This window comes from Rhinolophus ferrumequinum, chromosome 6 (assembly GCF_004115265.2).
Source record: "Rhinolophus ferrumequinum isolate MPI-CBG mRhiFer1 chromosome 6, mRhiFer1_v1.p, whole genome shotgun sequence".
In the NCBI taxonomy this organism is placed as follows: Eukaryota; Metazoa; Chordata; class Mammalia; order Chiroptera; family Rhinolophidae; genus Rhinolophus; species Rhinolophus ferrumequinum.
The window spans coordinates 71,955,534-72,024,612 of record NC_046289.1 but is presented as its reverse complement, the minus strand read 5'-3'; the positions used below and the strand labels follow the sequence as shown (position 1 = coordinate 72,024,612).

Sequence of the window (69,079 nt, the reverse complement as noted above, 5' to 3'; positions counted from 1 at the left end):
ATTTTGGAAATGGGAGAAAAGGGAGACTTTCTTCCATAGTGACAGAAAGTTTAGCAACACTGTTGCCTGCAATAATGTAGAAGATGGAAAATGTACCTAATGGGTGATCTATTTAAGGAATTTTCAGGAAGGGTGTTGAAAGTGCTGCCTAATTCCTTCTAGCGTCTTAGAGTAAAATGTGAGAAGAGAGAGATAAGCTATAGGAAGTATTGTTCAACAAGAAGCAAGAATTATTAGGACAGAAAATTCCAAGCCTCATGGAAGCATATACCATGCTCATGGGTTGGAAGAATTAACGTTGTTAAAATGTCCATACTACACAAAACAATCTATAGATTCAGTGCAATCCCTATTAAAATACTAATGGCATTTTTCACAGAACTAGAATAAGTAATCCTAAAATTTATATGGAACCACTAAAGACCCTGAATAGGCACAGCAATCTTGAGAAAGAACAAAGTTAGAGTTATCATGCTACCTGATATCAAACTATACTACCAGTTTATAATAATCAAAACAGCATGATACTGACATAAAAACAGACACATAGATTAATGGAACAGAATAGAGCGCCCAGAAATAAACCCACACCTATACAATCAATTAATGTATAACAAAGGAGGCAAGATTATAGAATGTGGTAAAGACAGTCTATTCAATAAATGGTGTTGGAAAAACTGGACAGATACATGCAAAAAAAAACCCCAACAAACCTGGACCACCTCCTTACACCCTACACAGGAATAAAGTCAAAATGGATTAAAGACTTAAATGTAAGACCCAAAATCAGAAAACTCCTAGAAGAAAACATAGATAGTAAACTCTCAGACATTACCCTTAGTATTAATAATAATAATAATAATAATAATTAGTAATAATAATAGTTTTACTGATATATTTCCTCAGACAAGGGAGACGAAAGAAAAAATAAACAAATGTGTCTACATCAAACTAAAAAGTTTTTTGCACAGCAAAGGAAACCATCCACAAAACAAGGACAGCCTGCTGAATGGGAGAAGATATTCATCAATGATACATCTGATAAGGGGTTAATATCCAAAAATTTATAAAGAACTCATACAACTCAACACCAAAGAAAACCAAACAATCCAATTAAAAAATGGGCAGAGGACCTGAATAGACATTTCTCCAAAGAGGACATATAGATGGCCAATAGACATATGAAAAGATGCTCAAAGTCACTAATCATCAGAGAAATGCAAATTAAAAGCACAATGAGATATCAGCTCATACCTATCAGAATGCTATCATCAATAAATCAACAAACAACAAATATTGGTGAGGATGCAGGAAAAAGAAAACCCTTGTGCATTATTGGTGGGATTGCAAATTGGTGCAACCACTATGGAAAACAGTATGTAGTTTCCTCAAAAAGCTAAAAATAGAACTACCTCATTGCCCAGCAATTCCACTTCTGGGTATCTATTCAAAGAAATCCAAAACACTAATTTGAAAAGATATATGCACTCCTATGTTTATTGCAGTGCTATTCACAATAGCCAAGATATGGAAGCAACCTAAGTGCCCATCAATAAACAATTGGATAAAGAAGAAGTGGTACATATTTAAATGGAATATTACTCAGACATAAAAAAGAATGAAATCTTGCCATTTGCAACAACATGGGTGGACCTAGAGGGTATTATGCTAAGTAAAGTAAGTCAGAGAAAGACAAATACGATATATCTCACTTATATGTGGAATATAAAGAACAAAAGAACAAACAAAACAGAAACAGACTCATAAATACAGAGAACAAACTGATAGTTGCCAGATGGGATGGGTGCTGGGGATCTGGGTGAAACATGTGAAGGGATTAAGAACTACAAATTGGTAGTTACAAACTAATCACGGGGATGTAAAATACAGCATAGGGAGTATAGTCAATAATATTGTAATAACTATGTATAGTGCCAGGTGGTTACGGACTAATTGAGGGGCTCACTTTATAAATTGTGTAGCTGTCTAGCCACTGTGCTGTACACTTGAAATTAATATAAGATAATATTGAATGTCAACTGTAATTGGAAAAAAAAAGAAAGAAAGAAAATTCCCAGCCTTTTCAAATAGCAAATAAAGCTAATGCTAACACATGGCAGGTGGGAAAGATCAAATTTAGGGAATTCTCGGGAAAACATTGTCTAAAGATGAAACTGAGGGTAACAACTTTTGCTAAGACCTTAGAAATATCCAAGATGGTGCCTCAAAGAATAGTTCAGTGGGGCCAGCCTGTTGGCTCAGTTGGTTAGAGCACAGTGCTCATCCAACATCACAAGTTCGATTCCCACATGGGCCAGTGAGCTGTGCCCTCCACAACTGGACTGAAAACAATGACTTGGAGCTGATGACTCCTGGAAAGACACACTGTTCCCCATTATACCCCAATAAAAAAAAAAAAAAAGAATAGTTCAGTCAAACAGTAGGATTCTAGGAAGCTTAAGAGTATAACCCCTTAGCAGTCTCAGCAGAGGCTCAAAGTACAGAGTTGTCTCAAAGAGATGTCTTAAAATGATTTTTGTCTAGTGGGAAAATCCTAATAAGATTCATAGAAGATCATGAAAGTGGCAGAACCACCACCATCTTGAACTGTAAGACAGCAGAAAATGTGTTTCAACCCCTAAACTTCTTCAGACAGGAAGCAAGCTGAAACGACTACTCAGCTACAAACACAGACTAGCTTTCATATAAAATGAAGGATAAGTTCAGTGGGCAAAACCATGATCTCAGAGGTGGAGCCAAGAGCCACAGAGAATTATTATAATCCTAATCAAAGAATTGGCAACAAGTATCCTACTAGATTTCAAAATTTCTACAACTCAGTGACTCTTGTGTGCCTGCTTTCCGCCTCCTCTCATTTTTTCCCATAGTGTTTATCTTATACCTATCCTGGCATTATATGTGTGCATATAGAAGCCAGATGTAACTTGTGTGTTTAGCTCACCAGTTTCATGATTGAGAGAAATTGTACTCTAGAAACTCTATGTAAGCAACCATACCTGATGAGCTTCATCGATACCTGTACCTGATTTAGATGATGTAATTATGGCCCTTGAGTGGATGTTGTAATGGGATGTGACTTTGGGGGGATCTTGGGAGGGGGTGAGTATATTTTGCATATAAGGTGGATGTAAATCAGTGAGTGCCAGGGTGCAGACTGTGATAGCCCCAAAGATTCTCACCTCCTGGTATTAATGCCCTTGTGTAGTCCACTCCCACAGTGAGTGGGACTGACCTGTGTAACCAATAGATTATTGCAGAAATTACAGTATGGCACTTCCACAAAGTATAAGATAATAAACTTTATTGGTTTAAACTGCTAAATTTGGGGATAATTTGTTGTGTGGTGAAGGAAACCAAAGTTTTGCCACCCTGAAGCTGCCTTTTTGGGGTATTGATTTTAAGCTATTTATTAAGAAACAAAAGACTCAGAAAGAATCTTTGACCTTTCCTTTCCTGCCCAAGAAATTCAGACAGAAAAACTTGCTTCAGGAAGGAAATCTTAGGATGTTCTTAGCCTGAATAGCTTAATTTGAATTAAGTATGGTAAGTAAGAGGGCTTCAGGCAGGAGCCTGTTAGCTAGATACCTCATGTCCCATTGTTTCTGAGTTGCCTTGCAAGAATTTCCCTGCCCTGTGTGTTCTGTTCTTCCTCAACTACCTGTAAATGGCCCATTCTCACTTCAGAAATCCAATACCCTGTTTCACCCCCTTTTCTCCTTTGTCCAAAATGTCATATATACCCAATGCCTCACTGTCTTAGGAATTTTCATGCTCATCTGAATTCCCTATGCACCTGCATTAAAAATTAGATTTCCTCCTGTTAATCTCTCTGTGTTAATTTGATTATTAGCCCAGCTAGAAGAACATAGAAGGTGGGAGGAAAAGTATAATTGTTTTTAGCAACCATAGTGGCAATAGATAATTAATGCAATTAATTTATTTAAATCTCATTATGAACTCATGGATTTAATCATATTTTATAGACTTTGTTAAATCAAATATGATTGTTAAATAAGAAAGATAGCTACTAATAGAGAGGAATCAGTAAAAGGAAAAAAATGTTCATTGAAAAGCTAAGAAAACTTAATGTAAAAAGAAACAGCAACAGTGTCAGAGAGCGGGGGAGGAAAACAAATTAGAAAAAGTATGATAAATGGAAAAATCAAAGTGAGATGTAAAAATAAATTTAATACATCAGAAAGCCCCAGAATTACAAAAAGAAGAAGATGAGGAAGGAAGGGGGGGAGAAGGAGGAGGACAAGAAGAAGAAGAAGAAAAAGGAAAAAGAAAGAGAAAAAAAAACCACAACCAAAATCTTACCTATATAAAAACAGAGATGCTTTGATTGGTTAAAAGAGAAAATTCCAGATATATATGCTATTTACAAAAGCCAAACTTTGAGTGTGGGTTCCCAAAGTGACTTTAATGTGAAACAAGCTAACAGACAGAAATAAAGGACACAAATTCTAGTACAGGAAATAGGATATGAGGAATTAACGGAATATAGTTCCTTCGTAGAGAAGACACAGCAGCACATTATCAATGTAACAATTATACCTGGCTTTCAAGTCTCCACAAAGGCATTCAGCTGCCTGTTATTATTATACCATCTGACTGGGGTAAGTATCCCATCCCATCCTTCTCAAAGTTGCCATTCATGAGTTTTGCTTGATTTCTGCCTAATCCATGCCAGTTCTTCTGATAAAGCCCCAAAACATTCTGGAATGTTTACTGTGTGACAAGATACATCTGAAATCAATTTTCCAGGCATATCATTATGCTAGAAGACCCAGATTTCAGGCCTGCTTGGGAAACATTCTGCAAACATAATGGCAAAGAAAAGTTGAAAATGAAAGGTTAACAATAAAGAGATGGGAAAAGATATACCATGCTAAAAGTAATAAAAATAAAGCTGTAATGGCATTCACATCAGACAAAATGTATTTCAGAGCAAAAAACATCAGCAAGCATAAACAAGGTCATTTTATAATGATCAGTGGGTAAATTTATCAAGAGGACTGACAAGAAAAAATATTCTGAGATGTTCTAAATTAAAATTACAGCAGCCAGAGACTGAAAGACAGAACAGTTCGCCTGTTAATAGCTGTGGACCAGCTCCTACAAAAGACTGCTCACATTCCTGTATGTCTGTTGGAATTCAGGATTAATTTCCAGGTGGCTATTTCCATGATTATCCAACAGAGAGAATAGCGCCACAGAACCCCAGGAGCCTCTGCTTATTATTTATGCTTGAGCTTTAAGGTCTCCCGTGCACCCATCCCACAACTAGCCCAGCGTCACCTTCTCCCATCCCCTTTTGAAGCAGCATAGGGACTTGGGCCTGAAGGAACTCCAGCCAGATGGCCAGGAGGAATGCCGGATAAGCTGATCACAAAAATGCCACCATCCCATCACTCCCTGCACAAAAGTGCAAAAGTAGCTTATTATTATCTCCCTTCTAACTGTCTACTTCCTTGCAGATGTGGAAACCACTGTTCCGCATGCACAGGTGATCAAGTTTTGACCGCTATGCGACCTTCCTGGGGTGGTGATAATGACCAGTCCGCCATCTTGCCCCCACCACACAGGAGCGAACATAGTGACCAGGTGATGTAACGAGTAAAGAAAGCCTGCCACTTTCAAAAAGCTTACTGTGTTCAGAAAGCCTGCCCTTTGGCACAGCTCACTTTGTCCCTAGCTTGTAAAAGCAGCCAAGCAGAGCCAGTCCCGGAGCCAGTTCAGAGTATCTTTCTTTCCTCTGTGATACCTCCTTTGTGCTTGAACATAAACTTCATAAAATTTGTCTGGAAATTTGTCTGGGGTTTCCTCTTGTTTTCTGTCTTGGGGAACCCAACAACCCTAACTCTGGTAACACTTTGTCTATAGCTAATGTAAATTTTTTCACAACTGCTTACCTCTTTCTCCCCCCTACTTGATGTATAAAAATGCTTGCAAAACTCTGGGATGACGTTCTTTTCTACCTAGCCATGCTGCTGGTGGTTTAGACTCCCTGCCCAGACATGTCCTCTTTTTTTTTTTTTGCTTTTTTTCTGCTAGCAATGGTTTAATAAACCCTTTCTTTTAAAAAGACTTTCAACCATGGAAGTTAAAATTTTTCTGTTTAACAGGACATAACAATCTTAAATGTTTATGTACCTAATAACAGAACTTCAAAATACATGGAGCAAAAACTGAAGAACTGCAAGGAGAAACAAATTCACAAGTACAACTAGAGATTTTAATATACTCCCCTTTCAATGCTTGATAGAACAAGTGAAGAGAACATTAGAAAGGATATAGTAGACGTGAACAACACTATCAAGCAACTTGACCTAATTGACAATTATAGGCCACGCCATGTGATAACAGCAGAATATACATTCTTTTCAAGTGGGCATGGAACATTCACCAAGATAGACAATACACTGAGCCATAAAACAAGTCTAATAACTTCGACTTGAATAGCATTCAAGTCATACAAAGTATGTTCTCCGACCACATGCTATTAAATTAGAAATCAATAACAGAAAGAACTTCAGAAAATCCCCAAATACAGAGGGTGCCCCAAAAATGTATACACATTTTAAGAAAGGAAAAAAACTATTAAAATTGTAATATTCAATATGTACCGACAACAAAAGATGAATCCAAGTCACGTTTGACTTCTGCAATTACAAGAGGTGCTCAAAGTGGTTACCATCAGCATCCAGACACTTCTGATTACGGCGAACTACTTACTGCTTCAGCAACATTGACCAAAGTGGCCATTTGTATACATTTTTTTGGGCACCCCTGGTATTTGGAAACGAAATCACATACCTCTAATTTTATTATGATCTTGATGGGCTGGGAGGTCCTCAGCTGTAATCTAGATGATAGTGTACATTGGGTAACTGGCATAGAAGAAAAAAACTATAAAAACTTGGTTTTCCCAAGTAGAGGAAATACAGATGATAATTACCTAAGAGTTAAGTTTGGAGTTAAGGTGGAACATTCCTTTGTGACTAACGATCAGCATATTGGCAGGGATCTGGTGTGACCCATTCCCTTCACTCCAAGTTTCCCAATTACCTGATTCACTCTTGGAGATGGTAATAACTTTTCAAACACATTAATGGGTCTACATGGGGCCAATTATTCTTACCTCCTCACCTGCATCCATTGATGAGCAAACACATCATTCTTCTCAGCTGTGAGCTGAAGGGCTGCCCAGGGGAAAAGATGACTCTGGGGTGTCTCCTGCCAGTACAGATCAGTTGTGAGGACGTCTCAGTGAGTGAGGCTGCCTCACTCCCCTCACCACGTGAGAGGTTAAAGTCAGCAGCAGGCTCTGATCCGCAGACTCAGTCTATGGACCCCCAGAGCAACAGCTCTGCCATCAAGTACTGTGCTGTGCTGGAATGAAATGCTTTGCTTAAGAACATCTCAAGCAATTTTGAAGGAGGAAATTATCTGGTATTTGATTATCATCAGGTAATACTCAGATTTCTGGAAATTGTTAACTATTGATACATATTCTGGAAGAAAGAGAATGTCCAGGACAACCATCCCACCCAAAGGCTGATTTTTCAGGACATGCAGAATTCTAGCAAGTTAGAAGAGAATATTGATGTTTGGCTTAGGAAGATCTGTGTGCTCCTGAAAGTACACCAAGATTGAGTGTTTCTCAAAATGTGGTTCAGAGATCACCTGCTTCAGAATTGCCATAAATTTGGGCCCAGTTCTAGACCTATTGGAATAAATTTTCTGAGGTTGGGACCTGGAATTTCACATATAACAAGCTTCTCCAGTGAAACTTGGATGGGGCACCGGATGTTTAAGAACCACTGTTTGGGATCACTGTTGCTCAGAGAGACACTGGCTGCTTCCTCTGGCTGTGTACTCTCCGTATGTGACCCACTCTGTATCCCAGGGAGGAGGTGAAGAGGCAGGTATAAAGAAAGCCCCTTGCCTACTCCTCCGTCATCTACAGTCCCCAGGCATCTGTTCTCATTCCTAGACACTCCACTCCCCAATCCATTTCAACATAAGAACACCCTTACATTTTCTTCCAAGTTTTCATTCACAGGTACAAACTGCAGCCAACAGAAATAGTAGTTATTTCAGCATCCTTTGAAAAACTGTCAGAGATATCAATTTCTTTACAATTCTTTGCTTCACTGTTTATATTCTGAATAATTTTGAATTTAGCGCAGATTGGAGAAGATAGATGAGAGAGGAAAGGGGAGGAGAAGGGAAAGATTGGATGTAAAGCAAGTAATAAGTCTGGCGGCTCGGATCAACTGTGCACTGTACTACCCACCACCCTATCTTATCCCATCCCTCTTCCATACCTCATCGTACGTTATCTTGAGCATTGGTCACATTCCTTCTTTTCTCTGTTTTTGTCCATCTTTTCATCAGAGAGACACTTGCAGACCTGTTACCCACACTGGAACAGTCTATTGAGGAAAAGACGTGAAATTGAGTCTCAAGAAGTTCTACTCCACTCTTAACCATTTCTCAACTTCCTTGAAGTTCCAGTAAGTTATCTTATACTAGGATTTTTACAGTCATTTCTTTGAAGTCCTTGTAATTTGCCTTGAAGCTAAGTTGGCTTTTGACACCATTGGGGCCAATGACATTTGCAACCCAAATCTAGAACTGCCCACATTTCTGCAATAATGGGGTTTATTATAAATGAGCAACTGTTGGATTAAGAATGGCTGAAGATTACATCTCAGGGAAATCAAATCACAGAGTTATGCTCTGTGTGCTCTGTAGAAGTTACCAATGTCCTGTGTTCAAATTTGCACTCATATTTTGAGGGTCTCTATTTTATTAGGGCATATTACCTCTCTGGGCATTACAGTGTTGTTTTTCTTGTCACCCTTCAGTGTTCTATCAACAGCCACAGTGCTTTCATTACCTACTTGACAGCTAAATTTAGTTATCCATATGTCTAGAGTCTTCCCCTGCCCTGGCAGTTTGCTGGTTCTGGAAGCTCTGCCAGTGGGACAAACTAACATCTTTGTTCAATACACCGTTTTCTTCTCTGGAATCCTCCCAACACCTTTCACAGCTGTGTTATTCATTTAGTCTCAGGACAGGAAGAGGCGGCTCACTTTTGCCCTTTTCCATTCTACCCCAATCACATTTGCTAACTTCAAAGTCTTCACAACTGAGGGTCCTCACCAAAGAGCACAGTGTATTTAATCAACTCCAGAACCAAGGAGTAATTAAGGAACTTGGATGGCAGAGCAGCCAATGAAGCAGAGGAGAGTGTGGTGTTTAGGTGATGCAGTCACAACCTTGTTCATTCTCTGAATAGAAAAGGCGTTTTTACAAAGTCCCAGTCTTGGGGCGGATCTGTTCCTTCCCCTCTGGCCCCAGTAGCCTTTGGGTCCAGAGTGATTCTACTCAATGGAAATGACCGGTGCTTTTCTGAAGAGAGGGTGGCCCTTTCCCCTTGGCTGATGCTCCTGAGTGCAAGGTCAGTTTGCTCTTTGCAGCCCTACTCCATCCCCATCTCTCCACATCCCCAGCCCTCATCACATTTAGAAACTACAGCAGTGCTGGGCTTGTGCCGATTTCACAGAGGCAACTTTATCGCTGAGCCAATGAAACAACTTCAACTCCTCTAGAACATTCAGGATTCTCTGAAGGCCCATTTAGTCACTCTTGCTTAGTACATGTGTCTCTGTCTATATTGTTTGATGGTAGGTTGCTTGCCAAATTTTGTTGTTTCATGTTATTGATCATATTTAGTCTACCTCCCTAATGAGAATAATCAAAGCTAACATTCTTTGAAATTTCTCAATGTGCCAGGTTTTGTTCAAGTGCTTTACATGGATTAACTCATTGAATTTTTACAACAATCTTTTGAGATTAATGCTATTATCTCTATTTTACAGATGAGGAAACTGAAACTCAGAAAAGTCAAGTAACATTCCCAACCAGTTAGTGGCAAGGTCCTGTCTTGGGATCTTGGCAGCCTGACACCAGAGCCTGTGTGTTTCAACATGAAGTATACCATTTGTAGAATATAAGTTTCCTGAGGTCAGACACTCTTGAATTTCTGACAGGGGGAACATAGAGCTAAGCATATAGAAAACTGTCAATACATATTTTATAAGGAACTGTTTCATTATTTAGAATCCCTGAGAGACCAAATTGTGTATATTTCTTTTATATTTTCCATTGCTGCTCAAGTAATGCTTCCTAACTAACCAACCAACCAAGTAGGGAAGACCTTCTCTATGATAGAGTTCCATCTACTAAACCAAACTTCCTCAGTAAGACCGATCTTCAGAAGGCGGTCCTCAGCAGAACTAAATGCAGGGAGAGCTCCCAGGTGTTCCACCTCATCTACTGTGGTCTCCTCTTTCCACACCGCAGAGCCCTGGAGATATATGGAAGGAGCAAACCTGAGCCAAGGGATTGAGTTTGAGCTCTTGGGCTTCACCAGTGACCCCCAGCTCCAGATACTGCTCTTTGTCGTGTTCCTGGGCCTGTACACCATCACTGTGTTGGGGAATCTGATCATGTTCTTTCTGATCCACGTGAGTGCCGCCCTGCACACTCCCATGTACTCCCTCCTAAAGAGCCTCTCCTTCTTGGATTTCTGCTACTCCTCCACGGTTGTCCCTCAGACACTGGTGCACTTCTTGGCTCATAGGAAAGTAATCTCCTATTTTGGCTGCATGGCTCAGATGTTCTTCTATGCAGGTTTCGCCACCAGTGAGTGCTATCTCCTTGCTGCCATGGCCTATGACCGCTATGCTGCTATTTGTAACCCCCTGCTCTACCCCATCACCATGTCTCCTGGGGTCTGTGCTTCTCTGATTGTGGGCTCCTACAGTGCAGGATTCCTCAATTCTCTTATTCATACAAGCTGTATCTTCAGTCTGAAATTCTGTGGTGCTCACGTGGTCATCCACTTCTTCTGTGATGGACCACCCATCCTGTCTCTGTCTTGCATGGACACCTTGCTGTGTGAGATCCTACTCTTCATTTTTGCTGGCTTCAACCTTTTGAGCTGCACCCTCAGCATCTTGGTCTCCTACCTCTTAATTCTCATCACCATCCTAAGAATGAACTCAGCCCAGGGCAGGTTTAAGGCCTTTTCCACGTGTGCTTCCCACCTCACTGCTGTGTGCCTCTTCTATGGCACAACACTTTTTATGTACCTGCGCCCCAGGTCCAGCTACGCCCTGGCCCAAGACCGTATGGTTGCAGTGATCTACACTGTGGTGATCCCAGTGCTGAACCCCCTTGTCTACTCTTTGAGAAACAAGGATGTGAAGGAAGCTTTAAGAAAGGTTTGGGGCAGGAAAATAATGGAATGACCTCAACTCACACCATATATCTTTAGGAAGCCAAGGGACATTTACCTTCTGTGGTGCTAACCTGAGCACATTTCTATGCTCACCCTGTGAACAGTGGGCATGCTCTCTGGTCTGCGGGTGCTTCTGACCTGCTGCAGAAAGAGTTGGTGGTGTCATAGAGACTAGAAAGAAGTGAGAAGGAGTGTCTGCTTGTTGCATAATTGGACTCATTGACAAGAGTTAGTCATCATTTTGTTCAGATGCTTCGTTCACATCTCCACATTTGTGAATGTTTTGTTCTATTATTAGATATTGACATTTATATGCTTCATAATAAAGTCTCCCCTTAACTAACTTGAAAACCTTGGCTACTTGGGGAAATCCTCTCCATTCTTTACAATCTACTCTTTGTAAAAAAAAGTGACCCATTGGCTTAAAAATTTTTTTTTTATTATCTAATTATTTGAATGATACTATAAAAACAACTTCAAAAGTTCACATGATGTTTTGTTGTCTTTTTTGACTTTTTCCTGGCCAAATAGTGGTCACTTTCAAGCTGGATAAACTTGGGCAAATTATTTAACTTTTCTGAGTTACAGATATTTCATTTTTTAATTGGTATGTTTTCAATTAAGTATTCAGTTAGATATTGCAGGTAAATCATTCAGTATACAACAATCATTCATATGATCCCTTACCTTTTCCTTTATTCCAACGCCCCTAAGTTCTCACAAAGTGAGAGAAGAGGACATTTTCTGCCTCAAAGACTTGTCCCTGCTCGTGTTCTGTTCATGGTAATTTGTAAGTTGTGATTGAATGAAATGAAACATTTTTAAATAAGAAGAATCATATAAAGGGAACTCAAACAAGCATGATATTCCTGGGCTCTCTGTCCTCATTGATAAACTTGAGGAAAATAAAGCAGGCATGCTTGGATAGTCCCACCTGCACCGGTTCAGTGCATTCATGACGGTCAGCAAAGTCTGCCTAACTCTGGAATTTAGTTTCATTACGACTTTTTCCCCACAGATACAAGCCAGGTACTCTATTCTAGCCTTTAACAGTAACACAACTGATATTTTTTCTCTCTGTCTAGTTATGTTTTATTCTTCTAAGTTCTTCAGAATCAGGAGGGGAAGAATGGTGCTATATATTGACACTCACACAAAGATCCAGATACTAAATTTGTTCCTGAATTTTAATGGAAATTTCTCCTTTTATTATAAAGTTTACTGTTAGCCTTTAATGAATAATGTTGATCATATTTAAGTACAGTTATTTCCTTTCGGTGCTAATTAGAGATTTTATTAGTGGCAGTGTAGTACAGTTGATAAGGATGGGGACTTTTGAGCCACACTAGCCTGGTTCGAGTCCTGGCTCCATCATTTCCTGTATGTATGACATTATATGACCTCTCTGAATTTCAGTTTTCTCTTTTGTAAAATAGGGATAATAATAATTGTAGCGATACAGTTGTTGCTAGGAGAATTAAGTAAGTCAATGCATGCAAAACACTTGGAACAAATGTTTGGCACATAGTAAGCACTTAATAAACATCAGTTGTTATTACCAGAAGTGGCTGCTGACTTTTATCAAATGCCTTTTCAATAACTCTTGATATAATCACGTGATCTTCCTCCTTTATTATGTTCCCATGGTAAATTGAAGACATAGATTTCCTAATGTTAAACCACTTTGTTTCCTGGAGTCTTACTTGATCATGAAATGGCTTTCTTTTAATAGACTATTGATTTGAAAAGAATTTATTTAGCGTTTTGGTGTCTATATTTAAAGAAAAAGTTGGTCTATAGTCTTTTTGCATTATATTTATTGTTCTTTAGTATTAAAATAGTTTTATAAAATATATTCTTCTTTTCCTATAGTGTAGAATAATTTAAACAAGATAGAAATATCTATTCTTTTAAAATGCTGTAAAACCATCTGAGATTGGTGCCTTTTTAAAATGTAGATCTTTAACTACCTTTCCAATTTCTTTTAATTATTTGTTTCATTTTAGTTTTTCCCCTGCTTATTAAGGCAAATTAATCATTTGTGTTTTTCTCAAAAATAATTTCCTCTTCTAGATTTTCAAATTTGTTGCGATGCGTTGCACAAAATATTCTCTTACAATTTTTGTATTTGTATTTGTTCTCTGGGTCAGCACCATCTACCCTGCTGCTGACTCCTTTAGGTGTCTCCAAATAATTTGTTCCACTTTTAGGGCAATGTAAAAAACATCCTATTTCATAAAACGAGAGAAATAGATTAAATGGTCTGTAAAGGCCTTCTGGATTCGAACATCTTATACGATGAGCATTTGAAGAAAGGCAATGTTGAGGAATGATTCAACATATACTGAAGTGCGAGACTGCCTAGATTCTAGCCCCACCTTCACTCACTGGCTATGAAACCATCTTTTACCTCTCTGTGCTATAGTTTTTTTCATCTGTGAAATAGGGATAACAATAAAATCTATCTCTTGTAAGGAACTGAAAATTAAATGACATAATATCTAAAACAGTGCCTGGCACATAGTAACTCTTTCATATAAGCTACTTTTAAACTTATAAGTTGTTTACTTATGGAATTTTTCATTTAATATTTTTGGGCCGTGGGTAACTGAAACCACAGAAAGCCAAATCGCAGCTAAGGGAGGGACTATTGCATTAAATCCATCCTACCTGCTATTTAACTGTATTAATACCACACCAATGTAAAAATATTTTAAAACATACACATTTAACTTTATTTATCGCTGTCACTTAAAGCTTGATTTTATAGAATACAAAAGCCCTTTTTTTTTTTAAAGTGTGTTTTTCTGGGACCCATCAGCTCCAAGTCAAGTAGTTGTTTCAATCTAGTTGTGGAGGGTACAGCTCACAGTGGCCCATGTGGGGACTGAACCAACAACCTTGTCGTTAAGAGCACCGCACTCTAACCAACTGAGCTAACCAGCCACCCCCTAAAAGGACATTTTTAAGAGTTCTGTGTCACAGGAATTTAAACAGTAAAAATAGCAATAGCTTTATAGGTTTAAGTTATATAAATTAAAATAAAATAATTGAAAAAATTTTCAATATGGAAACTATACAAATGAAATAAATGGCAAAAGGACCTAATAACAATATTTCATTGTTTATTGATTATCAGTTAGTTTAGGACCTAAACAAAGATTCTGAATATTCACACTTCTTTTGCTGTGTTTCATATTTAAATGTCTCCCTACTTATATTCTGAGTCAAGCTACTTGATCAACAGGTCTAATTTAAGAAGGCATTTAGCTTTATAGCAAAAGTTTTTCCATTTGTAGTTAACCACCTTCAAAAAAATTGACATTGCAGTGCTGATGTAATCTGCTGGTTCCCTTTTGAAGTGTGCAAAAAATTATGTCAACCCTATGGAAAGTGAAACAGGTACCAAAAAAATGGAACAAATTACGCACAGTTCAGTAAAGTATAATGTCAAGTTTTCCCCATCTAAAAATTAACCAATGAAATAAAACATATCGATTATAGATTATTTGGTTTCAGGAAAACCACAGTCGAGAATTACATTATTGTTCTCATCACATCTTCAGTCATTGACAGCGATTTTGTGGACCACCATGTTATTTATTTTGTGGATTGTAGTAGTGAATTAACAAAGACTTCCTCAGAATTGGTAATGAACTGTGGTCCTGACTCTTCCCATTTTTCAGGTACAACCAAATCTTTGTCTGTATAAATCAGTAGTTGATCAAATGAACAAAAAAAATCTCCAGCAGTGGCAGAAATGTCACTGTAGCTGTGATCTGTCTGATTACTGAACAGATTTCATCTTGGAAAGCTTTCTGAGACTTTTCTCTGGGTGTACCGTCCTCTTTGGCAGTCTTGTCACACTCAGTATCAAACTGGACTCTTTCAAGGACCTCACCACTTTCAGTATTTGAAATGACTACCACCAGTTTCTGGACACTTAACCAATCTTTTAGTTGTCCACCACATTATTTAGGTATTTTATGAACTCAGCACCGGAAGTTACAAGTAAAGTGAGTCCGTATTTCTCCACTTGAGTAAAGGTTTCAGATGGATACACGCCACGCTGATATATAATGCTGCTGATGCCAAATGAGAAGAATTAGGCCACGATTTCGATTTCGGCGCTCCTACGCAGGGCGGTGCGTTGCTCTGGGAGAGAAGCAGCGCCATGACCAGGCGACTGCAGGGACTCCACAGCAGCTCCTGGCATTGGTTTCAAAAGTAACGGCGCAGCACCAGTTTCCCATTTTATTAATTTCAGGTTTTTCTTTATTGATTCCTTCTTTCTGCTTTCTTTTCATTTATTTTGTTTTTCTTTTGTGAAGTTATTAAATACTGAAAATCGATAAAAGAATATTTTTAATGTATTTATGTCTGTTTATCTATATAATCTATATCAATTGTGTAATGACTAAAAATAAAATGCAATCACTCATAATCCAGCTAAAGACAATATTACTAATCTAGTAGGAGCTGTTCTTGTTTTATCTACTAGGGGTGCTTATTCATAATTCATGTGGTTTGGGTTTTGATTTGTAGTAGTTTTTGCATGCTGGAAACTAATCTTTTGTTGGTTAAATGAACAGCAAATATCTTCACATAGTTATGTCTTTTAACAAATGTAATTTATTTTCTTTATGATGTGTTGAGTAACAGGAGGTCTTAATTTTATTATCAGCAGACTTATCAAGCCTTTCCTTTCTGATTCGCATTTTTAAAATATGTGTCTCAAGAATCCTTCTCAACTGTAAGATCATAAATATATTCTCATATGTTTTCTTCTAAATGTTTTCAAGTTTTGCCTTCATATTTGTTTTGCTGTTAGGTTGGGATTACATTTTTTTCCCTTCAAAATGGAGACTCAGTTGTCCCAGACCATTTCTTGCATAAGTTTTCAATACTCCACTGATCTGCAATGCCAGTTTTGTTATAAATTAAGTTTCCACACATGTGAGTCGTTTTCTGGATTCTCAATTCTCTTTCATTGGTCCATCTGTATTTCTCTGCATTGATACCACACTGTCTTTTTTTTGGCGGTGGGGACTATTGGGGAACAGTGTGCTTCTCCAGAACCCATCAGCTCCAAGTCGTTGTCCTTCATTCGAGTTGTGGATGGTGCAGCTCAGCTCCAAGTCCAGTTGCCATTTCAATCTTTAGTTGCAGGGGGCGCAGCCCACCATCCCATGCTGGAATTGAACCCTCAACTTTATTATTGAGAGCTCGCGCTCTAACCAACTGAGCTATTTGACTGCCCCATACCATACTGTCTTAATTATTATGCCTTTACAATAAATCTGTATCTTGTGGGCATATATATCACCACCACCACTACCATCACCACCACCATCATCTGGCCTCTAGCTTAGATCTTTCTTTTTAGGTGTATTTTGGCAATTACTGGCCTTTTGCTCTTAAAAAAAAAAAAATTAGTAGGCTGGTAAGTTCCACAAAGAAAAGCTTGTTGGAATTTTGATTGGAATTGTATTGAATGTGTAGATCAGTTTGGGAGAATTTCTATATTTATGATATGTCTGGGAAGCTGCTTCCATTTTTTCCTCATTCTCAAAGTTCTCCTTTTCTCATCCTCAAAGTCCTTGAACTTTGGCCAGCCCTTGTTGTTTGTCCTAGCCTAAGTGGTCACTTTGAAATTTGTATTATCATCTGAGTTGACATAGTTTGTTGAAGAAAATAAGAGCTTAAAATATGCATTAAATTAATTATGACTTTCATCAACCCTCCTTTTTGATTCTTGTAAAATTCCCCATGCTTAGAGGCCATATAGAAAACTGTCATACCTAATGTGAGAATCCTAATGACAATGTCTGTGGCTCTCTACCAGACTCAAAATTTATAGTTGATTGGGAACTCTCTGTCTCACCTGAATGACCATTTCTACCTAATATTAGATGGAAACCTGCCCCCAGGTTAGCTTTGATCTGTTCTCTGGAGTCACACATGTCTTTATCTATGGTGATCTTTTTCATTTCCCCAAGTTTTCCCTTCAGGCTAAACAGCCACTAGACCAATGTTTTTCAATGTATGGTTATTGGATCTTTTGCTTCAGAATCAACTTAACAGCTTGAAAAAAAAAGAAAAGAAAAAGAAAATTCCTGAGTCCCATCCCATAAAAAATGATTCTGCATCTCTCAGAGTGGAGCCCCAAAATTTGCACTTTTAATTAATTTACCGGGAGATTCCCATGCATACTAATGTTTTAGGACCATTGCACTAAACTCAAAGAATCAGAGGACCATGCCACTCTTGTCCATCACTATAATCCCCACACCGGGAACAATACCTGGAATGTAATGCTCAATAATTATTGGATGAATGAATGAATGAATGAACTCTGGCAATCAGTCTTAATTATTCCTTCAGAAATCATGTCCCCTTTACCTTAGGGCAATGTTGCTCAAACTTTTTGGTTTCGGGACCCCAAAGAGCTTGTTTTAGAAAATGCAAGGCTATACAAACACATTTTCTATTAGCCCTTAAAGTGATAATGTCATCATACTTCCTGCAGCCTCTGGAAAACTCCTCTGTACACTCAAGAGAATGAGAATGAAAGAAGGGGGGGAATCTTAGTATTATTATGAAAATAGTTTTGACCTCCTGAACTTCTAAAAGGACTATCCTTTGTGACCACTGCTGGAGGGGCTGTTTTGGCCATAGAGGTGTTGTGACATAGTGGTTATGTACATAAACTCTAGAGTTAGGGCTCCTGGATACGAATCCGCTCTTTCACTTACTATTGTGTGACTTTAATGTTTGCCATTACTTAACCTTCCTGTGCTTCATTTTCCTTATCTGTAGAACAAGGATAATAGTACCTGCTTCTTAGGGGTGTTGTGAAGATTAAATGAGTTAAAACACTTTAAGTGCTTAAGACCGTGTCAAGCATACAGTAAGCATGACATGTAAATGTAAGGTACATGTAAATATTATTAGAAATGAAGCTATTATTATTATCATTATTATAAATGCTACATGCTTGCTCATAACTGCTATTTTCACAGACCCCCCTTTTTAATAAAATTTACTGAGGTAACCTTGGTTAACAGCATTATATAAATTTTAGGTGTACAACTTTATAATATGACATCTGTATGCGTATATTCCATTATGTGCTCACCATTAGAAGTCTAGTCTCCTTCTGTCACCATATATTTCATCCCCTTTACCCTCTTCATCCTCCTCCTCCTCCTCTTCCCCTCCAGTAACCATTCTGTTGTCTGTATCTATGAATTTGGGTTTTGTGTGTTGCTTTTTGTCTGACAATTAAGTTCGTGAACTTGCCACTGTGTGCTTACATTGGCAGCACTGTACAAACAGCTCGCTCGGTAAGGTTTCATAACCTTGGTATATCAGTGTCTCACAGCTGTGTTCGTGTCAATGTGTGGTAGTGTCTTGCTGAGTGTCATTCATTATTGTAGTTGTGTGTTTTTGTGTGCCGTCACGAGAATGTCTGAGCTTATATTAGAGCAATGAAAAAATATTAAATTTCTTGTTAAACTTGGCAAGAGCGGGAGTGAAATCAGGGACATGTTAGCCCAAGTTTAAAGGGATCATGCCATGAAGAAAACGCAGTGTACAAATGGATTGAATTTTTTCTGAGGGGAGAGAATGCATCACTGATGAAGAGAGGTCAGGGTGGCCAGTAATGAACAGAACTGACAAAAATATTGCAAAAATTTGTCGAAATGTGCGTCAAAATTGTCAGCTGACTGTGAGAAGTATAGAAGACCAAGTAAACATCGATAGAGAAACAGTTAGGAAAATCTTAACTGATAATCTTGGTATGAGAAAGGTGTGTGCAAAAATGGTCCCGAAGGAGCTCACCGATGAGCAAAAGAAAAGGAGAGTCAACGTTTGCCAAGACCTGTTGGAGAGGCAAGGCTATGTTTTGGGCCATGTTATCACTGGTGATGAAACATGGATGTACCAATATGACCCTGAAACAAAGCGTCAAAGTGCACAGTGGAAGTCAGGCAATGAATTCTCCACGAACAAAAAAGTTCTGTCAGTCTAAATCAAGAGTCAAAATGCTATTGCTAACCTTTTTTGATATCAGAGGGATTATTCATTATGCATTTGTACGAACTGGACAATTAACCAAGTTTACTATTTGGAAGTGCTGAAAAGGCTGCATGAAAAAGTTAGATGAAAACGACCTGAACTTTTCAACAATTCATGGCTCTTACATCACGACAATGCACCAGCTCACACGGCACTGTCTGTAAGGGAGTTTTTAGCCAGTAAACAAATAACTGCATTAGAACACCATCCCTACTCACCTGATCTAGCTCCCAATGACTTCTTTCTTTACCCCAAAATAAAGGAATATTGAAAAGAAGACATTTTGATGAGATTCAGGACATCAAGTGTAATACAACGACAGCTCTGATGGCCATTCCAGAAGAAGAGTTCCAAAACTGCTTTGAAGGGTGGACAAGGCGCTGGCGTCAGTGCATAGCTTCCCAAGGGGAGTACTTTGAAGGTGACCATTGTGATATTCAGCAATGAGGTATGTAGCACTTTTTCCAGGGTGATTTCACGAACTTGATTGTCATACCACATATATCCCACATATGAATGAAATCAAATGGTTCTTGTACTTTTCTATCTGACTTATTTCACTTAGCATAATGCTCTGAAGATCCATCCATGGTGTAGCAAATGGTAGTATTTCATCTTTTTATGACTGAGTAGTATTCCACTGTATGTACATACTACATTTTCTTTATCCAATCATCTGTTGAAAGACACCTAGTTTGTTCCCATGTCTTGCCTATTGTGAATAATGCTGTAGTGAACATAGGAGTAAATATATCTTTACGAATAAGTGTTTTCATAATTTTGGGGTAAATATCCAGAAGAGGAATTGCTGGATCATATGGTAGCTATATTCTTATTTTTTTGAGGACTCTCCATACTGTTTTCTATAGTGGCTGCACCAATTTACATTCCCACCAGCAGTGTACAAGGGTTCCCTTTTCACCACATCCTTTCCAATACTTATTTCTTGTCTTATTGATTAATAGCCATTCTAACAGGTGTGAGGTGGTATCTCATTGTGGTTTTGATTTGTATTTCCCTTATAACTATGTATCATATATCTGTCAGTCAGGTCTCTTTTTATGAACACAAACTACATCTGCAGTTCATTTAGCCCATAATGCAGTGGCCAGCTGTAGTCAGAGGTCACAGGTTTGGACAATATTGTCCAAACCTTATTTTTGGCACAGCTGAGCCAAAAATAAGAAGAGGTTTTGGCTTGATATAAGGAAAACCTTTAAAAAATATTTAAAATCCAAATTATAAGGTAATATATAGCCACTGGAGGAATTTTGAAAAAATATTTTTTGAAAAGTAAATAAAATTCACCTATAATCACCCTATTGAAATAACCATTAATCTGTTGGCATATATACCTCCAATAGGTTTTCTTTTTTTTCTTCTTTGGAATAGGTGTATTTTTCCAGCTGAGCCATCCAGGAGGCAGCTCAGCTCAAGGGGCCGTGTTCAATCTTAGTTGCAGGGGGCGGAGCCCACAATCCCTTGCGGGACTTGAGGAGTTGAACCAGCAACCTTGTGGTTGAGAGCCCACTGGCCCATCTGGGAATCGAACTGGCAGCCTTCGGAGTTAGGAGCATGGAGCTCCAACCGCCTGAGCTACTGGGCCGGCCCCTTGCTGACCTTTTTTGATATCAGAGGGATTATTCATTATTAATTTGTACCAACTGGACAGTTAACCAAGTTTACTATTTGGAAGTGCTGAAAAGGCTTTGTGAAAAGTTAGACAACCTGAATTTTTTGCCAACAATTCATGGCTCTTACATCACAACAATGCACCAGCCCACACAGCACTGTCTGTGAGGGAGTTTTTAACCAGTAAACAAATAACTGCATTGCAACACCCTCCCTCCTCACCTGATCTGGCTCTCAATGACTTCTCTCTGGCCCCCAATGACTTGACGATAAAGAAATATTGAAAGGAAGACATTTTGATGAGATTCAGGACATCAAGGGTAATACGACTACAGCTCTGACGGCAAGTCCAGGAAAAGAATTCCAAAATTGTTTTGAAGGGTGGACTAGGCGCTGGTATCAGTGCATAGCTTCCCAAGGGGAGTACTTTGAAGGTGACCATCATGATATTCATCAATGAGGTATGTAGCACTTTTTCTAGGGTGAGTTCACAAACTTAATTGCCTGACCTCGTATATGAATATATGATGAACACTCCTTTAAATATTATTCTCACTCATTAAATATTACTCTATAGCATGTTTTAAAAAGGACTCAAGTAATCCAGGATTATTGTAGAATAATTAGAACATTAGTCCTAAATGACAACCAGAGTAATTTGATATTTATCCTTCTACACCTTTTTCTATGTATATACTTCTAGAAAAACAAAACCAACTACACCTACTGTTTTGTAATGTGATTTTAAAAATTATGGTAGGGGCTGGCCTGGTGGCTCACGCAGTTAGAGTTCCATGCTCCTAACTCCGAAGGCTGCTGGTTTGATTCCCACATGGGCCAGGGGGCTCTCAACCACATTGCCAGTTCAATTCCTCGAGTCCCACAAGGGATGGTGGGCTCTGCCCCCTGCAACTAAGATTGAACACGGCACCTTGAGCTAAGCTGCCTCCTGGATGGCTCAGTCGGTTGGAGTGTGGGCTCTCAACCACAAGGTTGCCAGTTCAATTCCTCAAGTCCCACAAGGGATGGTGGGCTGCGCCCCCTGCAACTAGCAACACCAACTGGACCTGGAGCTGAGCTGCGCCCTCCACAACTAAGACTGAAAGGACAACAACTTGAAGCTGAACGGCACCCTCCACAACTAAGATTGAAAGGACAACAACTTAACTTGGAAAAAAAAAAAGTCCTGGAAGTACACACTGTTCCCCAATAAAGTCCTTCCCCAACAAATATCTTTTAAAAAAAATAAATGATACCCAGACAAAATAGACCATAAGTAAAAACCAACATATGTTAAAAAAAAATTATGGTAAAATTCACATAACAGAAAATTCACCATTTTAACTATTTTAAAGTGTATGTTTCAGTGGTATTAGTACATTCACAATGTTGTGCAACCATCACCACTATCTAGTTCTAGAACATTTTCAGCATTGCAGAAGAAAACTCCATAGCCATTAAGCAGTCACTCTCCATTCTGTCTTTACCCCAGTCCCTGGCAACCACTAATATGGTTTCTCTTGCTAGTTTGAATATTTCAGATAAATGGAATCATACAATATGTGGCCGTTTCTGTCTGGCTTCTTTTCACTTAGCATCATATTTTCTGGGTTTATCCATGTTGTAGCATGGTGGAATAAGAAATATTCCATCATAGCGATATATGTCACATTTTGTTTATCTATCCATCAGTTATGGACATTTGAATTGTTTCTACCTTTTGGCCACCACGAATAGTGCTGCTATGAATATTCACGTGCAATTTTTTGTTTGAACACCTGTTTGGTATACTTGTGTGGAATTTCTGGATCATATGGTAATTCTATGTTTAACCTCTGTAGTGAGGAACTTCCAAGCTGTTTTCCACAGCAGCATTTTACATTCCTTCCAGTAATACATGAGAGTTCCAATTTCTCCACATCCTTGCAAACACTTGCTCTTTTCTGTTTGTTGTTATTGTTTTTATAGCTAGGAGGTGTGAAGTGGTAAAGTGGTATCTCATTGTGGTTTTGAATTGCATTTCCCTAATGGCTAATGATGCTCAACATCACTTTCTTTCTTTTTTCTTTTTTCTTGGGGAATATTGGCGAACAGTGTGACTAGGACCCATCAGCTCCTAGTCGAGTCATTGTTTTCCATCTAGTTGTGGAGGGCTCAGCTCACTGGCCCATGTGGGACTTGAACTGGCGACCTTGGTGTTATGAGCACTACGCTCTAACCAAGTGAGCCAGCCGGCTGCCCCTCAGCATCACTTTCTTGTTCTTATTGGTAATTTGTAAATCTTCTTTGGAGAAATGTCTATTCAAGTGTTTTGCCCATTTTTTAATTGGATGCACTGTGTTTTTTTACTTAGAAATATACCATGGACATCTTTTACGCTTTATCATTTTTATGTGAGTGTAATGTAGTATAATATTTCATTCTCTAGGTTTATAATACTTTAAATCAATTACCTTACTGTTATTTAGACTGTTTGCACTTTTAAACTTTTTAAAATTAATGCTATAATAAACATTTTAATAAGTAACTCCTTACACATATCCAAGAATAATCTTGAGAAAAATTCCTAGAAGCAGAATTGCTGGGCCAAGGATGGGCAATTCTTAACCTATGGGTACAAATGTTAAATTGCTTTCTATTGTAGTTGTACCAATTTACAGTCCTATCTGAGGTATAAGAAAGTGACTATTTCTTTGCATACTCATCAATAATGTGTTGTATGCATTAAAAATGTTAGTATGATTGGCACAAAATGACATCTTACTGTTTTGAATTGCATTTATTTGACTGTTATAAATATAAATCATCTTTCATAGATTCATTGGTCATTTAAATGTATTTATTTTTGGTAAATTATTTGTTTTGTCTTTATCAATTTTTCTATTCTTTTCAATATTAATATTAGTTACTCTCTATCATTCTATTTTAACTTTTCATTTGAATTTTACTTTTTTTTTTTTTTAAGGAGGGCGCAGCTCACAGTGGCCCATGCGGGGATCAAACTGGCAACCTTGGCATTATTAGCACAATGCTGTAACCAACTAAGCTAACTGGCCTCCCCTGAACTTTACTTTTTATTATTATGATTTTTTTTGGATAGAAAGTTTAACATTTTTAATGTAAAATCAATTTTTTTCTTTTTAGTTTTTGCCAGTAGTGTTATACTTAGAAATTTCTCATCTGCCCCAGATTATATAAATATTTACCTATATTTCTTCTCATAATTTTATGCTTTTGATTTTTTTCCATTTAATCTTTAATTATCTAGAATTTATTTTGGTGTTTGGTGGACGTTAGAAGTGTAACTTAATTTATTTGCAAATAGTTATGCAGTTGTTCCAATATAATTTATTGAAAAAAAATCAATATATATATATACAATGGAATATTGCTCATCCATAAAAAAGAATGAAATCTTGCCATTTGTGACTACATAGATGGGCCTAGAGGATATTACCCTAAGTGAAATAAGTCAGACAGAGAAAGACAAATACCATATGATTTCACTTATATGTGGAATTGAAAAAAAACAAAATAAACAAAACAGAAACAAGCTCATAGATGCAAAGAACAAATTGATGGTTGCCAGATGGGAGTGATGTTGGGGGGATGGGTAAAAATGGTGAAGGGATTAGGAAGTACAAATGGCAGTTTTAAAAATAGTCATGGGGATGTAAAGTATAGCATAGGAAATAGAGTCAGTAATATTGTAATAACTATGTATGGTGTCAGATGGGTACTAGACTTATTGGGGTGATCACTTTGTAAGTTATATAAATGTCTAATCACTATGTTGTATACCTGAAACTAATATAACATTATATGTGAATTGTAATTAAAAATAAAATTTTTAAAAAGAAAAAAATCAGTTTACAATTAATTGACTAATAAGAAATAGAGCCATTAAAATATATTAAATCTTTGTATATACTTGAGCTCTTTTTTTGACTCTCTATTCTGTTTCATTCATCTATCTGTCTATTCTAGTGCCAATACCACACTGTTTTAATTTTTTATCTTTATAATATTAATAGCTGATAGACAGTCTCACCTTATTTTTCTTTTTCTTGTTATAGGCCCTTCCTTCCTTTTTTCCTTCCTTCCTTCCTTCCTTCCTTCCTTCCTTCCTTCCTTCCTTCCTTCTTTCCTTCCTTCCTTCTTTCCTTCCTTCCTTCCTTCCTTCCTTCCTTCCTTCCTTCCTTCCTTCCTTCCTTTTTTTGTTATCATATGTTTATTCTTCCAGATTCACTTTAAAATAACTATGGAGAACAAGGTAAAAAACTGAAAGTAGCTGTGGAAATTGAGAGTTAGCAATAGTAGTATTACGGTATAGCCTTTGGGATCTAGTTGCACTTTGAGCTCGTGAATTTGTTGTGGCATCAGCTGCCATGTTTGGATGATTTTTTCCAGTGGCACCATATTGTTAATGTTTTAGCAGACACTGAGTGTTAGAATGTTGCAAAGGAGTTTCTATGTTGAGTAGAATGCCTTCTAAGGTTTCTTCTGACTTAGCCTCTTCATTCGTTCAGTAAACATTTACTGAATGTCTCCTATATGCCATTCACTTGACCAGCTTCTGGGGTTATAAAGATGTGTAAAATACAGTTCTTACTTCAAAGCTGGACACAGAAATGATCGTTTTAGTTGTAGGAAAGGAAAACAATTTTTCTCTATCCTCTTAGGTTTAGTAGCTAGAATTTGCACATTGACACAAGCCAAATTAACAGGAGAAAAGCCATAGAAACTTTATTTTATGTTAACATTTTAATTTTTATGTGATCAGAGGGCCTTCATGAAATGAAGACCCAAGGAAGTGATTAGACATGGGGGATTATATACCATTTTAATAAAGGATGAGAAATTGTGAAGAAGTGACAAGACAGAAGAAAAGGGGCTTGGAGATTGTCGGGGCGGTAAATTGTGGGAAAGTAAATATATGGGGGAAGTTGATGGAAGATAAGGATTATTTTAGGAAGGTTTGTTTGTGCATACCCATGACAGTGCTAACTGTCTGCAGTGATAACGATTGATTTTCTTCCTCCTGTTATGGGAGAGGAGAAGGGGAAGACCTCAGGAAAGCTTCCCAAAGTAGGTGAGTACTGAGCTGAGTCTGAAAGGATCAGTAGCAGATAGTAGCAATACAAAAGGCTGGGATGGGGCTAGCACTAGGTACCACAGCTTGAATTAGGCACAGAAGTAAGAAATATATGTGCCAAATTCAGATATTTTGACATGATAAGGCTTTGATTTCCCACTAGTGTTTTAATTGTTTTGACTTCTCACTATTGTGCACAACAAACAGTCCTGACCTCCGTCCAGCCCATCAGTGAGTCAGTATTATCATTGTCATCATCCTTGGGTTAATGAAAAAGCAAAAAAGAGGGAGAAGGAGAGGGAGAGGCTGAAGCTCAAAGATGGGGTGGAGTGTTTATCATACATATTAATGAATATTTTTTTAAAAATGTAAGGCTGCATGCCAAAGCCACTTTCTTCAGATTGCTGTCACTAAGAATGAAGTACAAGGGAGGGGATATGGAACAGGACACTGGAAAGGCAGACAGAGGCCAGATCACAGGGGTCAGTACACCATTTTCAAAAGCTTAGACTTGATCTTACAGGTGATGGGGACAACGGAAGGACTGGTAAGCAGGGAAGAAAGTGGTCACATTTATTTGAAGAATGTGGAAGATGTAACCAAGGAGGACAAGCCTGGAGGCATAGAAACTATTTAGGACTCTTTTTTCTGTGGTCGGTGAGATGTGATGAGGAGAAAAGGACTGATTCAAGAGCAAGAGGAAAATCTATAGAATGTGGTGAGTATTGGGCTATAGCAAATGAGGGAGAGAGGTTTAGCATTCAGTTTGTGTGACCAAAGGATATAAGACAGAAAGTTCAGAAGCGGGAGTAGGGGGCAGACAAGAGGAGAGAATTTCAGGTCTGCGATGTGTAACACATTTCCTGTAGGCCTCCTTTTAAATACAAGAGAAGTTAGACATTAACTTCTTGAAATCTTTCTTATCATATCTCTCTCTCTCTTTTTTTTTAATTGGGGAAGGGGAACAGGACTTTATTGGGGAACAGTGTGTACTTCCAGGACTTTTTTTCCAAGTCAAATTGTTGTCATTTCAATCTTAGTTGTGGAGGGTGCTGTTCAGCAGTTGTTGTCCTTTCAGTCTTAGTTGTGGAGGGCGCAGCTCAGCTCCAGGTCCAGTTGCCGTTTCTAGTTGCAGGGGGCGCAGCCCACCATCCCTTGTGGGAGTCGAACCAGCAACCTTGTGGTTGAGAGGATGCGCTCCAACCAACTGAGCCATCCGGGAGCTCAGCGGCAGCTCAGCTCAAGGTGCTGTGTTCAATCTTAGTTGCAGGGGGCGCTGCCCACCATCCCTTGCAGGACTTGAGGAATTGAACCGGCAACCTTGTGGGTGAGAGCCCACTGGCCCATGTGGGAATCAAACCGGCAGCCTTCAGAGTTAGGAGCATGGAGTTCTAACTGCCTGAGACATCGGACTGGCCCTCTTATCATATCTCTTGAAGGCATTGGTTTTCAAGGAGGGGGCTATCTAGCTTCACAGGGTACATTTGGCAATGTCTGCAGATTTTTGGTTGTCACAAATGGGGTGAGGTTGTGTTGCTGGTATCTAGAGGGTCAAAGCCAGGGATGCTGCTAAACATTCTACAACGCATGGGACAAAGAATTATCTGGCCCAAATGTCAGGAGTGCCATAGTGGATAAATTCTTTCTAGGGACTAGAGGAATAGAAATTAAAGGTCATCTATTCCAACTATTCAGTTGGTATTTGAATACTTGCTTCAACAACCTATCAGTGCAGGATAAGCATGTTGCAAGAAACATGTCTAACATATCCAGAGGTTCAGAGTTCAACTTCAAAGTAGCTCATCTTTGAAAGGTGTTCAGTTTCTTCTCTTTTTGTTCTAAAATCAGCCTTTCTATAACAAGTAACCCAGCTTCACTTATTAGATTCACAAAGAACAGTTTCTCTTCATCATATTATTTTTGAGATTTATAAAGACAGGAGTCCTGTTTCTTCTGTGCCATGACTTGAGTCCTCTCGCTTTACTTAAAGCATAAGAATGAGTACATAGTATTTTCTTTACACATAAAGGGAACACATAATTATAAAGAAGCAAAACAAATTATTACATCTTGGGATCTGGGACTTGGGGAAAACATTTTAAACAAGAAAACTTTACAAAGGCAAGGTAAAATAGACATGAATCAACAAAGACAACTCATAACTCTGGACAGAACATAGGAAAAGTTTCTAATGAGAAAAATACACCAAAGATACAGATGATAAGTAGAATCCAGAATAACATGAACCATAAAATATAAATAAGGCAGAAAAAAATGTAGACAAAGACGAAAAACAAAAGAAACAGAAGACAACTCCCATTAAGTAAATGACATCTGAATTTTAACGAGAAGCAACACACATCAGCTTAGTAGCAGGTTATCTCTGACCTGAGGATCTAGGAAATTATACAAGGAGGCCCTTCTCCCTGACGTTTTATACAGGGAACAGCAGATTAAAACACCAAAGGCAGCATTTTCACTCCTCCTCTCTCTCCTCCCCTCTTCCTCATCTTCCTTCTCCTTCCTCCTCTTCCGGAGTTAGGGGTAATGGTGGAGTCAGGGCTCTCCATAAAAAAAAAAAAACAACAAATGGAAAGTGTACAGGAGGGACTAACAGGAGGGACAGACAGTTCTACAAACTTACTTTAGCAATAGGAAAGTTAACACATTTTTTAAAAATTAGCATTTATTGGGGTGACAATGGTTAGTAAAATTACATAGGCTTCAAGTGTACAATTCTGTAATACATCATCTATATGTCACATTGTGTGTTCACCACCCAGGGGCAGTTCTCCTTCCATCACCATATATTTGACAGTTAACACATTGTGATAATGAAAAAATAAATAAAATTAGCGCCAAGTAAAAATGTTTTCCTGCTTCTCTCCTGTGCTCAGTGACTGCTCAGTCATCAGTAGCCCAGCTCTGGGCAGTCTCCCAGATTCCCTGTACCCTGGAGAGGGACCTCTGATAACTTCAGTGCACAGACTCTGTCATATTTATAGGAAACATTGTCTCACAGTGACCACACCGCCACTGTTCTGTTCAAACCATCAATCAAATACCGAGCTTGAGGCAGCATCAGCAAGGCAAGCCAAAATGAAGGGCGTGGACGCGGAACAATACAAAATGAGTTTAGACAAGAAAACGCAATCCAGAAACGCAATGGGATAGTCTCTTCTCACTGAGATTAAGAACATCCCAACCCCAGGTGGTGAGTGGTGAGAGGCTACGGAGCATTCAGCAGGCCAAGCAGGCGAGGTCAGCTCTGATTACTCCTGGGTAGATGAGTTTACTGATTTCGGTGGCTCGTGTCCAAGATTACGTAACAGGCACAGAGGCCCAAGGGGGTGAGGATGACCCGGAAGGGCCCTGCGCCTGGCGCCTACTCTCGACGTACAGATTCCGCTTGGGCCACGTGTGCTGCTGCCCTGGTGGACTCATTGCAGGGGAGGGATTTGGGGAGCGCCTCGCGGCGTGCAGAGAGTCTTTCTCCAACTAAGCCACTCCACACGCCATTACCTTGCGGAAGACTCTTTGTGAGACCTTGACCCAGGCAGCCGAGAAGCCACGAGATGGCAGCAGAGGACACAGCCCGGGGCACAAGACCTGAACCATCTGCAAACGCATATATTTTACTTGGGAAATATCATCAGTTATCTATAATCATGAAGTCAAGGCCAGAATATCATAGAAATGAGGGTAAAATTCCACACGGGGAATTTCCCAACCACCGGAGAATTCGACCGCATACAAAGCCACATATGAATCAGATATTTCTCCAATGCTTAAAACATTGGGGTCAAGGCCTTTAAAAACTGGCATCAGCAGAAACCTGGTCACAGTCACTTCTTTCTGTGAAGTTCCAATGGGCAGCAATATAAGTAAAATGTGAGTGACTTCCACAGAAGCTGCCAAACTGACAAAGAGATAGATACACTGGTTGCTGGGAAGCACTGTAGCAAAGCATTGCAACCAGGGACTCTAGCATTAGGCAGTGTGGAGGGGGGAATAATGAGGATCACAGGACAAGCCTCAGTCTTCACTTGCAGCTGGCAGAGGCTAATGCACAGGAAAGGGGCATTAGTAGCACTGGGGTTAATCTCCGATCTTCTGACTTCTCATCTAATGCTCTTTTCATTACATATCTGCCCCTCCCCCAGTCATAACTACCAAAAATGTCTCCAGACGTTGCCAAATAACGTCCGGGTGGCAAAATACTCCTCCTTAATAACCAACGCCATAGAGAGTTCTGAATAAAAAAAAATTTAAAAACGTAATGCTAAACCTCTCCAAGATTTGAATTTCAGAAGACGCCTCGAAGGCCAACGAAAACTGTTATTGCACATCTAAAACCTGCATTCCTACCATGTTTGTATAACAGAGGGGCTATACTTGAAGGGCAATAGGCTGAATCTGGTCCTCAATTAAAAAAAAAAATTTCTTAGTGACATGTTAAAATCGGATTTCACATTTAAAAGTCAGAATTTCTCACTTGTATAGGAAAATTGGAACTATGACAATACCAGACCCACAGTTCCACACGGCAATAACTGGATGGAGTTGAGGGGCAGGGGGTAAAGTATTTAAATAGAATGTGTTTAGTTTGCCACAGTTCCCACCACTTCCTATTACTGCACACCCTATCTGCTTCACTCATTTACACTACTCCTCATCCCAAAGGCAATTTATTCTCAGCCTCTGAAGTGCTTCATAGTTTTATTTTTCCATGTATAATTTTATTTTAGCCTTCATACTCCAATAAGATAGGATAAACACTATGATTACTAGGTATCTACATGTAAGCAAAATGTAGTTCAGAGAGGTTTGACTTGCCCAAACTTACACAACAAAACCAGAATCTAGATTTCCTGACTCTCGATTCTATTATTTTTTTGGGGGGGAAAGTTTCTATTAAGAACTTCATTTAGTGGTTCATGGAAAAAAAACCATAGTAGATATGGGCATAACTGCTAGAACAGATGAGTTCCAACTGCTGAGCTGTTCAAGAATCACTGCAAATGATTACCTCTTATTCTTTTAATGAGTCTACTTCCCTTAGCCTTCCAGGTGTATGAACAAACTGCCCTTCTGTCTTGAAGTTGGGTGTGGCTATATGACTTGTTTTGGCTAATGAAGTCTGAGCGGAAGTGATACGTGTTCCTTAAAGGCAGAATCTTTTAAGAGCCCATGAACAATTCTTCACGCGTTTTTAGGGAGAGGGGTGACTCTAAGCTTCATGGTAGGATCTAAAAATGGTGGAGCTCCATATGCTTGGGTACCTGAATAGCTTATAATGAGCAGAGCCCCCTGCCAGATTACTCTAGTGTGAGATAAACCTTTGTGGTTTTAAACCATTGAGATTTTGGCATTGTTACCACAGCATAACCTAGCCTAACCTGACTGCTACAGGTTTATGTGCATGGTCATTGAACTTCTCCAAGAACTAGAATGCAATTCCTAGACTTCTGATCATATCACTAAAAGCTGTTGCTCCTATCTGGAAGATAGAGAGAGTGAACTGTTGACTTTTTAGCCCCCGTTTCCTCATCTACCACCACCTCTGACATGGAAATTATTTTCTGAGTACTTCACACATGAGCTCTCCATTATTCTAACAGTTAGATTGGGAGAAGGGGGAGGCCCATATCTTATTTTCTCCATTCCAGAGCCTAATCCCAGAATTGTCCCCACCCACTAGTACTCACACAACCTTGTCATAGGGCGACTATTACCACTCCCAAGGTGTCACAAACAGAAAGGAGTTGCCGCTGGCACCGCTGCAATGCTAGGGCAAGGCAGCCAGGCTGCGCTCTTTCCTCACTGGTGTCTGGGCTTGGCTAAGCCAGGAGAAGCAGCATTCTCTAAGGGAAAGAAGCCTTCTCAAATGGGAACAAAAATGAGTGTGAGGCGCACACCCATCCTGGGCTCTATGTGAATTTGGGGTGAGTTCTTTTAGTACTCCAGCTCTGGTCAATTTCTAGTTTCTCTGGCGGCTGGTAGGTTGTCCGGCTTAGTACTATTGGGCCTCCCAGTTTTCCTGGGCTTTTCTCAAGTCCACCTGAGCTTGTCATCTTTGCACACTAGCAAAGGTCATAAACGGTGGGGGTTGTGAGCAACCAGAGCTTCAGCCACCGGATCGCAGCCGGGATCAAAGGTCGGCGGCGCTGCAGACAGGCTGAGCCTGCGCAGTCCTGCTACCGTTTTGGAAAGAAGGGGTGGCGGCCACGCGGGCTCGTTACACCCGCGTGCTCTCAAGAGGCGGGAAAGTCTTAGGTTGGGTCGCCGCGTCCCTCCCTCTTCCTGCCCCGTCCACCCGTCTGCCCAGCGAGCAGGTCCTCCTCAGGCGCCCAGGCTCCGGGGGAGGGGGACGAGAAGAGCCCGGGGATTCTGACTCATCATCTCCAACCCTTTCTCGCGCGCGCTCCAAGTCTCAGGACTTTGGACCTGGGCACTGTAGGAGGGGGCGCGGCGACAGTATCTGGGGAATCCCAGCTCTGCCCAGGGTCAGCTCCCAGACCCTGCCTGTCTCCGAAGCTGGCAGAGAGAGGAGTGTGGCGCCACAGTCTGCTCTCAGTTGCTGAGGTTGGGGCGGCGGCGCCCCCGCGCAGAATAACCCGCCCGGCTCCTCCCTAAACGTGGGGCCAGTGGTCGCGTCCGAGGAAACTCAGCTAGGCCCGGACTTCCAGCACCTCGCGTCACTCAGCAGATGCACAGCGCCCCCACCGCGGAGAAAAGGCTCTTTATTTCCCAGCAGGCCACGGGGTAGCGAGGCATCCTGGGATTTGTAGTCTCCGCTAAACTAGAATGGAAACGGATCCGAGGGAAGGGAACTAAAGCACCAATAATTGATTTCAGAGAGTGGGCAGGCAGGGGAACCCTGGCTCGGAGTGGGTGGGATTGTGAAAGGTGGAAAGAAGAGAAGTAGTGAGATGAGGCAGATGTTAAGCTGTATGGGGAGGCCGTGGGGAAGGATAAAGATGGAAGGGAGGAAGTGGGTATAGATGAAAGTTGGTTTAAGGATGCCCTGCAGGCAGGCAGCTTTTCAGGGCAGTGAGGTGAGGGAAGACGCTGATCTAGGTATAGCTTCCCTTAGAAGAGAAAGGGGCCTAGTTTGAGTGAAAACTGAAGGCATTCCACCAGACTTCATGTTGATCTCAAGGGACTCCATCTAGCTTCTGACTTTGGTGGGGTGGGGTGCAGGAGGGTCTGGAGAACGCTACCACAGGGCAGGAGAGCAGCACCTGCCTGCTTCCCTTGCCAGTTCACTCATTTGTTCCGTTTGTTGTGCTAGCCATTGTGGGACGATTCTCCAAATCAGTAACTTCCTCCAACTCAGAGAGACCCTGAAAACCAGACAGAGGTGTGAAGGGAGTAAACTGTAGGGGTGAGAAAGGTGGGATCCCAGACAGAAGCAACTTCCTCCTCCTCCTGTCTCATTTTTTTCTCGTGTTCTCATAGCCCTTCCAATACTTACACAGCTTCCTAATGTTCTCCCACATTTCTAGCCCCAACTCTTTAGTTACCCAATTCCCTCTTACCCACCACTAAGGGATAATTGTCCAAAGCCAGAAAACCAATCATTTTCAGTCTAGGATACCTTCCTTGCCTCCCTGCCCCAAATGAGCTGCTAGCTATCTGCTCCATAACTTCCCTCCCTGCCTTCAATACCTCCTGCAGCTCCTGGTAGTGCAGACTCTGGCTCCTATAGCATCCTGGCTTCCTCTGGCTCAGCAGGAACAGGGAGTATGCTGAGAGCAACACTCCCCCCAGGGTGAAGGCTTCAGTGCTGATCTCTAGCACCAGCAACCTGTCCAACTGCAGGTAGACAGGGCTGAGGGTGCTGCAGAGGACCCAGCACCTGTTTCTTCAGCCCTTTTCCCTCTCCATCTCCTCTTGCCTCCTCATCCTCCCACCTTCTCCTTTATTTGCCCATACCTGGGAGGGGGCAGTTGGGACAGGCCCCAAGACTGTCTTCATCACCTCGACCACCACCACGACGAAGCCAAAGATCAGATTGAAGGTGTTGAATATCATCATGGCCCGTACCTGCCAGTGAGCCAGCTCAGCACTGCCCAGCCTAGGGGACTCATTGCAACCCCAAGCCCCACCTGCACCTAGCCGGAAAAAAAACCCCCTCAGCTCTTCTTCCTCCACCTCCCAACAGGGCAATCGTCCTTTTAACTCTTTTGCTTTCCCTCCTCAGTCTTTTAGGCGTCAGGGGCAGACAGCTGACAGGATCAATCAACACTTAGAGAGCCACTTCCTGGGCTGAGAGGTGTGTGTGTGTGTGTGTGTGTGTGTGTGTGTGTGTGTGTGTGTGTTGGGGGGGGTGGGAGAATAGTATTTCATTCTCTTCCTTTTTCACCTTCCAGAGGCGGGGTGCTCTGCGCAGCTCAAGGGTAACAATCCCAGTGAAGAGACCCTGAATGGTGAGAAAGGCAAGTGTTGAACTCTGGCCTCATTAATGAAGAGCCTCTAGGACCTTCTACCCTCTGTTGTGGTGGATCTTACCGATGCTCCAGGTCCAAGCGGTAGTGCTGTGGCCATGTGACAGTCAGAGTTCAGGCAGGCAACTGAGACAGCAAAAGGCACTAGAGCCACTGCCAGCCATAGCTGGCTCACCTGGAGGCCAGGGGCAGGATGGTTGAAGGGAAACTGTCAGGAATTCCCTACCCGCCTCCAAACCCCTGCTTCTTGCAGAGATCAGCAATTGGCAGGAATACATGGTGGTGGAAAGTAGTCAACCAAGGGCAGTAAAGGAGGGGGATATAATTTAATTTCTTCTGCCTCATGTCATAGTTTAGTTACTTACCTATGTGTTTTCCCCACACGATGGAAGCTACTTAGAGATTAAGGGTCTTGCCTTGTTTATCCTATGCTTCCTCCACCCTCCTCCCACTCAGAGCCTAGCAGTTTCAAGTACATGGTAGATGCTCACAAAACATGGATGGAACTGAACTGGGGTACAAGTGGACATGCTGAAGCTTGGGGTGGGGCATCTGGCCTCACCGCCAGCACCAAGAGGTGCCCACTCTGTCTGTGCCTTGCCCAGTGCTGTAGCTTTTCCAGACGAAGGCTGGATCTCTCCTGCTCTCGCTGACCAGCTCTGTCCTCCATGGCTCCCTTGACCACGAAAGCTTGGTGCTTTCCTGGAAAATACATTATAGCACCTATCAAGAGACAGGACATGCAAAAACATCTCTTTCAGCTGCCCCTCTACCCTATTTCAATATCCAGGGAATTGAGTCTCAGAGCCTCTCTCACCTACCTTGTCTGAAGCAGCTACTCCAAAGTTATGGGACCCAGCTGGGCCTGGAGGTCCTAGTAGCACAGAGCAGACAGGCTGTCAGGGCTGGGGTGTGGTGGGGCAAAGGTCCCCATGAGGGACTAAGAATCCGGGGAGTGGCCATGGGTAGACAGTTCACTCCATAAGACGCCCAGCCCTGCCTCGCTCTGTTCCTGTTTCCCGTTGCCCCCATCTCTGTCCATCCTGGGTTCCTCTTCTGATCACTCAGCCATGGACACTACCATCCTGGGCCCCAATTTCCCCCCATTTCCATCTAACATTTCTCCTTTTTTTGGTTTCCTCTTCAAATTACTTGCTGTTCCCTAGGGCAATCCCATATTACTGTCTGGACTGGTACCCTGTCATTACCACTTGCAGCTTTGTCCCAAGACCAGGCAAGGTTCAATTCTCCTCGCTTCCTCTCTCACTTGCTGAATGGTTTCTCCTCTCTCCACCCTTTCTTGAAGGATTTACTTTGGATGAGACTCCGACGAAGTGGATGGGGCACCCTATTTATAGTGGGGATTGTTTTTGACTTGGTGGTAACCTGCACCTAGACATGTATAGGAGATAGTCCCCAAATAATCATTTTTGGGAAGGATGCTATTGCAACAACATTTTTGAGAGATACAAGTTGCTTTATAACCAGGCCAACCAGGACTAAAATCTCAGCTTTGCCACTTTTCCTAGCTGTGTGACCTTGGATACATTATTCTACCTGTTTGAACCTTAGTTTATTCAAATTGAGTGATCAAACGGGGGTTAATAATATGATTGTGAAAGGTTGTTGACTCATGGTTGAGTTCTTAGTAACCATTAGTGGTGCTGATGAAGTCATACGGTTGTGCCTGATTCCCATACACTAAAAGTCTTATTCAGAAGCTAAGCTGGGATAGTTATTTCTACAGTAAGAAGCAGAACTAGCTGGGCCCAAATATATACTCTAGCATCAAAAATAGGAAAGGCCCATCTTGGTGTAGAGCCTGAGGTCTGGAGGCAACCAAGCTTCTATATTCAAATCCCAGATCTACCTGGGTAACCTTATGTAAGTTGCTTAATCTCTGGGTTCCCTTACCTGTAAAGGGAAGTTAATAATACCAAAGGATTGCCTTGAGTATTAAGAGAAAAAATGTATATGAAACAGCTCAGCCCAGCATCTGGCACATAGAGTTTAATAAATATTAATGGTTAATATCATTATTATTATTGATGACAGGAAGAAGAATGAGCCAGAAGACCCCTGGGAGTTAGTACCAGGAGGCACAGTCCTAGGAGGCAAGTGGCCTTTTTTGAAAGCCACTCCCGCCGTGCTCAGTGCTGGGCCAACACTCATTGGAGTATTGTGTCCACTTTTCTTTCCTGGGGAGTGGGAATCACATTAAAGGGATCTGAACTATTGTGCATCTACTCCCTCCTCTATCCCCATGTGCATTAATTTTATTTAGTGGTGATGGCCTGACAATGTGAGATGTTGGCTTGCACTGAGGATCCCTGAGCTGGCAAGCCAGTGAAAGACACTCTTTAGCTTCATTTTCCTTACTTGTAAATGCAGACTTATTATATCTCAGAGTGTCACTGTAAGGATTATATACTATTAAATATGCGAACAGGCATCGAGTAAATATTGATTAAATCTGAGTATCGCACTTACAAATTTGTAACCCCTGTCTAGATTACAATCTCAAGGGAAGGCAGTACATCCCTCTCATCTGTTCCTCCCCCACAGCGCTGAGCATAGTGCCTGGTCCTTAGTAAGCACTCAGTAAATATTTGTTGTATTGAAGAGCCATTAAAGTGACTTAAGGAATGGAAAATAAAATTCGAGAGGAAGGCGTAGGGATTGTTTATCAAGAACAGAAAGGACCGAAGAGTAACTTTAATAATGTTTCTTATACGGCAGACATTAACTATCTCTATAATCGCCCCTCCTCCTCCCCAAAAAGAGAGACAGAAATTGTAAGGGAGAGGCTTTGAGATAAAACCCCAGTAAGAACTTCCCGAGTCTGTGCATGTTGGGGCAGAAAGAGCGGCAGAGCCAACTCCTTCCCTGGTATGTCCGGGTTTAGGGTGGGAGGGGCAGCGCTGCTTGGAGGCTGGGGGAAGGACGAGATGACCTTTCAAAATCTCTTCCAGTCCCCTGTAGGAATCGTCTGTGCGCCCCACCCCCCTTCCTCCCTCCCTCCCTCCGACAGCGCCCCCAGTCTCCAAACTACCCGCACCCCGCCCCTGGCGGCCGCCTCTCGCGGCTCCCGGGGTCCCCAGCTCCCTGTCCCCGGAGCCAGAGCCTAGCTCCCGCTCCCGCGCGGCTCCCAGCTCCGCCGCGCCGCCCCCCGCATGCTAATGGCCGGGCCGCCTCCCGCCGCACACAATGCGGGCCAGGGCCGGGGGCGGGGGACCGGGGAGGGGGCGGGGGCCGGGCCGGGGGCGGGGGGGCCGGGGCCCGGCGCATCTCCCCCGGCCCCACGTAACGCTGACGCCCGCGCCGCCGGCCCGCCGCCCGCCGCCGCCGCCGCCGCCGCCGCCGCCGCCGCCCGCTCCGCCGCCGCCCGCCGGGGCTCGTGAGTAGCCGCTCCCCCCACCCCCGGCCCCCCCTCCGCCACCCGGCCCCCGCCCCCGGCCCCCTCCCCCCTCCCGGAGGGGGGGCCGCTCCGCGCGCCGGGCTCGGAGCAGGTGCAGGGGGCGGGGGCGGGGGAGGGGCGCCGGCTCGGCCCCAAGCAAACTTCGCCCAGAGCTCCTGGGGGGGCGGGGTGGGGGCGGCGGCCTCGGAAGCCTGGAGAGCTAGGGGGGCCTCGAGGTGGGGGGGCCAGGTGGGGGAACCGGGAAAGCGGACACCAAAGGGGAAAGGCCAGCGCGGGGGGGGGGGGGGGGGAAGGGGACGGGCGTCTTTGTAGGGGCCCGAAGGCAGGGCGCGAGGGGCCTGGGGGTGTGGGTCGGCCGAGCCGGGAGCCAGAGTGGATGAGCGCCCCCCGGCCCAGGTAGGGCTGATGAAGGAGGGGGAAGGGACCCAAACTCTGGGAGCAGGAGTGGGGGAGGGGAGAGGATGGGGGGGTGCTTCCCTCTCTGCGTCCCAAACAAAGTGTCACAAAGAGCTCGGCCGGCGGCAGCAGCAGCGGAGGCGGCTGCAACTCAGCTTTTGTTCTCCCGGCCTGGGTAGCTGAGCCCTGGCCTTCCAGTCAACCAACCCTGCCCCCCATCATCCTTCTGGTGTATATTCCCCGGGAGGCGTCTGGGGTGCTGCTGGGTGAACCTCTTGTGCAGGATCACAGTTCCTGCTCTACTTGCCAACCTACTTCTGGGAGGTGGATTTTCCCAGAGGCTCTCTTGCCCACCCCCCACCCCCTAATCCCAGGACTGAGGCCCATATGGGCGCTAAGACGCTGACCTTTCTAGGGTCAGCTCTAGTTAAGGGGACTTATGGCTGGCTACATGCCCCTTTCCTCAAATCCAGGTCTTCTAGAACTTTCAGAAGAGGGGTCAAGTTGGGACATGTCTCTGGAGTAAGATTCCACAATAGTGGGGTGGCAGTATGTGAGCAGGTGTACGCACCTTCCTCTTGCCTCCTGCTGTATATTTGCAGTCCATGACTGAGATTCCATGCCCCCAGCTCAGGACGGTCAGGGTGGAGGCTTTACTAAGAACTCAATGTAAAAGGTGGGCAAGCTGTGGTCTGGGTCAGTTTGGAGGAGCTACCTGAGCTGTGAGGTTCAGAGGGCCATGGAAGGGAGATCATGAAAGTGAACTACCGACATGTCTGTGTGATAAAGGTGGTCTTGATTCTACACCACTTAAGAAGCTCCCTTTCCTTTTAACTCCGTCTAGTGCAGTGTTAATCATAATTGTTAGAGGACTTGGGAGGTGTAGGGTTCTCAACAGAGAGAAAAACATCAAGTATTAGAAATGACCAGTGACAGAGGCCTAGTCACAACCACACCACAGAAGTCCTGAACCCTTGCCCCTTACAGTTTGACCCAAAAAACATTTGACCACGAGGCTTGAGGCACCATCTTCATGCTCCTCCAGCCACACCCCCTTCCCAACCAGCTCTCCTAGCACATAAAAGTAACTGGCCTGAAGATTTCTGATCCCTATCCCTGGCCTTGCATCCCTATAGAACCAAAGTAAGGGCAAGATAACCCCTGATTCCCAGTGGGGGTGGGAAGTAGGTCAGTGCTTCCCAAGACTTGTCTGGCCAAGTCTTATGGATGGTATTTAAGTCCTTACTGTAGAAAACTTGATTATTGCCCACAGGCAATACATGCATGACTTGGGTTCCAAGCCAGTTCATAGAATCTTGGGCCTTGTCAGTGCTTTCTTCTATTGAGAAAAACCCTTGGGATCAGGAGCCTGGGACCTGGTTTGGTGTGGAGGAGATTCAGAAGACCTTGACTGGGACTAGGAGGGTCTCTCACTGGGTTTTATTAATTTGAGGCCACCCTCTGGGGAAACTTTCCCAGCTCAGGAATATAGCATCAATTTGGATCTTCTTGTATATCACTATTACCATCCTAGAAACTGCTATGTGCAAAGCAGGATTTTTTGTTTTGTTTTGGGGAAGGAAGCTTTGCCCTATTCCTATGCTTCTTGCCTCGGATACAAGGTCAACTTCCCATGAGGTATTTTGCTTGCTATCGTACAGGCAGTTTCAGGGGCCCTAGAATCTTCTCAGAATCAGAGTATGTGCCCATAGGTTAGTCAGCTATGACCATGCAGTATTCCCAGCTTTCCCCCACCTCCCCCCACCATCTGCTTCCTCTGAATATACCAGATTGGCTGTACACCAGGATGTTCTGGGAATCCCCAGGAGAGCAACAGAATGTGATGGACCCAAATACGATGCCTCAGTCACTCATTCCAGGATGTACAAACTGTAACTGTCAGGATACTCCTTATAGCTAATTAAAATTCTCCTAGTTACATCTATTTTCTGTTACATCTATCTATTTTCAGTGTCATCCAAAGGCAAAAGTAATCCCTCTGGTACCACTGTCTTTTTTCCCCCCACTATGGCTCCCAGATAGGAATTTTTTAAAATCCTCTGGCTTTTCTCAGTGCCTTAACTGTGGTGCTAAAATGGCAAATGTGGCCCCTCTAGCACTTCATAGCTCTATCTATGGTACTGAGGTGGCCACAGTGGCTCCTCTGGTAGCCCACTGCACTCTCCATGGTACTGAAGGGATGACCATTTGTTTTAACTTCTCTCTGGGGTCCAGAAGAGTCCTATGACTCAAAACTATAAAACTTTCAAGTTGGAAGAGACCATCTATATAAATTAGTCCAACCCCCTTATTTTACAGATGAGTAAACTGGGAGGTTAAGTGATTTACTGAAGGTTGCAGGGCTATTAATAGACTGGGCCCACAATAGCCTTGTACCAGTCTAATTCACTGTTCCTGATACTACTTAGTGAGCCTGGCTAGGCTCTTGGTCCTAGAAAAGGGATTTATTTTGAAGAATCCAGAAGATAAGGCTGGATGCCCTAATTTGGTGCTACAGAAATACAAATATTAAAAGTGGTGGTGGAGGTTGTTTAGTGACCCTTGGACAAGGACACTTTGTTAATTAACCTCCTGTTAATAAAATTCCCATAACCCAGATTCCACATGTAACAGGTACCTGCCCATTCATGAAGTCTTATTACACCCACTAAATATCAAAAATTAAAGAAGTCTCAGACCTCTAGAGCCTCTTCTCTTTGCTGATAAGCAAGGCTGACTCCTGGCCCAGTTCTTTCCCATTAAAGATCCCTAAGCAAAGTAATGCCTGAGTCCTTTTCTGTCTCAGTAACCCATTTCAGTTGCACAATACCTATTGTAAGGAAGTTCTTTATATATCAAATATTTCTGTCTCAGGCAAAAAACTAGGTTAGGCCCATAGTCGTCTAGCCTTGACCAGATAAAATTCTATATGTAAGCAGGAAGGTACACTGATCGAGTTCTGGTCATCCTCCTAGGCCTATTTCCATGAATCTTAATTCTGGGATTGCTTCTAAGTCCTAATGCTAACCTCTGCAGCTTAGAATCAGGAGACACCCCCGCCCCCTCATCCTCTTCCTCTCAGTGCTCTTCTCCTTCCTCAGAACTGGAGCTCTGCACATCCCAGGCCCAGGGAATTTTAGCCTGGAGAATTTTAACCCTTTCCTGCTCAGAGCATGTGCTGAGCCCCTATCTGTGCAGATGGCCCAGCCCCGCCCCTCGTCCCTCACTCCAGGCTCTTGAGCTCAGAGCCAGTGTAATCCTCCTCTTGTGTGAGGGAGCCTCTCCCCTGCAGAGAGGAGGAAAGCCTGCTTCGGAACAGCCCTGGACAAAGGGGCTGAGATGCCCCATCAAACTGCAGGCTTCGAGGTTTGAAACACAGGGATGAATCCTATCCGGTATTTGCAGTTTTTAACCCTTTCCCCAGGCCAGCAGCACCCCTTAACTTCCACTCCTCCCCCAACTCTCTCTTCATTCCCTCTCCCTCTGGCTCTCTCCCCCTTCGTGCCCCTCCCCCTCTGTCTGTCTCCAGACTCTCTGCTGCTGGGAGGTGTTTCTCTCCCATGCATGAATGAGTCTCTGTAATGAATGGAAATGAATGGATCAGGAATCCAAGTGGAGGGAGGGAGGATGAGGGGGAAAGACAGAAAGACAGGGTAGGGGCAGAAGGAAGGACTGTGGAGCCCGGAAGGATGTTTGGCTGGCTGTTCAGTTAGGTGTCTGAGAGCAACTGGGGAGCATGGCAAGCCCACTCCATTTGGTCATCAAGCTGCACAGCCCAAACTAAATGAGAGGGCTACACTGTGATAGTCTCCCCAACCACCACGGGTGGTGGTGGTGGTGGTGGTAGTTGTTCTGGACCAGGCATTTAAAACGTATTTGGGGGAAGAAGTCTGTGATATCAGGGAGCCTTGTGGGTTTGTCAAATCAAGGAGTACAAGTTTTGAAGACAGCAGCCCCCTCCTGCCTCAGGATGCAAGGAGGGAGAAGGGATAGATCGGTTTCCGGAATACAGGGTGCTAAGATTGTGGGGTTGAGGTGATTTCACTGCTGAAAATCAGGACTCATCTTGTTCTCCAAATCTGTCTCTCTTGCTTTAGCTCTTCAGCACCTGTTGCCTTCACAAGCAGCTTTTCCTCCTCCTTCTCTGCACTCCCCAGAACCAAAGAATGTGAAGGGAGTCCATGGAGGTGAGTGACGCTCTGTCCTGAACCTGCAAGTACCTACGACTATACTCCCTCCCCTCCCTACCTCTCTCTCCTTCTGACCTGCCATTATTAGAAGTTATCTCCGTGGCCCCAACAGCTCAATTCCCATTCATCCCCCAGTTTCCTCAAGGTGCACTCACCTGGTGTACGTGGTTCCCACCCACCCTCCCTCGGGTTCTTCTGGCCCTCTATGCCTTTGCTTACCCCATAGCTCTCCTGTCTCCATCCTTTGTTCTGTATACATCTTTTTTCCCACAGGGCTCACGTCCCCGCGCCCCGGGCGGCCACTTAGCGCCCTCACCGCCGGCCTTCGACGGCGAACTGGATCTGCAGCGCTACTCCAACGGGCCAGGAGTGAGCACCGGGTCTCCAGGAATGGGAGCGGTGGGCTGGTCTGAGAGTCGCACTGGCGAAAGGCGCTTTCCCTGTCCTGTATGCGGGAAGCGCTTCCGTTTCAACTCCATCCTGGCTTTGCACCTGCGGGCGCACCCAGGCGCCCAGGCCTTCCAGTGCCCGCACTGTGGCCACCGTGCAGCGCAGCGGGCCCTATTGCGCTCGCACCTGCGCACGCATCAGCCTGAGCGCCCGCGCAGCCCCGCTGCGCGCCTGTTGCTGGAGTTGGAGGAGCGTGCGCTCCTGCGTGAGGCCCGTTTGGGGAGAGCCCGAAGCTCAGGGGGCGTGCAGGCCGCCGCTGCCACTGAGGGCCTGACACGGCCCCAAGCTCCGTCGTCGTCCTCCTTCCGTTGCCCCTTCTGCAAAGGCAAGTTTCGCACTGCGGCAGAGCGCGAACGCCACCTGCACATCCTGCACAGGCCCTGGAAGTGCGGCCTATGCAGTTTCGGCTCCAGCCAGGAGGAGGAGCTACTGCACCACAGCCTGACAGCCCACGGAGCTTCTGAGCGCCCCCTGGCGGCCACTTCGGCTGCGCCCCAACCTCCGCCTCAGCCTCCACCTCAGCCAGAACCCAGATCGGTCCCCGAGCCTCCGGAGCCTGAGCCGGAGCCCGAACGTGAGGCAACCCCTGCCCCCGCTCCTGCCGCTCCGGAGGAGCCCCCTGCGCCTCCAGAGTTCCGTTGTCAAGTGTGTGGCCAGAGCTTTACGCAGTCCTGGTTTCTCAAGGGCCACATGCGTAAGCACAAGGCCTCCTTCGATCATGCGTGCCCCGTGTGTGGCCGCTGCTTCAAGGAGCCCTGGTTCCTTAAGAACCACATGAAAGTGCACGCCAGCAAGCTGGGCCCACTGCGTGCGCCGGGGCCTGGTTCCGGGCCTGCCCGGGCCCCCCAGCCGCCTGACCTGGGCCTGCTGGCCTATGAGCCACTGGGCCCCGCGCTGCTTTTGGCCCCAGCGCCCACCCCGGCCGAACGCCGTGAGCCTGCAAGCCTGCTGGGCTACCTGAGCCTGCGAGCTGGCGAAGCTCGGCCCAATGGTGAGGGTGCAGAGCCTGGGGCTGGCCGCAGCTTCGGAGGCTTCCGGCCCCTGCCGTCTGCTCTCCCAGCCCGGGCTCGGCGGCACCGTCCTGAGGAGCCTGACGAGGAAGAGGAGGTGGTAGAGGCGGAGGAGGAGACCTGGGCTCGGAACAGGGCACTAGGCCCTCTGGCTTCACTGCACCCGCGCCCAGGGGAGGGGCCGGGGCACTCAGCACCTGCTGCGGGGGCCCAGGCAAGGCCCACCGCCACACAGGGTACGTAAGGGGCCTCCTGTCTCCTAGGTTTTCCAAATCCTGGGCCCATTCTGATGCCACTGCTCCTCTGCTGTTCCCTTCTTTAAAAAGGACCTGTTTTCTTTCTTACCTTTTTTCTCCCTCTGGAGGCTTTATCACCTTCTGAGGGCATCCGCTCAACTCACAGCAAATTTAACTCCTCATTCCCCCAAGCACGGTGTTTCCTCCTGGCCCCGAAGGGGAAGCAACCTTATGGGGTGCGTGTGGGGTGCATGGCTCTGATGGGGTTAGGGCAAAGGGCCCCTTTGACTTCCCTTAACTTGTATATTACAGAAGAGAATGGGCTGTTAGTTGGAGGGACCCGGCCTGAAGGGGGCCGAGGGGCCACCGGCAAGGATTGTCCCTTCTGCGGAAAATCTTTCCGCTCAGCGCATCACCTCAAAGTACACCTGCGAGTACACACAGGTGAGGGGGCAGCCCCCGGGTTGGAGAGGGCACTAGAAAGCAGGAAGAGAGGTGAGAGGGCTATTGGAGATGACGGTAGGCAGCCTTCAGACTGGCCAGATGAGGGTGTTGGGAAACCATTATTTATTAAATCGGGGTGGGGGGGTGGGAATAGAGGCAATGTTTTTTCCTGGACCAGAGGTCAGTCAGTACGTTGAGCGAAAATGCGGGTGGGGTGGGCAGTGATCAAGACTCTGAACCTATAGCATTGCCCTCTCCCCAGGCGAGCGCCCCTACAAGTGTCCACACTGCGACTACGCAGGCACCCAGTCTGGCTCGCTGAAGTATCACCTGCAGCGCCACCACCGGGAGCAGAGGAGTGGGGCTGGCCCCGGGCCACCCCCGGAGCCACCGCCCCCTTCCCAGCGGGGCTCAGCCCAGACATCCGGGGCCAAGGCGGCCTCGCAGCCTGCGACTTGGGTGGAGGGCACCGCAAGCCCCCGGTCTTCTAGCGCCGCTGTACAAGGGTCCCGTCGAAAGCCCTCTAGCCCCGGGAGGACCCTGCGCAACGGGCGAGGCGGTGAGGCCGAACCCCTGGACCTGTCCCTGCGGGCGGGGCCGGGAGGCGAGGCCGGGCCAGGGGGTGCCCTCCACCGTTGCCTCTTCTGCCCCTTCGCCACTGGAGCCCCGGAGCTCATGGCCTTGCACCTGCAAGTGCACCACAGCCGTCGAGCTCGGGGCCGCCGGCCGCCCCCGGCTGATACTTCCCCACCCTATATCCGAGCACCATCAGGAGAGACCCCTCCCAGTCCTCCGCAGGAAGGGGAGGAGGGCCCCGGGCTGTCGAGATCCGGAGAGGTGGGGCTGGGGGGTCAAGAACGGTAGGGAGCCCTCTTAGGGGCAGTTAGCTTAGTGAGCTTACCCCGCGGGAGCGGGGAGCACTAGAGGTAGTTGGGTAGAGCAGCCAGCAGGGGGCATCGTGGGACCCATATCCCAGCCCCAGGTGGACCAGAGGTGAAGGGTGTGGAGGGCCTAGGAGGGTGGGCAGGCGGTACCCACCCAGGGGAGTCACAGTGCCTTAGAAGTGGCAGGGGTGAGGATCAAAGAACGGGGTCCCAGGGCTGGCAGAGAGGGTTGTGCCCCTGTTGAGGAGTCGCTCTGCCAGTCCTTGCTGGTCCATAGGCGTGAGAGTTTATTTTTGTACAATGGGTGGGGGTGGGGGGCACTGTACCCTTCTAAGCCCCTTCGGGGGGCCCTGTAGACGTTGCTATTTTTGGTACGATTCCTGTCATCCCTGTCGCAGAGTTGTGTCCCTAATAAACAGGTGTCTTGAGGCACAGGACACTGTGTCGGTCTGCCTATGTCCTGTCCTCCTTTTGGGGCCATTCTGTTCAGGAAAGAGGTACCTCTTTAGGTACTTGTTATCACCCAAAGAGCTTGATTAAAAAAAAGCAGAATCTTGGATTTTACCCCAGGGTTTGGCTTCAGTAGCTCTGGGGTGGGGCCCAGGAATTAGCATTTAGCAAATTGCCTAGGGGATTCTCATGCACTGTGATGTGAGGACCTCATTTTGAAATCTGCTGAACTGTGCTGAATCCTAGCTTGACTGTGACTAGCTCAGTCTCAAGAAATGGGTGCATTGTGAGAAAAGGAGCTTTAAAGGGTGCATTGAGCCTCTGGGAGCCACTGTGGAGGAGGCACATTCTCCCAGGCCTGGCCCACACCCAGCTTTGGGCCAGGAAGGGGTACAGGGTATCTTGTAGCCTTGGTTGTATTTTCCGTGTTCTAGTTAATGGTTGAGGGGAAGTACCCAAGTTAGTGTTAGTAATGTCACCTCAGCCTGGAGGACTGCTCTAGCTCTTTGGACACAAGGTGTGAGTAAATACGTTTAATATAACAATAGTATTATAATAACAGTAATTACATATAGAAAGTCTGCAGTTTCCCACTCCATCCTCATATAATGGTTTGCATAGTTCCACTTCCCATGACACCTCAGAATGGAGTCACCAGGAATAATGGTTGAGCTGGGAGAGATGAGTCTTCTCAGGGAGAGTCAGGGTGGGAAGAAGGGGGAAACACCAGCTCTCTGGGGAGGCCTGATATGGGGTGGTGCCCTGGGAGTTATGCTGTGGCCCAAGATGGGGAAGGACTGGACCAGGAGTAATTTCCCCGCCTCCAGGGTATGAAAGCAAGCAAGTATGGCCACTCTGGTTCCTGAAGGAAGGCGCCCAGCTGGGGAGAGCTATAGAGATAGCGTTAGCAGGGGAACACGCTGGTCCTTTGACCTCTGTCCAGGAAGCAGAGGGAAGGAAGTCAATGTTCTTCCAGGCCTTCACTATGTCCCACTGCCATCCCAGCCAAAAATGTGCTGAGAGGAGGGGCTGTAGCCAAGTTCTGGATTTTCTCTAGAAGTCAGGAAAGAAGAGGGAGATGGGTTGGGAGAGGGCAGAGGCTGACTCCCAAGCAGCTGGGGGAAGGAAGGATGGTACATGCAAGAGGGAAGGAGTGTTGGATGTGGTAAAAAGGAGGTACTGACTCACCCAGGTCACAGAGGTGTGGTGGGGTCACTCAAGGCTCGAACATGACTCTTAGGGGAGAGAAACTGCAGTGAATTAAAAGGATAAGAAATGACCTCTTCCTTCTATCCCTGTCTCTCCCTTTCTACCCCCCCCCCAAGCCTATCAATTCACCTCTTTCCTCCCCAGTTTGTGAATTTGCTGATTTAATCCAAGTACAAACCAGGCTGTTGGCATTTTCCCCTTTCCATCCACTCCTGCACTATGCTCCTTATTAAGGATTCCTTTTCACTTTTGACCTAATGCCTCTCAGCCAGGCCTGGGTGAGAGGAGAAAGGCAGACTGGACAATATATCCAACTTGGAGCCTTGCTGGGAGCACAGGCTGTTTCCTCTTGCCCTCCCATGGGTTGAAAGGTCAGAAGAGCCCACCCAGAAAGTGGCTGAAGAGGTCACCCATACCAAACCCTACTGAAGGGACTTACCTGCCGGGCTAGCCCTAAGATCCCTCCACTGGCCAGAATGGGAGTGCTGCTCCCAGGATGGGGGGGTTGCAGGCTGGGGCTGTTTCTTGGTCCTGGGGACACATCTCCAGAAGAGTCAAGTGTTTCCGGGGCTGGAGGGGAAGCTAGGGTGAGAGCAGGGTATAGGACCCCTCAAGATTACCTTAAGCAACCAAGCTGCTCCAATCCATCAGGGAAGAAAAAGCTCCATAGCAACAGGAAGCTGTGAGTCACCATAGCAATCCACTTGCAAGAGAACCCCCCTACCAAGAGGCAGGAAATGTCAGCAGCATCATTAGAGCAACCAGGGAAGAAGCGACAGGAAACTATAAGGATTGCCGTGGTGAACCAGGAGGGTACAACAGGAAGCTGAGGCAGTTTCCATAGAAACCCAAGGAGAGCTAGAGAGAGAAGTACAGAGGAAGTGCTTAGCAACAGGCTGCTGTAAGCATTACCCTAGCAACCAGATGGAAGGCTCTTTTAGCAATTGGGAAGCTGTACATAGTTGTCATGGCAACTGGGCTACGTGGCTAGATAAAGGAATTGCTCAGCAGCAAGCATCCTGAACATGACATAATGACCCAGCCGCTGGGAGCCACCCTTTGAGAGGTGCCTCACCCAGGGAAATTTGCTTGACGTCCAGATCCCAGGCCTCCTCCTCGACGCGGGCAGGCAGGGAGCAGGCTCCCGGTGAGAGGCCGGGAAGGGAGGGGCCGGCATGCTCAAAGGATGACACGGCCACGGAGGCCCGTGTTCGGGCGGCTGCAGAGAGTGGGGGGTGGGGGAGGGGTGGGGTGCTGGTGTGGGAAAGTCCTCCTGGCTCCCTGAAAAGACCCTCCGTTTCATAGAGGGTCTCCCAGTCGGTCCCACAATTTCTGGTAAGACATATCCACTCATTACCCTTCCTCACTTTCTACCACGCATCCCCACTGTGCCCTCGTGTCAAGGTCTTGACTTCTGGGGGCGACCCCCCAGCACTGTGGGCCTCACCTCTTCCCGTGAGCAGGGCACTCAGCGTCCGTTCTCCAAGGGCTTTGATGTCCAGAAAGGGTTTATTCCCGATGCCCATGGAGACCATCTGCTGCACTCGGAGCTCTAGGGAACAGAGACCCTGTTACCAATCCCCTTTGCCCGTTCTCTGCTCTAGTCCTAGCATGGTCTTGGTCCACTCTTCCTTTTGCTCCTTCCCAACTCTCATTCCTCTGGTATCTTGTTACTCTTCCTGTTGACTGTCATGACATGGATGGATGGTGGTCCTCGACTTCCTCCTCAGACACCTGTCTCCTCTGTATGTTGTTGCATCCTGCCCATTTACCATTCCAGCTGCCCAACTTCTAATTCTCATGTTCTTCCCTTTATCTTGGGTATGAAGAGCAAAACTCACGTTTACATACCTTTACAATTTATCAAATGTTTCCACATATATCACCTTATTTAATTCTCCCTACGATGTAGATGTTACTTTCTATTTTCTCAAGTGAGTGGAATGAGGTTCAGAGAATTCAAAACAAAACTGGCAAAACACAAACAATTAGTCCAGGTCACACAGCAAGTAAGTTCTGGAACCCAGGTCCAGCGAGCACTTTCTCAGTCTCCTGCCCAGCCATGTGCTCTTGCTTCCCTGAAATAGATTTCGCTTTCCTTTCGGTATACCTTACACTAATTTCTCTCTCAGCAATCTCTCTCAAAGCATATCTTGAATCTTCTCATAAGTCATTCTTCTTTCTCCATCCTACACCCTGTTTTCCCAAGTGGTCTCCATCCCCTCCAGCTAACCTCCTGCCATAACCTTGACCCCAGCCCGGTTCTGCCTTGTACCCTTGTTGTGGGCTGCCTGTGTCCACAACAGCTGGGCAATAGAACTTGTCCACTTGAGTTTGATCTCTGGTGAGGCTGCCTGTAGAGTGTATGCCTCTCGTGCACGGCGCCGCCGAAACCACAGCTCAAAGCAGAGCCCGCTGTCCCCGATGTTTTCTGTTAACCCCATGTCAGCAGTCTGAGAAGGAGCAGAGAAGAGTGGGTGAGGATGGAGTGAGTCCTGGCTAGATGGTACCACATGGAAAAGCATTACACTTAGCCTTGCATCTGTTAGATGTTCAGTAAATGTTTGCTCAACACCTACCATGGGCCAAGTGCTCTACATTAGTCTCCATAGCAACCATAATTTACAGAAGGGGAATGCCCAGAGACATGAAGCAACTTGCCCAAGGGCTTATCATAGCTTATTGGAGAAGGAAAGTTCAAACCCATGTCTGCTATTCCAAACCTAGGCTTTTTTCCTCTATATTGTAATACCCCCTGAAGACCTAGAACTAGTGTACAGGGACAAAGTCTAGAAACCCTTACAATCATGCCACACAGCTCGATCTAGGACCATAGGTCGCTACTGATGTTTGTCTGGATATCAGGGCTGTTTCCCTAAAGCAGAGCCTCCCTCTTGGCTTCTTCAATTCCATCAAGTTATATACAGAGTGTCCTTTTTCCTTATCCCCCAGGAACCACCCATGACTCAAAAGGCATGTGTGTTCTTAGTGGGAAGTGTCGTGCTCCCTTTTGGCTTGGAATACCTCATGAATCTCCTGTATGAATGATAAGGAAAACCTCAAGGAATAGACCTATGACAGGGACTTCTATCACCCCAACACCCTAACTGATGGTTGGTTACAGGCGAAAGCCTGTTCTAGATTATGCAGATTCTGAACATGGGTTGGAATTGAATTTTCAGAACATCTTGAGCTCTCAGGAAGAGCCATGACTTCCTGTCCAGTTCCCCACTACCCCTCCTTCCTGCCGGTGTTGTACCTTAAAGGCCTGCTTGTAAACAAAAGTCTCCGACCCCCCCTCAGAGCCCTTGAGTTTGCTGAACAGGAGGAGATGCTCAAAGAGGAAGACATGGCGAAGGCACTTCTTTCTGCCACAGATGACAGTGAAGGGGTCCCGGTGCAGAAGCTGTCCCTGTTCCTTCAGATCTGTCTGGAGAAAGGGAAAAAAAAAAGTCATTGGCCCTGGAGCCCTTTGTGTATATTTTATGGGGAGTAAAAATGGGGTTTATAGGGCAAGGGCCTAATGACTCATTCTAAAGGCAGAATCAGGAAATCAGGGAAGCCCTTGGCCTAGAATCCACCAACTGGTCACCCTGCACAGCATACCTGGCCTAGCAGCACAGCCTGTCTCTCAAGACGGAAAGCATATTGCATAGTAAGGCTCACAGCCTCCCGTGAGAAGCCTTTGAATGGTGGGGACGAAAGCATCATTTTGCCCCAGGAAGAGAATCAAGAAAGAATTGATGGGGAAAGTGGTCTATCCCAGCGGAGGTAGGTTTCCAACCTGTTCTGGAACCTCAGGGTTGGAAAGAGACTAGGTAGAGAAGAATAAGGTATGTGTTGAGTGTTGAGATGCAGGAGAAAGTGCAGGGTAGATTGAGAAAGATAAGAATCAAGAAAGGAATAGGAAAGCACAGGCAGATGTAGAATCATGGGATGATGGGCAGGACATAGCTTCTTTATTTATAGACAAGTAAACTGAAGCCCACTGAAGTTCAGTGTCTTCACTATGGCCATCCAGCTGGTTAGAAATTACAGCTTGGAGCCCTCTGACCATAAGTCTAGTTCTCTCATCACCAGCCCACTCTGCTTCTGAGGCCACAGGACTAGGTAATTTGAGCTGTAGTGACTGGAGCTTTGGCCTCACCTCACAGCCACGCACTGCCTCCACGGCCAACAGATCTCTGCCACGGGTTTCTTGTTCCCGGAGCAGCTGCACGGCAGCCCCAAGAGCCTGGCGCTCAGAACTCAGTTCAGGCCCAGCTTCCCGTAAGAGCTCCTCCAGGAGCCGCCCATACCGAGCCAGCTGCTCCAGGGGCTGCTGCAGGGCCCGGGGCAGGTGAGGGCCACTCTCTGCGGAGCCCTAGAATGGGGAGGAGACAGACAGGGATGAGGGGAGGGGCTGGCGCTGGTGGGGGCTGAGGTCTGTGGGGAGGGTGAGTGGTAGTCCAGGCTTTTGGGGGTAGATGAAGCAAAGAAAATCTTCCCCAAGAAAGAAAGCAGAGGGGAGGCTGCAGGAGATTCAGTCATCCTCTATATCTTGATGGGGAATAAAGAAGGAATACAAATAACCCCTTATATTCTCCGGCTTTTAACTTTTGACAAGTTCACATCTTTTGTTGTGAGGTCTTTTGATCCTCAGAGCACTCTGAATTAGATGTAGTAAATATTGCCCCCATTTACCAATGTAGAATTGGGCTCAGAGGAACCAAGAGTCTTGCCTAGTCCCTCAGGTGGACGGGATAAGAACTCAGTCTCACCTGCCTCCCAGTCCAGTGCCTGTCCCACCCTCAGCAATTCTGGGAGGTTACTGGTAGGTGACATTCCTGGGCACATCCAGGAAAGCTCCCCATCCCTTCTCCCATCCCTGTGAGATTTTGAGGTTGGGTGGGTTTCACATCTTCCTGGCTCCTCCCCTTCTTATGAAGGTTGGAGAAAGGGTTACCTTGGTCAGGGGGCCGAGTGCAGCCAGGCCATTCTCCAGTTTGTGTCGGTGCTTCACGTACTGGGCGTAAAGGCTGAACTGGTCGCCCTGTGCCAGAAGACAAAAAATGCCATCCCTGCAGACAAGGTCTTGCCTTTGCTCCTCCTCTACATTCTCACTGCAGCCCAAAGGAGAGGCAGGCCACCAGGGGGCACTCAGTCTGCCTAGGGAATGACAGCTCCTGGCTCGGGTGGAGACAGTGAAGGCCAGGCAGCCCTTGAGACAGGGACACAGAGGCTGAGTAGGTCCAGAGGAGCCCAGGGGATACCACTAGACCCCAGAATCTTAGACCATACATTTGGGTGGGTGTGGGGGTGGGGGGACAGGTACTGAGAAGGAGGACCAAGTAGGTGGGGCTGAAACATTCGAAGGGGGAAGACCTGGAATGTTTTAGAGGCTCACTCACATGGCGAAGGAAGCAGGCCCCAATGCGCAGGGGGTGGGTGGTGCAACCTTGAAGCTCCCGCAGAAAGTGTGTCCGATGGAAGCTTCGAAGCCTCTCCCGGACACTTAGGGCGGTGGCCCAGGTGCCCCGCAGTTCAGGCGTCAGCTCAGACCCAGGGGGTGGCACTGGCTCACTCAAAGTGGCCACATACTCCTGCTCACAGGCAATCAGTTCAGACACCAGACGCTGCTGGGCACTGCAGATACAAGCAGTAGCAGAGGAGGCTGGGGCATGAGAGGGAGCCACCACCCCCAACGATATCATATGCTTTTCCTGCTGGGCAGTTGGGCCTGCCTCTTGGACACCAGTTAGGCTGGGCTCTCACCTGATGCTTCTCTTGCGCTCCATCCGGGGGGTGCCTCCTCCCCAGGGCCCATCTGGACCCCCGGCCCGGCCCAACAGCACGTGTTCCCGGGGTGAGCACGTCCTGTCTACCACCTCAGTACTGGTGACCTCCAGGCCTCGGATCAGCACGGTCCTAGGTGGCCTGCCCTCTGCTTCTGGAGCCAGTTCAGGGCCCTCCTCCTCATAGTCCTCCCCACAGGGGGCCAGGGAGCAGTGGGATGGGGCTGCCCGTGGCCCAGGGCTGCTGGGGAGCAACAGCGAGCTGAGGCTGGGGGAAGGGCTATGAGGGCCCCGCTGGGCCCCTCCGCTGCTGGCACTGTCTGCCCGTCGTCGCCGGTGGCCCCGCGGACTGGCCTCCTCTCCCAGCTGTTGCTGAATCCTCCTCTCCAGCTCTTGGCAGCGGGCCCGGCAGCGGCCCCATTCTCGCAGGGCTGCTGGGCTGCCCAGGTCCAGGGCCAGGGCCCGCATCTCCTGGAAGGTGCCAGCGCTGGGCTCTGGAGCCCGCCGCAGGGCCAGGGCTGCCAGCACTGCCTCCCGACCCGGCCCTGCGCCTGCCAGTCTGGCGGAACCTTCATCCACCCATTCATGTGCCTACAAGGCCAAAGGGGTCGGGAATGGGGAGAGGCAGGAGTGAGGTCCAGTGTGGCTCCCACACACTGCCCAGTGACAGCTCCTGTCCTCTTTTGCCGATGGCTGCTCAATGCCTATCACCTTCCCAGTCCTCTCAGAACACATCCCCTCACTATTCCAGCATCACTGCCTGACCGTGCCACTCTGAGCTGGTATGGAGACAGCAGCCTAGACGAAAGAGGAGCCACTACTTATATAGAATTTCTGAGCGGCAGGCTCTGCATTCAGTGGTTTTTATATATTGCTTATAGAATCCTCACAGCAGCCCTGCGAGGTAGGTGCCTGTGAAGGCACATTCAGGTTTGGTATCTTGTCCCAGATTATTCATCAAGTAGGCGGCAGAACCAATAAAGCCAAAGAGATGGCTTCCTGAGTCCCTGCTTTTAACAACTGCCAGATCAGGCTCTTCAGGAAGAAGAGGACAATGATGGGCATAGAAGAAAAAGCTGCACACACCTGCTGGAAGAAGCGCTGTAGCCGCAGGGCCCGGTGGAGGCCACTCTCCACCTGCTCCAGCCGCTGTTCAAAGACATCCAGAACCTTCTGGGAGGCACTGTCCTCCTCCAGGTCCAGGGCCTCCCGCGCCTGACCCAGGCGCTCCTAGAGAAGGGAGGCTATGCTCAGACCTGGTCTTCAGGCCCTCTCCGTCTCCCCCTCACTCCCTGCATGTCTCTTCTCACCCGCCCTTCTCCCCCTTCTCACCTGAACCTCAGCACTAAAAGCTCGGAATCGGAGCTCTGTCTCCTGCAGGGCAGACAGGGAGTCCCCGGGCGCAGCAAAACTCACCAGCTGCTCCTCCCCTGGGCCTGAAAGCCACTGCAGCACCTAGGACAAATGGGGTGAGAGAGCAGGGCTGTGTGGGAGGGGGAGGCCACACAGAGGAAGGAAAAGGAAAGCTGAGATCCAGCTTCCACCACACCACCCCCATCTGCAGAACCCTGGGCAGACCGTTTCATCTCAGCTGTAAAGTGAGAATAACAGTGAACGGTGGTAGTTTCCACAAGGCCAAGTAAGAAAGTGCATAAGAGATCTTTGCAAAGCACCAGATGAAGGGGAAGCTGGGCTGGAAGGAAACACCGAGGCAGGTGTGTTAGGGTTCCAGGGCTCTGCCTGGAGGTGAAATAGATAAAACTAGTGTGAGCCTGAGGCAGGATGAGGGGATGGGGATCCAAAGGAGGGCCAGGAGAAATTTCACATGACCAAACCCAGCGATGGGAGGGCAGGGGACCGAGGGACCAGGTTTGGAGAGATGGCCCAAGAGGTGTGTGTGTGTGCGTGCACGTGCGTGTGTACAGCTCTAGTTGCCTGTTATGGGCTCTAGGGACTCATGTTGGTTCTGGGATAATTGACCAAAAAGGGATGGTAACTAAGGGTGGTTTTCACTGTATGTAAATTATATCATTTGAAAAATAAATGACACTCCCCCCCCCCAAAAAAAAAAAAAAAGGGATGGTAACTTTTAACTCTGAACAAAGGCTGGAAGCTGGGTGAGACAGCCCGAGGATGAGAAGGCAGAATATTCCTAATAACCAGGGCCAACAAGGAACACTTCTATAGTCCTGTGTTGGATTCATCTGGTCATCCTAACACCCCTGTAAGTGTTATTATCCCAATTCTACAAACTCAGACGCGCTTCAAGACTTGTCCAACATCTCACTCCTAGCAGAACGAGAACTCAAACTGAGCACTTCAGACTCCAAATCCTAGGTGCTAACGGTTTTTAAACAGTGGGAGAAACACCTAATAACCATGCAAGGCAACAAACAGTAGGAGATACCACCCCTTGGACACTGGCATGGAGGAAGCCAATATGAAGAAATGCCAGGAAACAGAGAGGTGTGCCACCCCCACCCCACCCTGCCTATTGACATTAGTCCTGAGATGACCCTTCCCTGATACCCACAGGCAGGTCTGTGAGGTGTTCACTCACCATGCTTGGGGCTAAGGAAAAACAATCAGACTTCAAAGCCCCCTCTACCCCACATGGTAGGGTGGAGAGCAAATCCCTGTGGGAGTCTTAACCTCAGAAGAAAAGAATCAAGGTTCAGAGAAGCCAGCCTTATCCCTGAATCTTCCCCACAGAGGCCTTGGTTCCAAGGCATTTGGGGCTTTCATTTCATTGCCCTCTCCTTCCAAGGCGGAGAGAGGTAGGGTCCAGCCTCAGGTTTGGGGGATGACATTGTATAAGGAATTGAGGGAGCATGGGTGGCAGTGTAGCGAAAAGGCTGGTATCAATAGACGTTTATTATTTTTAAGCTAAGGAGGTAGGCACTTCAGAGTCAATCAGCTCTTCCCAGCATCCCCTGGGATACCAGAGCACCTCTCACAATCTCTAAGGATCCTTGATCAAACAAACAGTGGGGAGGGGAGGATCTGGCTTCTCTTCTTTGATGTCTTGAGATGCTATCTGCCTCTTGTTGAATCTCACACTGACCATGACCAACCTCCAGTGAAGGTGAGGAGACAGGGGAGAGCCAGTCAACCAAGCCAGGTTAGGAGAACACCATCAACTAGAAGTATCAGTGGAAAAGGGGTTGCCGAGTAAGAGGGGTCTGGGGGTCCTGGCTCACCTGCTGGAGTCGGCACAGTCGTTGCCGCTGCTCCTGCTGTTGCACGTGTAGGTTGGAGAGGCGCACGAGCTGGTGAATGGCTTCATCCACCTCCTGATACAGCATAGCTGGGCCTGGGCCCTCGAGCCTGGGGAAGGAGGGAGGAAGAATGAACCATTGCGCTGTCAAGCACCCCTTCTTCGACCCCTGCATCCCAACGGGAGCGGTGGCACAGCCTCATGGGTCAGAGTATGACCCGGGATTTGCATCCTGACTCTTCCATGTACTGACTAACCTTGGCCAAGACATTTAACATTCTGACCCCCCAAATCCCCATTTGTAATTATAACTACCACGTAGGGACCTTTGGAGGGTTATGAGATAATAAGTGGAAAAGCATGATATCTTGTCCAGATACACGCTCAGTGAGAATGATCTGGCAGTTAAGATTCATTGGCAGCCCTCTATGCGTCTCCACCTGCCACGTCCACCTGCCCCTGCCCACTCATCCCTCGTACTTGCTGCTGTGCGTGGAACGCAGCCTCATCAGGATGGCTCCCCCGTCCCGCTGCAGCTCTGTCAGCCGGGGATCTGCCAGCACCTTCTGTAGGGGCTCAGGCATTCCTACCGCCTCCTGGGAGCAGGGAGCAGTTAACAGTTGGGGTCCCACCAGAGTCCACACCCCATGCCCTTTCATCCCATTTCATTTCATACCTCTCCTTCTGGCTCTGCTGCCCCCTCCAGCTCCGCAATGGCTTGCCGTACAGAGCCCAGCACACCTTGGCACAGGTGGCACAGCCTTGCCACCTCCTGAAACATGCACACAGGAATGGAGTCCAGGGATAGAGTTTAGGATAAGGAGCCTAAGTCCTAGGGTAGAAGTGGGGTGGCCACAGAGACTTTAATAGAGGCAATGCTGGTTTCAATTCCTGAGGCTGTTGCTTACTAATTGGATGACCTTGAGTAGGTCCAGAAATGTCCTTGAGCCTCAGTTTCCTCAACTGTAAAGTCAGGATAAGACACACAGCATCAGGCAGCCAGATGGCTCAGTTGGTTAGAGCCGAATTCTTAACAACAGGGTTGCTGGTTCAATTCCCACATGGGCCAGTGAGCTGCGCCCTCCACAACTAGACTGAAGACAATGAGCTGCCGGAGGGGCGGCCGGATGGCTCAGTTGGTTAGAGCGCGAGCTCTCAACAACAAGGTTGCCGGTTCAATTCCCCCATGGGATGGTGGGCTGCGCCCCCTGCAACTAGAGATTTACAACGTCGACTGGACTTGGAGCTGAGCTGCGCCCTCCACAACTAGATTGAAAGAACAACGAGTTGGAGCTGATGGGCCCTGGAAAAACACACTGTTCCCCAATATTCCCCAATAAAAATAAAATAAAATAAAAATAAGACACACAGGATCTTGTGAGGTTTAAAGAGACGCTGCTACATAAACACCTAGCATGGGCCTGGCATTGTGCAGCTTAGTAAACATGAGTCTCCTTTCCTGTCTGCACTATTCAGATCCACGTCCCACGACACAGCTTAATGACCATGTTACAGACCCCCTTTAATACTCGGCTCAGATCATGTTTACACCTCTTCGTGAATACTCACAGTACTTAAATTCATAGAATCAGAGATTTTATCCTAATTGCTACACTTTGTAGGTGAGGAGCCTGAGGCCAGGATGTTGGTGCAGTGAGCAGGTACAGAAAGGCCCCATCTCCAGAACTGAGGTACAGTAACTTATCCAAGGTCACGGGGAACCAGAACCAGTCTTCCAGAGAGTCTCAGCTCTTTCCAGGACCGTAGTGACACTATTTTGTACTTTTCTCTATTGTTTCTGACTTATCTCCCACGAAAAATCATATGCAACTTAATGTCATGCTAAAAATTTAACATATTCCTCCCATCTCCTCAGTAACCCATGCATGGTATGTACACAAATTTTTGTCATGGTTTGTGAGCCATAAATATTTGTTGAGTTGAATGGATGGGAAACCAGTTTTACCCAACCCCTTGGTCATGTCACAGATCTGCTTTCTCCCTTAGAATGTCCTCAGGTGCGTCAGTGCTGGCTCTCAGTGTCCCGAATGGGGGAGGTGAAGCTTACCTGGTGTGTGTTGACCCAGTGGCTGGGAGAGGGCTCCCTGTGACCTCCCAAGTCCCACTGCAGCTCCTCCGGCTTGGCCACTCTTTTCAGATCATTCTCTGACAGCAGCTCAGCACCCTGAAGTCATATGAAGGCTGTGGCTTTCTCGCCTGGGCACCCAGGGGTTCAGGGACCACCCTGGGGCTCCAGCCAGCTTCTTTTCCTCTCTCCACTACTGAGGGGGACAAGGTGGGAGTGAGGGCTCAAACCTGAAATCCATGGAACTCAGTGGGAGGGTCATCATGATTGAGAAGCAGCAGCCGCTGAACAAGGGGAGGGTCTCCCGAGTCCTGTAGGAGGGCAGAACCCTAAACTGTGGGCAACTGGGTGGCCTCTGGGATGGCCTCTAGGGAAGAGTTAGGATGAGAAGTACCTGTCTCAAGGGGTTGATTACCTGAAGTTGACTCAGGACAGGAATGAGAGCTGGAGGCAGGGGAGGTGCCTTGCGAAGGTCTAGCAGGACAGACAGCCCCAATATCTGTAGGTCAGGCCTGTGGGGGCAGGAAGAGCCAGGGAAGCAGTGTGTGTGTGAGTGTGTGTGTGTTCAAAAACAGTGGCACAGGGTCTGGCCTTAGTGTTACTAGTTCTCTGGAGAAGTTAGTTCCTGGTACATTTGGGAGGCAATGGTCAAAGGGCCAGAGCCTGGGAGGTGTGTCCCAGAACCAATGACATAGCAATCAGGACTCTATACTCATGGCTATAGGGGCATAGGACCAGGGTCTAGAACATTAGGAATCCTGTGCTGTGGAAAGTATAAATTCAACACCAGCATGTAACATGGTCCCTAATAGGTTTTTGGTACTCAATAGTTGCTGAACGAGTGAATCAATGTCCTGATAATCTAGCTAGTGTCTCGGGATACTGAAAGTCAGCAGTGTTGATTTTTGAGGGTCAGTGTAGATATCCTGGAGGTTAGGGGTCAGGCAAGTCAGAAGTCAATGACTTGAAAATCTGAGTGTTGAAGAAGTAGGTGTCCTAGAGGTCAGGAGGTCAGTGTCCTGAAAAGACAGAGGGTCAAAGTCCTCATGACCCAGGAGGTTAGTGGCCTGGGTGCGAGCGCTGGGCCTCGGTTACCTGAGCAGTGAGTGGAGGTAATGAAGAGCAGAGCTCAGCATGTCTTGGGAGGGTGAGGGCTCCTCAGGAGAGCACGGTGGGGTAATGGTCAGCAGAGCTCGCCCACTCTGGTCCACCCCTCCTGAGGACACAAAGTGACAAAGCTGTCCTGGCTGGGGCAGGACATCACAGCCACCCTGCCTCCCTCTGCAGCCCACCCCAACTGCTTCTCTTTCTTTAATCCCTTTCCCTTCAATCACTGATGCTCACTGACCAGTCAGGATGAGGAATCCAGATGCCATCAAGTCCCAAGGTATGTCAGGGTCATCAGAGATGGAAACAGGAGGGGCTTCTTCTGAGATGCTATCCATTCTCACTTCCTGCACAGTCTCCAAGGGTGGTGTTGGGGGATCAGAGAGGAGTCCTTCGGGATCTGTGGATCCTGCACAGACACAGGTAGAGCTAGGGGCCTGAAATGACGCCGGGTATGGCTGTTCTGCTCCCGGCCTCATCTCTGCTCCTCCTCCAGCTCCCTTCCTGAGGCGTAACCTATGCAGACCCTTGCCCCACTGGTCTGTGTCATCTCACCTGCCATGCACACCAGTCTTGGCCCCTCCTGCTCGCTCTCTCTGGCCTTCTCTTCTATAGGCTCACAGGCTTCTGGGGGCCGAGACTCTTCTTCATCTGCTTGTTTGACTTCCTCTTTTGGCTCCGATTCTGGCTTCCCTGAGCCTTCATGTTCTTCCTTAACCAGGTTGCCTCCTGGAAGCTTACGCTCATTTGGTGAGGGCAGACTGATGAGGACTCCCTGTTGGCTGGTCTCTTCCTTGTCTCCAGGGCTCAGCGGGACACTGTCCCCTCCTCGGCTAAGAGCCCCTTTGCCTGCAGCTCGCTTCTTTCTCCTGTTTCCTTTGCCTGTTCTCCGAGGAGTGCCAGGCGGTCCTTCGGCCCCCTGGCCTGCTCCTCCCACAACCTCCCCTGTCCTCAGGGGGCAAGATTCAGAGGCTTCCCCCACAGCCTCTGCTGGGGGATCAGATACCTCCAGAACTGCTGCCTCTGGGAGGGCCTCAGCTCCTGGGGGAGACCCAGGGGAGGCTCCACTGCTGCTCCCCTCACCGGGTGGACGTGACCCATCCTGGTCCCGAGGCCCTAGACCCTTCTGGTGCATCCACGCTCGGTGTCTCCGGTGCCGGCCCTTCCCTCCAGCACCCTTGCGGGTGGGTACCGTCCGGGTCCTGGAGAGGCCCGAGGAGCTCTCAGCATCCACGGGGCTCCCCCTGACAGGCAGTGTCACCTCCAACAGCTCCACATACTCGCCTTCAGGTCCTTCAGCAGGGGCATTGTGCCCATCGCCAGGACTCCTGGTGCCCAAGGCCTCCTCAGGGAGTGGAGGGCTGGGGAGCCCTGGGGGTCCGGAGGGAAGTTCTGGGGGCAGCGTGTTTGGCCGATGTCCTACCATGAGGCCTTCTTTGTGCACAAATCGGGGGCAGATGAGTTCAGCCCAGGGCAGCCGCTGAATCCCAGAGGGCGCAGAGAGTAGGCAGGTACTGAGGCGACCTGTAGGCCGGTCCTTATTGATACCTTGTAGCCACTCAGGTGTGAACAGGTAGGTACAGGCCTCACTGGGCACAGGCAGCTCCTGTACACGCCCACCCCCTGGGGCCAGGCACTTAAGTACCAGGCGGGGTGCTTGGGCTGCTGAGGGCACCACTTGCAGATAGAAGTCCCCTGGGCGCAGCAGCTGCCAGGGCAAGGCTGCTAGCTGCACCACCACCTGCTCATGTAAGCAGAGGGGCCAGCCCTCGTGGAAGAAGAGGAAACCGCTGTACTGGGCCTGGGGAGAGAAATGGGAGGCTGTGCTCAGGCCTCTGCTAATGAGACCAGCAGGAGGGGGCAGTTAAAATGGGACCATCATAGGCAGGAGTGGCCTTATGCCTGGTGGGTTATAACTCCAGGGGAGCAAGAGGGGATTATCCTGGGGTGCTTATGTGACAGAGGAAGGGCTTGGGAGGTCTGTTTTCTGGTGGTAGGAAGCTAGTTCCATGTGTAGGAGGATAAGAACTGAGTCATTACAAAGACATGGTCAACGGATGCCATTGTCTTGGAGGAGTCAAAACTCTTTGGAGGTCTTTATATCTGTAGAAGTAAAGGATCTCTGTTGAGCGACATCTGGAGGAGTTAGTATCTTGAGAAATAGACATGAGGAAAAATATGTCTGGAATTAGGTCTGAAGGGTCAGCGTCTTTGGGAGTTGATGTTTCTTAGGGGGTCAATATTTGGTGGAGATGAGTTTCTGCGCATGTGCTAGTATCTGAGGGGCAGTGTCTCTGGGAGGGAATCAGTATGGGGAGGTGGCGTCTCTAGGCGGGGGTAAATTAGTCGGTCTCACTAGCCTCTGGAGTGAGGTAGAGAATCTTAGGGGAGCTAGAACCGGGATGCACAGACACTCACACAGGCTTCCTGCTGGACCTTGGCTAGCAGGTGCTTGGCGGGCACCAGGAAGTCCAGAGTGTACCTCAGCGCATCCTCCCGGTAAGTCCTCTCCACCACCTGGAACACCTGGCCCAACAGTGTGGGTGCTGTCGCCTCGAAGGGTGGGTACAGGGCAGCAAGTGTGCTCTGCACACAGTCCTCCACTGGCTCGGGCTCCTGAGAGAGATAAGACCAGGCTGCATATCTGTAGAGATCACCCAAGCATGGCTCCTTGGGACCCACTGTGTGCACAGTGTGTGCAGAGAGGGCACTCAGGAAAGGGTGGCTGAATAACCCCAGGATGGGAGTGGGGCTGGGCCCGTCAGAATCCACAGGCCTCGCAGTGCACTCTGTGCAAGAGCTCTGAGACCTTGGCTTTGGAGATCCAGAGAATTTGCTGTGAATGTCTCTGATCAGGGCTGTCCCTGATTCTTGTGAATCAGGGCAATTGCATAGGCCCTCCCCGGGAGAGAAGTGACAGGTTCCTGGGCCATCAAGTGACTCACTGATGGCTAAGAGCTCTGGAGGGTGGGGGGCTTTTACACAGACATCCTGCAAGCCCCGCCTCACAGGGCCTACCCTCCGGAGACCCCCATCTTAAGTGGCTGTGACACCACCCGTGAACAATCACGTGCTAGAGATGGTCAAGTGGAGGGCTGTTTGTCTTGAGTCTTTCTAGCACCCCTCTCCACTCTCCCAGAGTGGCTGTGAAGCAATCACCCATTCCCAGAGCATGTGGGATTGGGTTACAAAGAACTGGGTGGGGACAGTTGAAAGAGGAAAAAGTCACAAAAGAAACATGTGGGGAAGAGAAGAGCAGGCCTTGATGGTTTGTACTGGAGCTGAAATCTTTTGATTCCAGCAGGACTTCTCTGCCAACCTCCACCTGGAGCCACAGTTTTCAAAAAGACTCAGCCCTGCTTCTTCCAGACTAGCCTCCCTAAGTGAATCAATGGGTTATCTTTCTCCATACCACACGCTAAACAACCACCCCTCAGGCTATTCCTTTGTAAACTTATTTCTCTTTCAAGATGTCTTTAAGTTCCTTTTATCAGATTTCTCTGCTGTAAATAGGCAAGGAGATGCTCAATGCAGATCTTTTCTAGTTCTTTACCTACCCCCCCATCCAGCCCGGCCTTTTCCCTGAAGACAAAACTGCATACCATGTTACTTTGAGTCCCTTCAGCCAGAGTTGCCTGCCAGTCCCGACCATGAGAAGCTAGGGTAGCCACTCCAAAGAGGGACATTCAGTGCGCCACACAAAGACCCGGCCCCAAGGTGTGTGGGCGAGCAGACAGACCCCCCTGTGTTCCGGAGACCCGGCCAGAGCAGTGAGCGTGGGTGGGGGTAGGGTGGAGATAGGCGGGGGTAGGCAGAGTGGGCCGTCCGCTCCGAGTTCAAGAGGGGGGAGCTAGAGCTGGAGCAGCGAGGCAGCTGCAACCCATTAGGGGCGGTGAGCTCATGGCTGAGCGAGAGTCTCAGCCACAGGAAACGACAGCAGTAGGAGGGGAGGAGGGGTCTGGGGTGGGAGGCGGCCGGCAGGAGCACAGAGACCGGGCCTCCAGTCGGCGGGGACCAAAGAGGAGACCAGAGAGACTGAGTCAGCTGTCCCTGGCCCAGTTCCTCTTTCTTCTTGCTCCAACCTCCCTGCCAGGGGGTGCCCTTCCTTCTGTGGAGGAGCAGCCCCGGTACTACTCCTACCCCTCCTCCACTCCCCGCGGGGAGCGCCCCCAGGCAGGGCCTCTCCCTCTCCTCCACTCTCTGCAGTGAGCGCCCCCTAGGCGGTGTCCTCCCCACCCCACCCCCCGCAGTGGGCGCTCCCTGGCAGTGCCTACTCCTGCAGTGATTCTTCAGAGAGTACTTCTGGAGTGAAAGTTCGCAGTATATGTCCTCCTGCCCCCTGTGCCCTGAGTTGCGGTCCCCTATCCCCTGGAGGGTGCACCCGCCAGGGCTTCTCTGCAGCGGGAATATTCTGAGACGGCTTCTGTTCTCTGCGGCGTGAGCTCCGGGGCATTCCCTCTCTCCCCCACCGACCCCCATCTCTTGTCTGCTCTGGCAGCGTCACGCCCCCTGGCATTGTGGGTCCCCCTCCCCATTCTGTCTACTATACTGAGGCAACTTCTCTTCTCCGCGGGAATTTCCCTCTTTGGCCATGTCCCTGGCCCCATCCCAGCCCCAGCTGTGGCTGGTCCCCCAGGGCCGGATGGGTGGGTCCGGCTCACCGGGCTGGGGACTGGGATGGAAAATGGTGGTTCCAGGCAGGTCAATTCTCATGACCCGAGGCCAGATCCAAGGCTGCTGCAACACCCAACCCGCAGGGGTCTCCCTCGGGTAAGGAGCTGGGACCGGGAGGGGGAGGGAAGATCCTGCAAAGGAAGGCACAGGTCAGGACAGAGGAGGGCGAGGGGAGGTGTATGGATTAGGGGAGAGACCAAACGGAGGATGGGGGAAGGGGCGGAGAAGAGGAAGAAGAAAGAAAGGGTAAGGGCAATACCCTGTGGGGCAGAGCCAGACAGTGGGGCAGACAGATCAAAGAAAAGAAAGGGGGGATGGGAAGGAGGAGAGTCCCAGGAGCTCCCGACAGTCGAAAGCAGGAGCGGGACGCACCAAGCTGGGGACTTGCGGCCCAAAGCGGGCTGCGCGAAGGCGGAGAGGACACCGGGGTTGCGACGCGGGACTCACCATGGCTCCGCGCGGGGTCGCGTCCGACGCTCGGGCGGGCGGGGCCGGGTGCGCCGCCGCCTCCCTCCCGCCGCTCGCGTCTCGCCGAGTCTGGCTAGGGGACAGCTCCGGCCGCGGCAGCGGCTCGGCCCGCTTGGGCTCCCAGGCCGCGGGGCCCCGCCAGGGAGGGCCGAGACGGCCGCCCCTCCCCACCCCGCCCTTCAGTGCCCGCCTCCGCCTCGGCGCCGGACCCCCTGCCGGGACTCCCCCTGCCGGGACTCCCTCTCCGGCGCGAAGCCTCTCCGCCTCTCCCCCGACGCCCTCAGCCGATCTGCCCAGCTCTCCAGCAACCCTCTTCCTTCCCCAACCCGCCCTCGAGTGGGTAGCTGAGACCCTGACCCTCGGAGGCCCGCCCCGCCGTGGATGCCCTTCTTTTCCCGCCACCACTTCGCTCCCTACGGGGACTGTTTAGTCCTCGAAAGAAACACTCCCCAGAGGCTGGGGAGTCGGTGAATTTCCTGGGCTCCCCAGCCTAGGACTGGAGTCGTTTGGCGCCCGGAAGCCTCCCGTCTCTAACTCGCCTGGGAACCTCTTCTCCCTTCGTTTGCCAGATTTAGGCAGAACCTGGGGCTCAGAAGAGACCCCTCCCCCGCCCAGGTCCCTGCCCGCCTCGGGTGGAGCGGAGGGCAGGGCAATCGGGGATTCCTCCCACCCTCCAGGGGCTTGCTGGTCCTCCTCTTTCCTCTCCGTTCTCTTCTGGCCTCTAGCATTCGGCCTCTAGCATTCGGGCTCTGACAATGGGCTCCTCTGTGCGGCCTGGGGAGGGCGGGGGCGTGGGGGAGGATTAGGGAGCTTTGAAGGCTTGGGGTGGGCATCGTGGCTGAAGGGGGGCAGGGTTCCTGGATCGGGATCCTCCTGTTGGGGTGTGCACTGCCGCGAACATTTTCTGAGTTCCTTGATCGCTGTCCTATCCCCTCCGCATCCCACATCTCTCCCCTTTTCAGCTAGCGGAGGGAAGGCACCAGAAACCCAGTCAGACTCCATGATTTGACACTGGATGCCAGACCCTTCTCCTTGTGGGGTAGTGATAGTCTCCCAGAGCCACTAGGGCTCATGGCGGTGGGGATGGCCAACTGGCACACTAGACAAAGGGGAGGGGGTAGGCTAGTTAAGAAAGTTCTAACTTCCCACCCTCCCGCACTTCTGGATGGTAAATGAAGCCCCGACGATCCCACCCGCCCCCATCCCCAGGGCTGGGGGAGGCTTAGACATAGCAGGGAGATGCCTTGTTCCTTCTCTGAGGCACACCGCGAAGCCCAGCGTGGGCAGGCGGGGGTGGGTGCAGGGTCGGGGTGTGGTGGGGTAGGTAGTGCTTCCAAAGGGTGGGCATTTGAGAGGAGATCTGTAAGCCAAATAGTCCCTAGAGAGGGGCGTGAAGGCAAGTGTCATTGCGGCTGAGGGTGACGTTTGGATGCAGCTCCTATGAGACTAGAAGGCCAGAGCTTCTGGGCAGTGGTTGGAACGGCGAGGGAGGAGGGCGTAGCGTAAGTGGTGGGCTCTTCTCTCACCTCCTCAGAACGCTAACTCCATCCACCCTTTCTCCACTCCACTGGGACTGGAAAAGAGGAGAAAGAAAATGTTTTATGGAGGCAAGATCCCTCTGCTCTTTAGCATCAAAAGAATAATCTAGGGCAGCAAACCCTAGTGACCATTTTCCCAGCAGAGTTAGAGGCAGGGAGCTCGAGCTCTTTTCTATCCATGGGTTATGGAGTGCTGAGTGACGGGGGACTCTCCAGCTTCCTTAGGATTAGTGCCCTGGAACTGGGAGAGTGAGATTTTGCTACCCCCTGGTGTCCACTCTGTAAATGCTGCCCAGTAGCTGGTTAAGAGGTCAGCACTTAGGAAACTTCCTTAGAGGATATACAGTTGACCCTTGAATAACAAAGTGCCCAACGCTGCTGGCACAGTCGAAAATCCATATATAACTTTTGACTCCCCCAAAACTTAAGTTGTCTCTCCGTATCTGTGGGGCATGGAAATTGGTTCCAGGAAGCCCCACCAAGATCAAAATCCATGGATGCTCAAGCCCCCTGTATAAAATGGCAGAACAGTGCATACAGTCAGCCCTCCACATCTGCAGACTCCCAACTGGGGATGGAAAACAGTACAGGTATTTATTGAAAAAATCCCGAGTGGAAAAAATAAGTGGACATGGGCAGTTCAAACCAGTGTTGCTCAAGAGTCAACTGTATTATGAACCTTATTCACTTGTTTCAAATCCAGCTCACCCGTTCCCAGTGTTGAGGGAGAATGAACCTTCCCTTACATTCCTTATGCTCAAGCAAATTGGGAAACCGTTGGTAGAGTCTAAGGTTCCCACAATTAGAAAGTGTCATATATATTAAGATGGCTGTGGGAGTCCATGAACTTCTGGAAAAAAAGGAGTGGATGATTGTTTTACGTGGAAAAAGGAGAGCCATTGAAAGTTTTTGAACTTGTAGTGTGAGAGAGTTTAGATGTAGGGTCTGGGATCCAGTTACTCCTTTCCAGGAGTTGTTTTAATCTGTGCTAAATTAAAAAGATTTATTTTATTAAGTAAGGTGACATATACTGTGCTTATAGTGGTTAAATACCACTTTCTCCAAGAATGTGGGCTCTTACCTAAGAGAGCAAGAGAGAGAGAGCAGTATGTGTTTGTGTGTACAATAGAGTATGTGTTAATGTATGTTTTTGGCAGATGTTGAAGGGGAAAGATTATAATGGAGGAATTAGAGACAGGGAATAGACCAGGCTTAGAAGCCTCTCCTGCATTCACAAACAGTTCTCACCATATTTATTTCATCAATTTCAGATTCTCTGGGGCTTATCAAACTCCCATTTTACAGACGAAATTCTGGCTTATTGAAGTTTAATAACTTACTGTAAGCTACTAACTTGCAGTAGGTGGAGAAGCCAGGATTTGAATCCAAGCAGTCTGACTTCAGAGCCTTCACTCTCAACCACTAAGTTACAGGGCCTCATTTAGCTGTTCAAGTCCATAAAAGAAGCAGTTGGAACATCACCTAGCTATCACATTAAAGAGTGTTAACTTTATTTTTGTAGTAGCCAGTCCTGAAAGAGTTTCTAAAAGTGAGAGGTATGTGTACTTGTGGATCGGAGAATAAAAGCCATTTTTTTAAAAAAGATTTTATTGGGGAAGGGGAACAGGACTTTATTGGGGAACAGTGTGTACTTCCAGGACTTTTTTTCCAAGTCAAGTTGTTGTCCTTTCAATCTTAATTGTGGAGGGTGCCATTCAGCTTCAAGTTGTTGAACTTTCAGTCTTAGTTGTGGAGGGCGCAGCTCAGCTCCAGGTCCAGTTGCCAGTTGCTAGTTGCAGGGGGCGCAGCCCACCATCCCTTGCAGGACTCGAGGAATCCTTGTGATGGAGAGCCCGCATTCCAACCAACAGCTATCCGGGAGCTCAGCGGCAGCTTAGCTCAAGGTGCCGTGTTCAATCTTAGTTGCAGGGGGCAAAATCCACCATCCCTTGCGGGACTCGAGGAGTTGAACCAGCAACCTTGTGACGGAGAGCCGAGTACTGGCCCATGTGGGAAGTGAACCGGCAGCCTTTGGAGTTAGGAGCACGGAGCTCCCACCGCCTTAGCCACTGGGCTGGCCCCAAAAAGCCATTTTTTACCTAGACACTATTTAGGATACCTCTACCCCTATCCCTAAATCCCCAATCTTCAGAACTGCTAAGCAGGTAGGTACAAATCTATCTCCAGTTTCTTGACATCCTTTTTCCTGGGCTCCTTGCTCACGTCCAGGTCTCTGTCCATATTCCACCTATTCTTGGGACCTTTTGTTACAAAACTTTCAGCATACTGTACCATGCTTCAAATGCCCCCAAGCCAAACCCAGTACCTAAGTGATTGATTCCAAGTAATTGTTACATTACCTTGTTTTTTATTTCTGCCAAAATATATTTGTATATCAAATGAGGAGTTTTGGTACCCAAAGAATCTATAATTGGTGGAATGTACCATGTTTCCCCGAAAATAAGACCTAACTGGAAAATAAGCCCTAGCATGATTTTTCAGGATGATATCCCCTGAACATAAGCCCTAATGAGTCTTTTGGAGCAAAAATTAATATAAGATCTGGTCTTATTTTTGGACAAACACGTTAGCTCTCCTAATTCCACTAATATAACTTTACCTCCCCACCATGAACCTACGTGTGTTTACATACACACACACACACACACACACACACACACACACTTCTTTCAGGCACACAGCCTGATTTATAGAAGGAACCAGTTGCTCATCAATCTGTTGTTTTTTTTTGTTTTCTTTTTTTAAAGTCACCTTACTTGGTAAAATGTAGTCTCAAAACTCCAAGTTTGGCCAGGGAGGAAAAACCCCTATTGAGGATGGAGACTCAACCATAGTTTCTGAGTTTTAGTTTTTCTGGAGTATATTTTGTGGAAGTCGTCTGTCACCCCTTGCCTCAAGGAAGTCCTGTTG

The 69,079-nt window shown here is 47.0% G+C and overlaps 4 protein-coding genes and 1 pseudogene across 16 annotated transcripts; 2 read left to right on the top strand and 3 right to left on the bottom strand.

Moving 5' to 3' along the window:
- The first annotated feature begins 10,229 nt into the window (after window positions 1-10,229).
- LOC117023354 (olfactory receptor 5AU1) lies at window positions 10,230-11,410 on the top strand. The gene has a single exon (XM_033107954.1). It carries the CDS (start codon window positions 10,260-10,262, stop codon window positions 11,346-11,348), a length of 1,089 nt encoding a protein of 362 aa, XP_032963845.1. The 5' UTR covers window positions 10,230-10,259; the 3' UTR covers window positions 11,349-11,410.
- Window positions 11,411-14,900: 3,490 nt separating this feature from the next.
- On the bottom strand, window positions 14,901-15,554 carry LOC117023162 (mitotic spindle assembly checkpoint protein MAD2A-like; annotated as a pseudogene).
- Window positions 15,555-31,666: 16,112 nt separating this feature from the next.
- ZNF219 (zinc finger protein 219) lies at window positions 31,667-46,088 on the top strand. 4 transcript variants are annotated; one of them, XM_033106942.1, is made up of 5 exons: window positions 31,667-32,092; window positions 42,509-42,598; window positions 42,875-44,297; window positions 44,610-44,741; window positions 45,004-46,088. In XM_033106942.1, the coding sequence occupies exons 2-5, from the start codon at window positions 42,593-42,595 to the stop codon at window positions 45,603-45,605; spliced, it is 2,163 nt and encodes a 720-aa protein (XP_032962833.1). In that variant the 5' UTR covers window positions 31,667-32,092; window positions 42,509-42,592; the 3' UTR covers window positions 45,606-46,088. The 4 variants fall into 4 exon arrangements, with proteins under 4 accessions (XP_032962833.1, XP_032962832.1, XP_032962831.1 ...); XM_033106941.1 differs by lacking the exon at window positions 31,667-32,092 and adding an exon at window positions 37,283-37,486; XM_033106940.1 differs by lacking the exon at window positions 31,667-32,092 and adding an exon at window positions 37,633-37,994.
- On the bottom strand, window positions 32,091-35,546 carry TMEM253 (transmembrane protein 253). 2 transcript variants are annotated; one of them, XM_033106944.1, is made up of 7 exons: window positions 35,419-35,546; window positions 35,160-35,299; window positions 34,662-34,772; window positions 34,516-34,572; window positions 34,086-34,196; window positions 33,819-33,965; window positions 32,091-33,493 (listed from the first exon to the last, which is right to left on the bottom strand). In XM_033106944.1, the coding sequence occupies exons 2-7, from the start codon at window positions 35,265-35,267 to the stop codon at window positions 33,413-33,415; spliced, it is 615 nt and encodes a 204-aa protein (XP_032962835.1). In that variant the 5' UTR covers window positions 35,268-35,299; window positions 35,419-35,546; the 3' UTR covers window positions 32,091-33,412. The 2 variants fall into 2 exon arrangements, with proteins under 2 accessions (XP_032962835.1, XP_032962836.1); XM_033106945.1 differs by lacking the exon at window positions 35,419-35,546 and having other exon boundaries at window positions 35,089-35,198.
- Window positions 46,089-46,227: 139 nt separating the features above from the next.
- On the bottom strand, window positions 46,228-64,746 carry ARHGEF40 (Rho guanine nucleotide exchange factor 40). Of its 9 annotated transcripts, none has more exons than XM_033106930.1 (24): window positions 64,590-64,746; window positions 61,887-62,084; window positions 60,024-61,269; window positions 59,710-59,877; window positions 59,457-59,577; window positions 58,777-58,873; window positions 58,592-58,672; window positions 58,344-58,460; window positions 56,952-57,047; window positions 56,756-56,871; window positions 56,259-56,385; window positions 54,391-54,513; window positions 54,145-54,288; window positions 53,039-53,649; window positions 52,675-52,909; window positions 52,230-52,316; window positions 51,432-51,647; window positions 50,544-50,714; window positions 49,560-49,737; window positions 48,732-48,836; window positions 48,360-48,503; window positions 47,905-48,142; window positions 47,264-47,325; window positions 46,228-47,128 (listed from the first exon to the last, which is right to left on the bottom strand). In XM_033106930.1, exons 1-23 carry the CDS (start codon window positions 64,590-64,592, stop codon window positions 47,292-47,294), a joined length of 4,656 nt encoding a protein of 1,551 aa, XP_032962821.1. In that variant the 5' UTR covers window positions 64,593-64,746; the 3' UTR covers window positions 46,228-47,128; window positions 47,264-47,291. The 9 variants fall into 9 exon arrangements, with proteins under 9 accessions (XP_032962821.1, XP_032962822.1, XP_032962823.1 ...); XM_033106931.1 differs by having other exon boundaries at window positions 47,264-47,310; XM_033106932.1 differs by lacking the exon at window positions 47,905-48,142 and adding an exon at window positions 47,724-47,866.
- Window positions 64,747-69,079: the final 4,333 nt, after the last annotated feature.

What these genes read in the sequence shown, in the direction of transcription:
- ARHGEF40 (XM_033106930.1), bottom strand. An exon ending in CACTCGGCCCCCTGACCAAG is followed by an intron (nt 51,648 to 52,229) that starts GTAACCCTTTCT and finishes TCCCCATTCTAG; the next exon opens with GGCTCCGCAGAGAGTGGCCC. An exon ending in TTTACAAGCAGGCCTTTAAG is followed by an intron (nt 49,738 to 50,543) that starts GTACAACACCGG and finishes GCTCCTTCTCAG; the next exon opens with ACTGCTGACATGGGGTTAAC.
- ZNF219 (XM_033106942.1), top strand. An exon ending in AAGGCCCACCGCCACACAGG is followed by an intron (nt 44,298 to 44,609) that starts GTACGTAAGGGG and finishes TGTATATTACAG; the next exon opens with AAGAGAATGGGCTGTTAGTT. An exon ending in ACACCTGCGAGTACACACAG is followed by an intron (nt 44,742 to 45,003) that starts GTGAGGGGGCAG and finishes CCCTCTCCCCAG; the next exon opens with GCGAGCGCCCCTACAAGTGT.
- LOC117023354 (XM_033107954.1), top strand. Translation starts at nt 10,260, where the DNA reads ATGATAGAGTTCCATCTACTAAACCAAACTTCCTCAGTAAGACCGATC.
- TMEM253 (XM_033106944.1), bottom strand. Translation starts at nt 35,267, where the DNA reads ATGGAGGACAGAGCTGGTCAGCGAGAGCAGGAGAGATCCAGCCTTCGT. An exon ending in GGCACCTCTTGGTGCTGGCG is followed by an intron (nt 34,773 to 35,159) that starts GTGAGGCCAGAT and finishes CCTGGCCTCCAG; the next exon opens with GTGAGCCAGCTATGGCTGGC. An exon ending in GAGCACCCCGCCTCTGGAAG is followed by an intron (nt 34,197 to 34,515) that starts GTGAAAAAGGAA and finishes GCTCACTGGCAG; the next exon opens with GTACGGGCCATGATGATATT.